Source organism: Lotus japonicus, chromosome 2 (assembly GCF_012489685.1).
Source record: "Lotus japonicus ecotype B-129 chromosome 2, LjGifu_v1.2".
NCBI classification, from domain to species: Eukaryota; Viridiplantae; Streptophyta; class Magnoliopsida; order Fabales; family Fabaceae; genus Lotus; species Lotus japonicus.
Window position 1 is genome coordinate 18,760,764 of NC_080042.1, and position 72,089 is coordinate 18,832,852.

Here is a 72,089-nt window from a genome sequence, read left to right on the forward strand (position 1 = left end):
CATGAACATGAAAACAATGACACAAATAATAGATATAAGGAATCACCAATAAAGCAAACGATAAACACATATTATGGAAAAAAAAAAGGATGTGATAGTAACACTAATCAGGATTGTAAAAGATAAATCATAAAGTATGACATCATTTTGTGTTTATACCAAGTCATCCAAGTTTGAGTCAATATTGCAAGGTACCTACAAAATTTATGAAATATATCGGAATTTTTTTTTGGTTTGTTTGCTTTGTCCTGTTTTCTTTCCGGCACTTTCTAGGTTTTCCTATCTTTCTGTCTTTGGGTTTCTTCTGTTTGATTTTTGTCTGGCTCGATCTTTGGGTGTACTTTCGTGATTTTTCCGCCGGTGTTGGTTGGTTTGTATTTCCTGCTTAAGAGTTTGCTCTCAAGCCTTTTGATATTATATATATATATATATATATATATATATATTATATATATATATTTATCTTTCAAAAAAAAAGTTTGACTTTTTTATTAGTAGTTTGTCAACACTACTTTAGTTGCATATAATAATAAAATGTGTAAGAAATATATATTGATTCTTCTACTTGAAATTTGTCTTCTAAAGGAGAAGAGCCGAAATATATAGGGAGTTTATGATCTTTTATAGTATATCAAGTAACAATTTTGTGTCTAAGGGTGACGACTGTCCTATTACCACAACGTGATTCCACCCTTAGTACATTCATTAAAAAATTATTCTTTTTTTGAAAATGGAAGAAATAGCACATGATTCTTTTTCAAAAAATTCAACGTGTCAATACATTAGATAACAACTGTGATTCTGTTACATATTTAATTTAAAAAAAAAGTGATTATTAAACAATAGATGAAATAGAAGAGTATGAAATGCTAAGGAAAGTGGACAAAAAAGAATCACCAATAAAGTAGATGATAAATACATATTGATCATGGAAAAAAAAAAGAACGTGATAGTAGCATAAATCTGAATTGTGAAAGATAAATCATAAAGTATGACCTCATTTTTTTTTATTTCAAGTCATCCATGTTTGAGCTAATATTGCAGGGTGCCTACAAAATTTAAGATATATATCAGACTTTGTACATACTTGTTTTAATCAATAAAGAATTATTTCATTGTAAGGGAAAATAGAACGAACCTTAAATCGACAATAATATTTTTGCATCAGATGTTCATCAACTTATAAGATGTCATAGACATCATGTTAACAATGAAATAAAGTTAGGTCACTTAGAAGTCGGTTTGTATTAAAAAAACTATTAAGATAAAAAATTAAACAAACCACTCATATGTTCTCAAAAACTTCTTGGTAGACAACATTGCGCTTGGAGTTTGAAACTACCCCTTGTTTATCCCCTAGTGTTTTTTACCCGTGCGTTGCACGGAAAATTGATTGTTGGAGTTGACATTAATAAAAAATATAACAAAATGTGATGAGTATAGAGAAATACGTGTGGTATAGAGTAAATTATATAAGTTGTTTGTATGAGAGCTGTGATAGTAGAGAAAGAATGACGTAGATTCTCTCCCATCGTTGGATTAAATAGAGAATAAGAGAGGGAATTAGTTTGGCATGAATCGACATTTAAATAAAAATAAAAATATCAAAATATGAAAACAATGATAGGCTTAATAAATTAATAAGATTACTCCCTCCCAATAACCAAAAAAATTAATAAGATTACAATTGGAAAGCTAAAAAAATTGATCAAACTTTGTTCTATGTCTACTCAAAATGAGAAGATTGAAAAAATACATTGGACCCACAAAATCTGCCCCTTTTATCTCTCATCCCTTGCCAATCAAACACACTAACTCTTATCTCTCTCTCCTCTATTTCTCTCTTCTCTTTCACTACCATATCAAACAAAGCATTAGAGAACCTAGTTGAATAGTTTAGCAAGGCTATAACAAAATGGCATAGGAGTTCTTGGAAAATAATTTTAAAATTTCTTTAAATTATTTTTCAAATCTTATCCAATATAGCTTTTGTTTGAAAGTAACATATCCACTTCATTAGCATTCTTTGTGTGCAATCACCCTCCTCTCTCTCTCTCTGTCTCTCTATTCTCCTGCCTACAACTCATTTCCTTCTTGTAGCTTCTCATACCTTATTTCAAGTAGTGCCTTGATTTCTTTAAGGCATTTGATTCAAATTAGCCTAATTGAACCAACCAAAACACATAAAGAATAAAATTAAAAACAGACACATAAGTAGCTTCAAACCAATACATTAATCTTATGAATCAAATGCTAGACATAAAGAACTTTTAACTAAAAGGATTCATTCTCCTACCTCAGAAATTAAAAGCATTAAGCCACATGCTTTTCCTTCCCAAACTCTATCTCGAGCCTTTAATGTACTTCAACAATTCTTTTCGAATTTTTTTTTGAAATCTCCTGCATTCTTCATTCCTTAGCATAGTCTGAGAAAACAAATCATAATATGTCTTCGATCAAGAAAATCATTTCAACCTACAATATTATATCAAGAAACTGATTTTGGAGCAACACGCGTAGGTAGATTGGCGGAACCATCACCTATAACCCGAGTCAAAATAAGATTAGACATAAACAAAACTATGCAAAGAAGGAATTTGAAGAGGAAAAGGGAGAATGCTCACCACTTTTTCCGGCCAGCTCTCCAATTGAGTCATGGAACGTGACAAAGAGGGGAGTCGAAGCCATCATTATAAATTTAGTAAGGAGTAGTAGTAAATCTTCTTTCAAAATATAATTTATTTAAATCTTAGATAATTAGGGAAAATCTTTTAAAATTCAGGTTTCAAGATAAAATAGCACAACATAAGAGAGGCTATCTAAAAAATTGACAATAAAAACAAAACAAAATCTTTAAAAAATATTTAATAAAAATTCGGATTTTTTTTAGAGTATTAATTAATTTAAGATAAAAATAAACAACCTAAATCCTAATTGATTTATACTCTAAAAATAACTCTAAAATAGAATAAAATATTTCCTGTAGAATCACATACAAAGGAGAATCATAAAACATAAAAAACAAATCAAAATATTGCAAAATTCCATATAGAATATAAAATGGACTCACCATCCATGGCTTCGAAAGAATCTCTTTTGGTCGAATATCTATAAAAAAAAACCTGAAGAAAAGAATTTGAAATTAGCATGGCAAGTGATGAACGAAATTGACCTTGAAGTCAAACATGAGTGAATGAAAGTTAAAGGTAAAGTAAAATAAAATTGAAAAAAACCATAACATATTATGCAAGCAAAGGAAGAAAATAATTTGAAACCTCCATCTGCAACCTTCCCAATCAGTCCAAGGCAGCAAATCGGAGGGATGCGATTGCAAGTCGATGGCAAAGTGGTTCCGTTGAGAGATGAGACGATTTTGTGGGGGTGGTTCCGTTCAATGGAGAGATGAGATGAAAATTGCATGGAGGAGATGAATTCCATGGAGGAGATAGTGGAGGTAGGCAGTGTTTTAAGAGAGTTTTTGCTGATGGGATGTATTATTGATTTAAATCACTTATCACAGATTTTATATTAAGATAAAATCATGAAATAAACAACATAAATCCTAATCAAATCTAAAATTAAAAAATGTACCAAATAAATATAGATAAAAACTATCAAAATCTAGCAAATCACAATAAAAACACATAAAATCAGGAATTAATTAAAAATCCGAAAATTCAATAAAAATACCATAAAAAAATAAATAATAATATAAATTAAGATAAAATACAGAAATAAACAACATAAATCCTAATCAAATCTAAAATTAAAAAATGTACTAAATAAAAATAGATAAAAACTATCAAAATCTAGCAAATCACAATAAAAACTCATAAAATCCGGAATTAATTAAAAATCCTAAAATTCAATAAAATACCATAAAAATTAAGTAATACTCTAAAAATAAATCAAAAATAAATTAAGATAAAATCAAGAAATAAAAAACCTAAATCCTAATCAAATCTAAAATTTAAAAATGTATTTTTTTATTAAGGAGAAATAAGGTAAGTAAAAATCAGGGCACATGTGGCAAGTGGGTCCAAGGAGAAAGAGCTTACATGTAAAATATTAGGTGAGAATTAATCTGGGAGCGACACGTCACTAACTTGGCATGTGAGTGCGACACGTCATGCTAGAAGTTGTTCTTTTCTAATATATATAAAATTTAAAAATGTTCTAAATAAATATAGATAAAAACTATCAAAATCTAGCAAATCACAATAAAAACTCATAAAATCCGAAATTAATTAAAAATCCGAAAATTCAATAAAAATACCATAAAAAATAATTGATACTGTAAAAATAAATAATAATATAAATTAAGATAAAATACAAAAATAAAAAACATAAAACCTAATCAAATCTAAAATTTAAAAATGTACTAAATAAAAATAGATAAAAACTATCAAAATCTAGCAAATCACAATAAAAATTCATAAAATCCGGAATTAATTAAAAATCCGAAAATTCAATAAAATACCATAAAAATTAAGTAATACTCTAAAAATAAATCAAAAATAAATTAAGATAAAATCAAGAAATAAAAAACCTAAATCCTAATCAAATCTAAAATTTAAAAATGTATTTTTTTATTATGGAGAAATAAGGTAAGTAAAAATCAGGGCACATGTGGCAAGTAGGGCCAAGGAGAAAGAGCTTACATGTAAAATATTATGTGAGAATTAATCTGGGAGCGACACGTCACTAACTTGGCCTGTGAAAGCGACACGTCATGCTAGAAGTTGTTCTTTTCTAATTAATATATATATATATATATATATATATATATATATATATATATATATATATATATATACCATCACAAAAGAAACAAGCATGGCATGACCAACTCATCATAGTCATGTCAGGGGTCAAAGTTAACTTTTTTTTATATAAGCAAGGTCAAATTTTTTTTTTTGAGAAGCAACTGAATATTTATATAGATAATGAAGAATAAAAGTCATGAGAACAATCCTCTCATGTGGACAAAAAGTCTCAAACTGCTAGAAAGATGTGGTAAAAGAACGGCCAAGGAGAAAGCCTCATCAAAACCTCTCCAAGGGAAAACCCAAAGGGAAAAAACCCAAGGAGAGGAAAAAGAGTACTTTAACCAAGGCAACCAACCACAAACCAGAAAACGCAAGCAGTAGTATAGAGATAACTTTGTAAAATAAAATACAAGAACCCACAAACTAATACAGCAGACTAGAAAAGTAAGGAAGAGCTAATAGATAATAAAAGCAAATTCCTCTCTGGTTCATCACTACTCTTGCCTTGAAGAAGATAAGCCAGCATGAATACTGGAAGACTTGAAATAATAAAGGTCCCTTGAAATATCAGCCCCTCGCTTAGCCAATTTATCAGCTTCGCCATTTGCTTCTCTAAAAATGTGTTTCACCGATAAACAATTTACCTCCGCAGCCCACAAGTCAATCTGGTTAAGCTTGTTCAGCAATTTCCATGGTCTGTTACTTCGATTATTGACCCAACCGACAGCTAGAGAAGAGTCACTTTCAGTTGTTAAATTCCTCAATTGCCGACTAACACAGAGCAAAAGTGCCTCAAAGATTGCCCAGACCTTTGCTTCAAAAGCAAAGCCTTCCCCAACATGTTTAGAGAAAAACCCCAAAATCTCATTATCGCTATTTCGAAAAATGCCACCGATACCACATCTTCCCGGTGAACCTCTGGCAGCACCATCAACATTAATTTTGATTAAACCCGCCTCAGGAAGAGTCCAGCTCGCATGTCTTGCGATAGGCGCCTTGGGCACAAATCTAATTAGCTCGAAGTTCCTGGCCAATTGATCAATACTAAACGCATTTTGGAGGAGCAGATCGTGAGTCCACCATCCAATTCGTGAAAGGTGAAGATCCCACACTTCAGTACAGTTGAATAACTTCTGATTAAAGCACACATTATTCCTTTCAATCCAAATTGACCATGATAGAGCATATGGTATTAGACTCCAAAGCAACTTATCAGAATGTTTGGGCAAATGGTCCCATTCAGAAATAAGTCCCTCTAAGGACGAGGGAACAGCCCAATAAAAGCCTTCGCGATTTACAATCGAGCACCACAGATGCCAAGTATACTTACAGTGTAGAAATAGGTGAGAGCAAGTTTCTGTAGTGGTCGAGCATAGAGGGCAGGAAGAAGAGTCAGCTAGCTCGATACCTCTAGAAATTAAATTGGCTCTAGTTGCAATTTTATTCTTCTGTGCCTGCCAGAAAAAGAGCGCAACTTTGGGAGGAATGAGTTTTGCTACATTTTTAGGAACTTGCCAAGTGCGGTTGGTGAAGGTTTGATCTTCAGCCCAACTGCAAAGTTCCTTAACCGAGAAGAAGCCCGATTGATTGAGACACCAGATCAGATAATCACCCCCCAAAGAAGCTGGAATAATGGAGTTGATTGAGGCCAGAAGCTGAGAATGAAGTTCCTCCTCCCATGTAAAAAACGTTCTGCGAAAAACTAAAGACCAATTCCATGACCCTCTAGAGAAAGAGCTCACATCTGCAATTCTGGCATCTTTGTTTGCACTCAAAGCATACAACCTAGGTAAGACATTACAGAGAGCAGAGTCAGCAACCCACGGATCCTTCCAGAACTTAGTTCTCTTGCCATCTCCCACTACAACCAAAAGATTTTCCTTGAAACCGGCAGAAATCAAATCATCGTTTATTAGCACTCTCCAAATATCCCGAATAACAATGGACCCAACTGAAGTGTTTGATAATTCCAAGTGCCAAAGCAATGACAAAGGATCTAGGGAATATCTTTCAACCACACAGGTCCTCCAGAAGCTACTTGTTTCTCTACCGAAACGCCAAGCCCACTTCAATAATAATCCCCAATTTCTCCATTCAATGAATCCAAGACCGAGGCCTCCAGCTTTTTTATTTAGACAGATATGGTCCCATCCAATCCAGTATATCTTCCTCCTCCCAATATCATGGCCCCAAATGAAAGCACGAAATATCTTCTCGACTTCCTCTATCACTCTCTTTGGGGCTTTAAAGACAGCCATAAGGAAAAGAGGAATGGAGCAAAGGACAGATTTAGTTATCACCAATCTTCCACTTAGTGAAATGAATTTGGAGTTATACGACCTGGACTTACCTCTTAACTTATCTATCATGGGTCTCCAAAAAGAAATCCTCCTGGGATTGCCCCCGAGAGGAGCTCCAAGGTACTCGACCGGTAAAGAACCAATAGACCAACCAAACAGGTTTGCAAGTCTCCCCACTTCATCTGATTGAACATTACAGCCTATCAGTACAGATTTTTGGTAATTAACCTTCAAGCCTGAAGCATATAAGAATGTGATCAAGATGTTGCAAAGGGTCTCCAATTGCAGTTCGCTATTTTCACAAAATATCAAGGTGTCGTCTGCAAAAAATAAATGATTGATAATCAAGTTATTGCTGAATTTAACTCCACAGTAATTTGCCTCGCTCAGGAATTGATTCAATAAACATGAGAGACCATTCAGACATAGATTGAATAACAAAGGGGATAATGGATCCCCCTTGCGTAACCCATTTTCTATAGCAAAGAATTCAGTGGGAGATCCATTTACTAGTATTGCCAAAGTAGCAGTAGAGATACATGACTTCATCCAAGTTATCCATTTGTTCCCGAAGTTCATTTCATGAAGCATGTTAATCAAAAAGTCCCAATCAACTTGGTCGTATGCCTTTGCCATATCAACTTTGAGCATCAAACCCCCCTCTCTTCTTTTTGACAAAAAATCAGCAACTTCGTTTGCTAAAAGAATGCAATCTGCTATCTGTCGACCTTTAGTGAATGCAAACTGATTATTTGTCAATAGTTTGGGCATTACTTTTTGTAACCTTGTTGCAAGAACTTTAGCAATAAGTTTGTACGAGCTTCCAATAAGGCTTATTGGTCTAAACTGGAGCAAAGATGAAGCATTTTCCTTCTTTGGAATTAAGGTTATAAAGGCAGCGTTCATGCCTCTCGAAACTTTGCCAGAACTGTGAAAGTTTTCAAACATCTTACAAACATCTCCTCTCACCAAGCTCCAGAACTCCTGAAAAAATTTCAGATTAAACCCGTCGGGCCCCGGGGCTTTATTGCCATCAAGAGATTTAATCACACCCCATATCTCTTCTTCAGAGAACTCTTGCTCTATTTCAGCTTGTTCCAATCTGGACAGTTTTTGAAAGTTATGGCATGACAAGGCTGGCAGCACCTTCTTTTTGCTAGTGAAGAAGGTCTTGAAGTGTTGAAAAATCGCTTGCTTAATTTCTGCTGCCTCCTCTAACTCAGAGCCATTCACGATAAGTTTATTAATATTTTGCTTGGCCATTCTGACTTTGAATTGTCTATGAAAATAAGCTGAATTTCTGTCTCCTTCCTTAGCCCATCTTGATCTTGACTTTTGCCTCCATCTTGATTCCTCATATCTGTAAGCTGTCCATAAATCATCTAGAACTCACAGCCTTTTAGCCCTTAAAGCATTAGACGCACCATCCCTCAAAATCTGATCCATAACTGATTGGAGATCAGTTTCCAGTGAAGAGATTCTATCTGACATAGCATTTGGTCTACTCCCCTTCCATCGCTTAATCTCCTTTTTCAACTCTTTTAACTTGTCAAGTAAGGAAGCCCCTGACCATCCCGCCACCAATGGAGAGTTCCACCAAGCATTCACCAGATATTTGAAATCCTCCTCCAACATCCAGTTGTTATAAAATCTGAAGGGCTTTGGACCGAAATCGACAGCCCCCATGGACAGAGAAATGGCTCTATGATCTGAGAGACCCCACTCCTCAACCGATTGATGAACTCCGTCAATCTCTCTTAATATCTCTTCGCTAATCAGCCACCGATCCAGTCGGCTCCATAAACCTCCATGACGGGTGCTAAACCACGTGAATTCTGCGTTTGCTAAGGGAAGATCAATCAAGTTCAAACCAGAGACTAAATCAGAAAGGCCCGGATCAATAACATCAATACCACCTTTTCGTTCCCCAGGATTAAGGGTCCCATTGAAATCGCCACCTAGAAAGCATCCAAGACCTAGGTTACTCACCGCCGCTGCTAGCTTTGGATAAGTAGCAATCCTTTGATTCTCAACATTTGGACTGTATACATTGCCAATTAACACAGGAGCAGACAGGAAAGGTACTTTTGCTACCAATAGAATAAAGCTCTGATCCTTAATAACATCATCCACGGATATGATACCTGAATCCCAACAAGAGATCAATCCCCCTGCTGATCCTGATGCGTGAACCTCTGCGAAATTGAGGTTGATGGATTTAGCAAACAATTCTCCCACTCGATCTTTGTTTTCCCCCAGTTTTGTCTCCTGGAGTAAGATTAATTCTAATTTCACCTTTTTCAAGACTTCCTTCACTTCTCTTCTTTTCTCAGCATTTCCTAACCCTCGCACGTTCCAAGAGCACCATCTTCTTGAACGACCCATCAATTAAGCTGATTGTTTTGGAAATCCTCCTCTAGCTCCTCCGCCAGACCCTTTATTGCATCCTCGTCAGAACCAAGAAAAGACAGCCCCACTGATTTTCCAAGAGCCCAAGCTTTGGTTGCCCGGGTGAAATAAACACCAGGACCACTCCCTGTTACTGAAGCTTGAAGAACTACAAAGCTTGGATCAACACCGCCCGAACCTTCAGAGATTTCACGTAAGACAGAAGGACTCACCTCAGACTTGAGTTTTCTACCCCTTTTCTTCTTCTCCTTGCCTGGTCTCGCACAATCAAGTTCTAAACACTCGAGTGATTTTATCTTTGTGGACCTGCTCACGCCCTGTTTAGCCCTTTTCAATACTTCCTCATCCTCTAGAGCTAAAGCAACAGGATTGGACGATATTGGTCTTGGGGAGTCAGAAGAAAGAAATTCTTTGTTAACTCTATCGAAAGGAGAAGTATTTACCTCTGGGATATCATCAATTACCTCCAAAACGACATTGCTTGTCCTGTTTTTTGGGCCTGATTGTAAAACTTGGATTGGGTTTATAAGGCAAGCCCACCTCATAGAGAGGGACAATAGGAAAACTGCACCCAAACAGGAATAAGTTGAACAACTCATTTGGAATAACAATTTTGAAAAATTTGTGGTATGGGTATTCACTCCACCTATTTAATGTGCTCAAAAAAGGGTGATCCTTTGCATTCTCCAATGACCAATTTAAATTCCTGGACCAATCATAATTCACCATTTCAAAACTATTTTCAGCCGTCATGCCCCGATCAATACAAGTCTCGTCAAAAGCAGTGTGTAAACGCGAAACGTCACTGTCGGTGGTAGCATTCCCGATGACGTCAGGTTCGCCGTGATTATTCGCCGGAGAAGAGACAGGTATATCTATCCCCGCCCTGCAAACCGGTTTTGGCGACGCAATTCCGGCGTCTGATGATAAATCAATCTCGCTTGCCCAGCCGTCCTCATCCCTGGATCCCTCAAGGCCTTCATCATAAATATAGTCCACCTCCACGAGTACATTACAAACCATGGATTCATAAGTAATGGGGATGATCTGGTTCTCCAAAATCGGGTCAGAAGCTGCAATCAGGACCCTTGCAACGTCATATCTCAGCCCTTGTGTTGTATTGTCATCAAAACAAACGACTGATCCCTGGCTAGCTACTACCTTCGTCATAAACTCTATAGACCAGAGACCAATTGGAATTTTCCACAATTTTAGCCAAATCAGGACCTCTTTAGGCCTCTGGGTCCTCACCGCCGGGGACAGAGATAGGAAGCAACTGTCCCTGTTAACGTCCAGATTTTCCAGGAGATTTTGTCGTTCAACCATGGAGGCACATTCAAGGACCTTTTCTTTTGCACCAAAGGCCAAAACTTGGATATGTGGAAATCCTTTCTCTGTTAACAAAAACTGCACATCTTTGCAGCAAAGTACCTCCCGCGTTTCCGCTATCACGAGTCTGGAAAGTTTCTTATTCATCTGCACCCATTCCTGTTTCATCTCTGGCAGCTCCATCGGTGTCTCAACAACCTTTTGTTTTTCTCTCCAGACTTGTCGTATCATCTTCTTGCCTTTTTCCTTCTGAGTACGAACATCGTCTTGACTCTTCTTTATCCTCCACTCTTTCTTTAATGGTCGTTTGGTATATGTATCACTGTGAAAGCTCTGTGGGAACCAGTTGAGCTTGTTATCGATGAACCTAGCCGGATTTACAGACAGAAAGAAGTTATTGATCTACTTTCCGTGGAGATTCTTCATGGCTTCCAAGCCATCTTTTCCTCTGCTCGAATAGCACAAATCCAAACTTGACTCTTCGTTTTCTTTTCATCTTTCGCGGAACAAAAGTGCTGATTATTCTACCATATTTCTCAAAAATCTTCCTCAACTGTTTATGGCAGATTCTTTCTTCCAATCCATCCACGAAGAGCTTAATCCCTTCATGCTTGAAGCCGTTACCATTGCTATAACTTTTTTGAGTAGGAAAAACCCTAGCAGAGCCAGTGGGGTTCATGCTTCAAAGTTATGTAACATAATATATGTATAATCGTCCAAAGTCAGAGATTTCATAGAGTCACAAAACTTAAAAAGAGAAACTAAGATAGTCATAATAGAGATCTAACAAAACTACTCTCACGCTATTTTTTTGCACTATCCTTTCCATCTCCTCTAGTAGAACTAGGTTCCCCTCAACAGTGATGGGCGCCCTTAACGGACATGAGGACTCACCTCTAATGAATCGAGCCATCTACAAAGTTATATCAACACAACAACATATAGAATGTTACATATCATTTCATTCATTCAAACACATCCACATATAACGAAACAACATAATTAATCCACAATCATTCTTAGAAGTACATAATCTTACAGGTTCCATATCGAGGTTTTCCTTACTTTTGCATAAAATCTTGCACATACAACATCTAAATTTCAAAAGTTCAATTAATAATGAATTCATTGCTCATCATAACACAATTAATTTAATTAATTTCCTAGCCAGTTTAATTAACTATTCCTTACATTAAAAGCTTAATTTTAACTTTACCAACATCATCAACATCTCAAAATTCATTTTATACTTCGATGACAATTCTTTCCAAAAGAATAATTGGCTAATTACCAACCAAGGTTCCTTGGTGAATAACATTAAACCAAGGGTTTTTCGTTCAACACTTAACCATAATCACGACTTTGAGGTTTTTTCTTCTTCAAACTCGAAGATTTTTGTTTAGTTACAGCCACAACATCATTTAGAGACTAGAAATTAAGACTTCAAAGGTGAATTTTACTCTCTCTCTCTCTCTTCACGAAAATACCATGGCCGAGGAAGGTGAAGCTTTCTTAATGAGAGATTTTACTTACTCCATTAATACTTAAAAATCCTTGGTGATGTGACCAGGTCCTTGCTATATATTAATATCTTTGTGTTTATTTCTAATATTCAATGAGCTTCTCTTCCAAATGGTGATGTGAGCTAGAGTCAGTCTCAGATGGTGCAATGGTCTCCCTCTCTATCAGATTGTGTTATTCTAGACATGGATGGTAGTGTTTTGGGTAACCTGAGTAGAGGAAGTTTTGGTGGTTGTTTGCAGAATGCGGTCGTTGCTTGATTGGGAGGTTTCTTTGGTTTTCGATCGATGACCAAGATATTCTTCACCTTGATCTCCTTGATATTTTTTCTAGCTTGACTAGAGCCTAAGAGCTAAGTTTGCGTGTAGAGTTCCAAATGGACTCTAAGATATCTTTCTCTTTGGTGAAGCGTGTTCCTTCTCATCGCCATTGTTATGCTTCGTTTATCAAGGATATTGTTGATATCTTGGAGAGGCCTTGGAGGGTGTTGTTGAATCACATTGCGAGAGAAGGAAATTCCTATGCTGATTTTCATGCCAAGCATGATTATCGCCAAAAATATCCTTTTGTTACTTTTTGACTCCCCCGGAAGGATTGGGCATCTAATTGCTTGTGGATTTCATATGAACCTCAATTTTTAGGCATTAATTTGGGGGGTAACCCGTTTATTTTTTGTTTGTTGTTTTTACTTTCTTTTCCTCTTGTACCAAAAATGTGGTTCAAGCTTCGTATCCTTGTTTCTATGAATAAAAATAACGCTCTGGTCAACCTCCACATAAACCCTACATTCAACGCACTTAGAGATGTATCGTATGAGAAATGTGTTCTTTTATGAGAACATTAGAATGAATCATATAAACTATATATATGAATACATATGAAGTTGAGAAACATCTTCTTCAACATGGGTACTATAACCAAGTAAACAAAATGATGGCAAATACTTAGTCCCAACAGCAAAAATCTCCCAAGAACCGTACCCCACACGCAGGCAAAATGACAAACCAAAATCTCTAACGCCTACATCACGATCCCCATTTGAAAAACAAAGACTCGACCCAGCCGAGAAAACCAAAGGACCAAACAACAACAAAAAAACCCAACAAGTACCACAGAGCTGAGACCTGAAACCTAAAGAAAGCATAAATAATAAAAATTAGACAACATAAGAAATTGGATGAGATAATAACAACTAGTAGCAAGAAACTTCAACACAGCCACCAGACCACCTCCGGAGTAGTGTCATTTAAGGACAAAACATTGACGACAAAAGGAAACCGTAGCTTCAACTCCCTTGACTTAACCTACATAGTAGAGAAGATGGCCAATCCGAACTCCACTCCACGATACACCACCTTCGCGTCCTGCAATAGAAACTGAAAATCCATATCCATACAGAGTTGGACAAACTGAGGAGACCTGCCCACAACAACCACCGCAGTCACCCTTAATCCACATGCTCTATCGCCGTGAAGACACACCTACCCACCATTGTCAAAAACTTGAAACCCTGCAGAAACAACAAACCCCAAAACCATCAAACCCAAGAGATGAAGCAATCCACAATACTCATGAAGCAGATGCAAGTAGTGACATTTAAAGGAGACAGGAGAAACCCTTAGCAGCTTATATGAAGGGGAGGACCAATAGATCCACCGGCTAAGGACGGTCGCATTTACCGGATTGGAAGCTGGATGACCAGAATGGGAAGCCTTGAACCGCGGATGTGAAGGACGTCGGATCTCAGAACAAGTCGAAGGAAAAGGAGAAGAAGGGAGCTAACGAAAAGGAAGGATCAGAGAGGGGTTGTCATAGAGATAAGAGAAGTCAGAGGGCTTTTGTAGAGAGAAGATTTGAAAAGTAATATAGATTTGTTGAATGTCATATTTAGATCATTTAGCATGACAATCAAAATTATACTGACTATCTAAATATTAAAAAATAAGAGTTCTTATTTTAATAAATTGTAAGATAAGGAATAAAAATTCGAATATTAAATAAATTAGAATGAAGAAAATAATATGCACCATAAGAGAAAAAAAAATATAAGATAATGATTTAGTTTTAAAAATGGATAAATAATCTAAATTGAGTTAAAAATAAAAATCATAATAATTTGTTAAATTATTCAATTAAAAAAATTGATATTAAATGATATTATAAAAAATTATAGGAATAAAATTTGAATCTATATTAAAAATAGTAATTTGATTTGCACAAAAACATTAATATATTTTTTTGGTGAATGAGAAATTTAAACGAAAACGACAAAGCTAAAGCTTTCCTAGACAACAAGGGAACAACAGAGTCCAAGGGTGAATCAAGGCTAGTGAAATTCACGTTGAGCATTAACTCCTAATTTAGCAAGGAAATCTGCAGGACCACTGGCTTCACTAGGAATATGATGAAAGCAAACTTCCTAGTTGCGCGAAAGAAGGAGATGAATATCTATAAGAAAACATGCACTTGCATGAAACTGGAACTTCTCATGACAAAGCATATCCATGATATCCAAACAATCAGACTTGCAGTACGCCTTCATAATGTCACTCTGCTAGAGCAACAATAAACCCATCTTCATAGCCTACAGTTCTCTGCTAACAAAGGATCCCTTCCTTGCATACCTGCATAAAAGCAAACCTGCAAGGCACCATGAAAATCACGTATAACCCACCCATTCCCATACGGTTCGGAGAGAGGTTACACGCACTATCAATTGTGAGTTAGACAAAGCTCTCCGGAGGATGCTTTCAACAGACTCCTTCTAGCTCACATGATTATATTTTACTCGAAGCACCTAATGTTGACCCTGGAGGGGGTGGAAATGGTTATTAAAAACCTCTTTCTATTTTGAGATTTTGTTCTTTAATAAAGATACAAATACAATACAACTTATCTTGTACCATATGGCATATGTGGAATAAGGCGTAAGCAAAGGAGGTTATAGGCGTGCATCTATTTTTGATGATGTTGATCTAACATTTGGTTCTTAGCTTGACATATTTCGTACCACGTTTATGGTATGCTACATGTGAATGACATTTATTTCATGCGATATTATCCTCATGGTCGGTTGATAGCATCTTCTATAGGCCAATAGATGTTGGCGGTTGGTTTACGTGTAATTCGATTAATCATCCTTCATTAAGTTTTAACATTTCTTTCATTTACATTTAGGATTTAGGTTTATGTTGGCTAAAAAAATGGGATATACTTAACGCCAATTCATTTAACATGAGTTATTTTTCAATGTTAACTATTATGGTCAATTTTGTGGTTTATTTCACTCTAGGTCGGACTGCAAAGGTAGCTAAAAATACAACTGTGAAGCTTTTCCAAAATGATCAATGTAGCTATGATTGAGGTCATCCATCCTTCACGGCATCAGTACCACTTTTTTGTTCGTTTACCAACGGTTTAACTGTAGTCATAGTCATGCAAATTGTTCCCCCAAAGTTATAGGATACACTAACAATTACGTATGTCAACGTTACCTATTCTTTGCAATAGATTTGCATAGTACTCTAGGGCTAAGAATGACAACTGCTACCTATATTTGAGAATTCCTTGGGGACAACCCTATTTGGAACCCTGACTTCGGGAATTTTTTCCTTGTAGGGATGGGGATGAGAATGAAAGTCTCCCAAATATATTTTTTGGGAAAAACAACACTTCCTTTATTTTCAAAAGTAAACCTCTTTTTCGAAATTGTACATGGATTAGACTTTTACATAATTACATTACATAACCTTCACAAGATTAACATGAGACAATTTACTTTTACTAAGAAAAAAAAGATAAATCTCTTCTTTCCCCAATAGAATCTTGTAACCAAATTATAGTCTACCATATTGAAAATATCCATTTTGTAATTACAGTTCTCGCACAGGACAGATGTCGAACGCGATGCTATGACAACCGGTTCGAAAACTGACTAATTGTAACAACATAAACTTTAAAAAACAGAAGTAAACAGGACACAGTAATTGTTAGCCCAGTTCAATGAAAAACTTTCACATACGTCTGGAGGGTTTTCACCCAAAGAAATGAAATTCACTATCTCAAGATTCAGGAAATACAAACACTCATGAACACCACAATTCATAGTTCACTTCCTAATCTACCCAGTGTATTTCTACTTAGTATCCTAACCTAAGTATGAGAGTCCCTTTCACTTTCCCTCAATCACTGCCACAATGATTGGTAACAAACAATCAACAATCAGAGTTTGAAGAATCAAAGAACACAGAACACAACTTTGCTTTAGAGAAACAGGGAGCAAAGTTTGTTCACAAGAAACAAGGACAAATAACAATGAACAATCCTAAAACACTTGATCTCTCTCTATTAGCTTCGGTGATCTTCAAGCTTTAGGTCTTCATCCTTTTTTATATACTTCAGCAGCAGCAGCAAAGGCACTAGGGTTTGTTGGGTTGAAGTAACAGATTGCAACAACAAAACAAATCAAAACTGAATCTCCAAGATATTGTTTTGTTTTTCAAAAGTAAAGATAGAAACAAATCTTTTAACAAAGATTGTTTCAACAAATAACAACCCACAAATAAAACCCTTCTGGAACAGCTACTTGATCCTCAAGTAACTATAAAAACATATCTTCATAAAATCTTCAAGGGCCCACATCACGTTCCAAGCAAAGGACTGATGTCCTAGCTTCACGAAATCAGATGTCAAGGCATCTGCTTCGACATCAGGTTGTTTTTGACAAAATGCAGACAACAATGTAACAACAATCTCCCCCTTTGTCAAATTTTGTCTAAAACAACTTGAGAATCAGAGAGGGTAAAAATAGAGAATCAATTCTCCCCCTTAAGCATAGCTCCCCTCAAATGATGCATCCATACCAACAACTAGCATAGTTTGAACATAGAACATAGCAGCTAAACACACTAACTATCCAACAAATACAAACCAGTAAACCATGAGCAACTTGAACATAACACAGTAGCAGCTTGGAGTACTACACAACCAGTTACTTGCTTTGTCTTGAAAGTGTCTTCAAATTATTACAGACCAAAGCTACAAAATAGAAAAGCTACCAAGTAGAAAACATAGTCTTCACAGTAACAGAAACAACCAAACTACTCCCCCTTTTTAACACAAATTTGGCAAAGGTGCTTCAAGAAAGTACACTTTGTGCACAGAACAGTACACAGAACAGATGGTCATAGAGTTATTGCAGACCAACTTCAACAAGAAAGTCCATGATCTCCTTGCACTCCTGAGCTTCTTGACTACACTCTCTCTCACAAGCAATCTTTCCCTGACAAACACATTTCCACTTCTGAACATTTGCTTCAGGATGGAATAACACATTGTCTATAGGAGTAGGGGAAACATTCACATGAACTCTCTTGTCACTTACCTTTTTCCTAGCATAAGGCATAATGTCCTTCACATCTGGTTCAACATTCGTCTTTGAATCACTAACATGAACTTTCTTCCATTTCAGAGATCTTGTCTTGGTACACAGACTTTCCTTCTTTCCTTCCTTCTTATCCAATACAACAGAAACATCCTTGTTGGTCCTGAGAAAATGCCTAGGAGCCTTCACAATATATTTCTTCTCCTTCTCTTCAAGCCCTCTTGGTTTCCACTCTTTCCTTGCTGGAGCTACTTGTGGATTAGTCCTTGGTTGATCATGAGAATGAGGATATCCATATAGCTTGTAACAGTAGGGCCTTATATGACCAAGTTTGCCACAGTGATGACATCTCCAAGTAGATTTCTTGGATTTTCTGAACTGAGGGTACACATGTCGTACAGAATGATGCAACATTGGGTCTGGCATTGGTTGTTTAGTTTGCTTTTCAGATGAAGCAGACTTATTTGCATTCTTGTAGCTGAAGCCTATCCCTTCCATATCTCCAACTGTTTTCCCAACTTCCAGAATCTCCTCTAACACATTGGTACTATTATTCATCATACGAATAGACTTTGTCATACCTTCAAGTTTTGAGTTCAAAAGAGTAACTTCCTCTTGTAAGCTACCATTGATGATTAGAAGTTGCTTCTTTTCCGCAAGTAGATTATTGACGTTCTTTACTTCTTCTTGCAAACTAGCATTAGTGCTCTGAAGCTTCTCATTCTCCTCACGCAATTTGCTGATGATCTTTACTTCTTCTTGCAAGATGGAGTTATTACTCTGAAGTTGCTTCTTCTCAGCAACCAAATCCTTGACTTCTTTTCTCATTTTCTCACCATACGTACATGATTCCTCCCACTTAGCCAGTAACAATTTGTAGGTTTCAACTAGTTCTTCCTCATCACCATCACTTGAGTCAGCATCAGAATAGCACTTCCCAATGAGAGCCTTTACATGAATAGCCTTGGTTGTATCATTCTCATGTTTGCCTTTGAGTTGAAATTCAGTATTCTTCACATTGTTCGACACATTGTCCAGGACATTTGTATTTGACGTTCTGCCCAAACTCTTCAACGCTTTGTTAAGTAATGATATAGCTTCTGCAATACTTGCATCAGTATCCTTCTCCCTCTGATCTTCATCTTCTTCAGTGTTGGACACAAAAGTTATACTCTTCGCCTTCTTCTCAGATCTACCATTAAGAGACATCTCAAAGGTTTGCAAGGAACCAATGAGTTCATCAACCTTGATGTTACTGATGTCTTGAGCTTCTTCAATGGCAGTTACCTTCATATCAAACCTCTTGGGGAGAGACCTGAGAATCTTTCTTGCTAACTTTTCTTCAGACATGGGTTCCCCTATGGCAAAAGAAGAGTTGGCTAGATCCCTTATACGCATGTGAAACTCATATATGGATTCATCCTCATTCATCTTCATAGTTTCAAACTGAGTTGTGAGAAGCTGAAGCTTTGACATACGAACTCTTGATGTTCCTTCATGGACAGTCTTGAGAATCTCCCATGCTTCTTTAGCCACAGTACATGTGTTGATTAACCTGAACATATTTTTGTCAACTCCATTAAAAATAGCATTCAAGGCTTTGGAGTTTCCAAGAGCTTCGTCATCTTCTTTCTTTGTCCACTTTTCTTCAGGCTTCAATTCAGTTGTGGATGCTATCACAGGATGTTTCCACCCCTTGACTATTGCCTTCCATGTTATACTGTCCATAGATTTGAGAAACACCATCATTCGAGCCTTCCAGTAGTCATAATTGGTACCATCCAAAATTGGTGGCATATAGATTGATCTTCTTCCGTCCATAATGTTGTCCTTGAGAACAGAAAATATTCCCTGGAGCTCACCCAACATAATAGGGTGCCTGCTCTGATACCAATTGTAATTACGGTTCTCGCACAGGACAGATGTCGAACGCGATGCTAGGACAACCGGTTCGACAACTGACTAACAGTAACACCATAAACTTTAAAAAACAGAAGTAAACAGGACACAGTAATTGTTAACCCAGTTCAGTGAAAAACTTTCACCTATGTCTGGAGGGTTTTCACCCAAAGAAAGGCAATCCACTATCTCAAGATTCAGGAATTACAGACACTCATGAACACCACAGTTCATAGTTCACTTCCTAATCTACCCAGTGTATTTCTACTTAGTATCCTAACCTAATTATGAGAGCCCCTCTCACTTTCCCTCAATCACTGCCACAATGATTGGTAACAAACAATCAACAATCAGAGTTTGAAGAATCAAAGAACACAGAACACAACTTGCTTTATAGAATCAGGGAGCAAAGTTTGTTCACAAGAAACAAGGACAAAGAACAATGAACAACCCTAAAACACTTGATCTCTCTCTATTAGCTTCGGTGATCTTCAAGCTTTAGGTATACATCCCTTTTTATATACTTCAGCAGCAGTAGCAAAGGCACTAGGGTTTGCTTGGGTTGAAGTAATAGATTGCAACAACAAAACAAATCAAAACTGAATCTCCAAGATATTGTTTTTTTTTTTTCAAAAGTAAAGATAGAAACAAATCTTTTAACAAAGATTGTTTCAACAAATAACAACCCACAAATAAAACCCTTCTGGAACAGCTACTTGATCCTCAAGTAACTATAAAAACATATCTTCATAAAATCTTCAAGGGCCCACATCACGTTCCAAGCAAATGACTGATGTCCTAGCTTCACGAAATCAGATGTCAAGGCATCTGCTTAGACATCAGGTTGTTTTTGACAAAATGCAGACAACAATGTAACAACACATTTATTCTGCACGACACTAATTAAGGTTTCCATTTTAGTCCACTTCTACTTCTGATGCAGTTCAACCATTATACACCAAGGTCCACATACTTAATTATGACATGATAGCATAAATATATACATAAAAGTTCTTACTACACAGGAATGAAATTTTTTATAACTTATTTGATGTCATATTATTAATAAGTATTAGAATGATTTCAGAATTGAAGGATGGAACGAACGAAAGAAAGAATGATTTTAGAGCTGTGTTGTGATATCCCATGGCAATGAAGAGAGGCATGTTGGTTTAAATGAAAATACAATAATATATTTAATAAAATATTAAATAGATGATAAATAAATATAAAATTATAATAGGCCCTAAACATAGCTCATTATAAAAGGCAAAAAAACTAATTTTAATAAAACTTTGTCGTAGGGATGGGGGATGAGGACGGGGATGTGAAGAGAGAAAGAACTCCCACCCGTTGCCATCCTTATCTATGACAAGACTTTGAGAAGTTGTTTTCAATTGTATAGAATAGACAATAATTATCATGGAATCCTAAAATTAATTTGACAAGTTATGAGATTTCTTGACGCTAAAAATGAAGTGTGAAAAATGGCGGTTTGAATGTGGCATTTAGATATAACCGCCAGTATTTTGTGTAAGAGATTAGTTCTTCAACCTTCATAATGTATATGAAAGATACGTTGGTATCAACTGCCACTACTCATATTCAAGTATGCTCAACCCTTTTTAATTGCATGCATCCTCAAATTTTTCAACGCTCCCAATTGTCAAGATGTGCGGTCCACTTTTACTCTTCCCCAAAGACTCAAATTATCTCTATTTTTTATTTTTGAATTAGAGTTTTTGTTTCTCCCTTGCTTCCTCGTTGTTGATTACAAGTGTCGATGAACTTCTCTCCCCCATGAGATTATCATGTATGATGTATGATTTACATCTTCCATTCTTCTCACTTATTTGAGAATATTGAGTTACATGGTTGTCTATGGTATTTGAAACATCATTATTCTCATTTCGTGGGAGAATATTCACTTGTCTAAGTACCTTTGTTGTCTGTTCATTTTGATTTCAAGATAGTCCCCTTTTCTTTATTTTCTTTCTTTATTGTTAGTCGATTTTTCCTCTTTTCAATAAAGTACACTTTAAATTTATCCTAAAGGTATGTCATGAACTGACATCTTAGCTGTGAGTAACAGCTGTGGGGACAATAAGCGACAATGGAAAAAAAAACAGATCCCAAAGTCTTAAGAATCAAGAGGGCTTGAAGAAGATGTTCATAGAACAAGTGAACAAACATGATTTATTTTTCATTTGTTTATTTTAGATTTAATTATTGTTTTGCCTCTCATTCACAAATATTTTTCTGTTTTCGTAATTATAATTTAAAAGAAACAAGTAGTTAATAACGCAATCTCAGTGAGACGATACTTTTAGGAGTAAAATACACTCACCCCCCTCAAGATTTGTGAGAATAACACTAAGCTCCATTCTTATCCAAAATATGCACTCCACCCCAATAATAATCTCACAATTACACTTAACTCAATTCTTCTCTAAATTCTACACTCCACCCCACCCCCTTTAACACCATCCAAAAGATGCTAACGGAATATTCTTTTAACTCAAAATTAATTAATTTAAATATAAATACATTACATTATCTTCTAACTAAATAATAAATATACTTTTTTAAATAAAAAAAGTAGCACGAGATAATCATTGCTCATTCAAGTAAACAAATCCTTGTTATTTGGAGGGCATCACAAATGATTTACAATAAAGCATGTTCTGGCCTTCTTGGTGTAATTCCAAATTCATAGAACTAGAACATTTCTTAAACGAGAACAACTTCTGTTTTACTTCTTCCAGATCTGAGTTACGTAGCTTCCAGCTAAGTTTGAAATCATCCTCTTCAAGGCAACAACATTTTCCATATCAAATTTAGCAAAACTTAACTCAATGTCAGAACCATCAAAACTCAAAAACTTTACCACTAAGTTTACTAAAAAAATTTGTCAATAAGATTACTAAACTTTCAAAATATAATTGTGTTATGACGATATGTGATTACCTTAGTTATTAGGTTGTATGAGCACTTGAGCACATGACATTTTAAGTTCTAAAATATAAGTTGTTTAAGGTTATACACAGGTATTAAGAACTCATCATTTGATAAATATTTTGACTGAAATGCTCCATATTTAAATTTGAGTTATATTAGAGAGAGAAATATTTTGACCATAATAAACATCAAGTTTAATTATTATTTTTTATTTGGAGGTATTTAAAATATTTTATAAATATTTAGAATATTTAAAAAATTATAGTACAATTATTATTTGGTTAGAGGATAATGTAATTTATTTATCATTTATATTTTAATTAATTAATTTGAGTTAAAGGAATATTCTGTTAGCATCTTTTGGATGGTGTTAAAGGGGTGGGGTTGAGTGAAGATTTCAGAGAAGAATTGAGCTAAGTGTAATTATGAGATTATTATTGGGGTGAAGTGTATATTTTGGATAAGAATGGAGTTAAGTGTTATTCTCACAAACCTTGAGGGGGGTGAGTGTATTTTACTCTACTTTTATTATTGCGATAGAAATGTGCACTTGTGGAATATCAACACATAAGTTTGTTTGATTCTCAACTTCAAACTTAAAGGGTTGCATATCTTCCCACTTGGTCAGACTATGGGACATGCTCTCCTATTAAGGTGATCACAGTCCAGCCCAGACTTATATGTGCTCAAAAGACTCATTAAGGGATGCGTACTCTCTTACATGTTAGTAACTGCTATGTAAACCACAACAACTATAAAGAAGAAACAGATCTTCAAGAAACAAGAATCATAGAATGAATATTCGTAGTGAAATGGAAATAGATAGTACATAAGGAGGATGTGAGTGTCGCCTAACATGCGTATAAAAAGAAATTGACAACACTATAAAACAAAGAAAATTACAGATCATGCTACAATAGAAAAGTCCTAATTGGCAGAATAAAATGAGCTAAAAAAAATGATAAGAATGTTCATTTGTTAACTGTACTGGGCCATAATAATAATGTTTAAGGTTTCTTTCCCGCACTAACTTATTAGTATCAGTTGTAACCTTTGCTTCTTTCAATTATTTAATTACACCTTATGTTGCATCTATTTGAGTAACATAATTCAAACTTTGTGTGAATAAATTTTCACTAACATAAATGAAAGAGATACTACCTACAAATAATAATGTTAGAGAGTTCATGATAACTTTTTTAACAGCATTAACATTTCCAAGAGTTGTAGCTGTCATTAAAATTTACAGTTCTTTTACCAATAAAGACATACTACCTAGAATGAAAGTGCATTTTCATTTTTTCAACTAGTATATCCAAACACACTAAAAGGGTAGATGAATGACATATCTAATTAGAAATACCAATTAAATTCATTAAATATCATTGACATTTAGCTAAGTATATTTACATGGATGTAACCAAATCAACAACTCTATGCAGATCATTCTCATGGTGATAACATAAAATATTTAAGAAGATACTCAATACAACATCTTATATAACAAAATAACATGTTTTTTACACATAAACCGTCTCAAGAACACAAGATTTGAGTTTCCAACATATTCCTTTAAACTACTTAGATATTCATTCAAATTAAGTCAAGTCATATTTATAATGCTTACACCCAACTCCTTCTATCTACACTTATATGAATGGAGTTTAAGCAACAGGTGAGATCCCTGAATTCTCGCGATCTTTGTTGGGACAATCAAATCCTTCTACTCTAACCACCGCTGGTTTAGGTCCAAGACTCACCCTAACACATCCTCTATTGACGGATGCCGAAGATGGAGATGATAAACCTGTTGGTGATAAAATTGCTGATATAGGGGTGTTTTTCTCATCTCCAAATCGAGCATCCCGGACAATGGGATTAGCAGTCCGGATCGGAGGAGACCCACAAAAATATGGAGGAGATAAGGCTACTTGATTAGCAAACTCTTCCGCATGAAGCTCCTGTTAAAATCAAGATATCAATCAATAAATCTAAGTAAGAAGCCATAGAACATCCATTGATAAAAAATCTCAATATATGTCATTTACCATACACATTACTCAATAATACCCCAAAAATATATGCAAAAACAACATTTATAATAAATCAAAATAATTCTACACAATCAAATACATGCAACATATTTACAAAATTCATACATGGGTCATTTTATTTTTTATGAAAATGAAACTCAAGACAAAATAAATGGTGGCAGTTTCAGACAGTTTAGACAATAATAAAAATGATGAAATCAAACATATCAAATGTTCTTGGGTTTCACTCATAATATAGCATGCAAGACATTTAAAAATTCCATACATGAGCTATGCTATTCCTACGGGAAAAAAAACGCACGACAGCATAAATGGCGGTGGCTTCAGACAATTTAGATAATAATAAAAATGATGAAATCACGTATATCAAATGTTATTGTCACTTTCATATATAGCATGCAACATATTTAAAAAATTCATATATGACGTATGCTATTTCTTAGGAAAACGAAAGGCGCGAAAATATACATGGCGGTTGTTTCAAATCATTTAGACAATAATAAAAATGATGAAAGCACACATATCAAATGTTATTGTATTCCATTTCCATAATATAACACACAACATATTTAAAAAAATCATACGTTAGATAAGTTATTTCTTATGAAAATGAAAAGCACGACAGTATAAATGGCGGTTGTTTTAGATGGTTTGAAAATAATAAAAATGATGAAATTGCATGTATGAAATGTTCTTGCATTTCGCATACGTAATATACAATGTTTCCTTCATACATTACTAGCATACAAAGATTATCCTAACCGACATCTATTTATCCTCCTAGGTTCAAATATAAACTAGATAATTTGTAAAATAACTTACCTTATTTAACATAATTTGTAATAGCTCTGCCTTAGCTTTTGAATCAGAAGACTCGCCTTGTTGACTGTGAAAAAAATTGAAACACAGAACATGTCAGAACCTCAATGGCTTCAAAAACAAATTTAAGTGATCAAAACTTTAAGGTAAAGGAATTAAGTATAAAAATTACCTGAAATGCATCTTGAAGTTCCTCATAGGCATGTTAGATAAAGCCTCAACTCGGCGTGACTTAGGGAAAACGTTAGGCTCTTTCTGATTAGCAAGGTTAATAGAGGCTATCATCTCTTCACAGGCTTCCAAGGCGTTCCGCTGAAGACTATAATCGTTCATCTTCAAATTCAGCTTAATTCAACAGAAGAACGCCTAAACAGCAAAATACAACAAAATTATATTGATGATGGCATATGCAGAAAAATTTCACCCACACACACATGATGATATATTTCTATAAATTTTAACCCATGTCACCAATCTCCTAAAAGCTCCATCAAGCCTTAAGATCCACGCACACAGGAAAATAATAACAACAATAATTAACTTCATCAAGAAACTACATAACACATTTCATTCTTTCCCAACTTTCCAAAATCTAAAGATAAGGTTATGAAAATTTTCAAAAATCCCTAACAGATCTGAGCTCAAACCTTGAAACATCCTCAAATTGTTTTCAAGGTCATGAAAACCCTTGATGAAACAATCTTTGATTCAATTCAATACCCAAATAACCAATTTTTCCATTTCAAAAACATAAAACCACACTCAAAACAAAAGAAAAAGGGGTCTTAGATAGATCTGCTACCACTGCCCAAAATAAATTTAAAGAAAATGAATATTTTGTAAGGTAAAATAGATTAGCAAAGTAGACAGTTAAAATTCGACCACGTCTGTTTTAGGAAAAATGTTATGTTTGCAGTTCGAAATTCTGAAAAAAAAACAACGATATCAAAACATGAAAGTTAGGTCAGATCTGACCCCAAGAACGTCGAAAACACAAGGATGTGGGGTAGATAAATAGATAGATAAAGATACAGATAGATAGATAGATAGATAGATAGAGAGAGAGAGGGAGAGAGAGAGAGAGAGAGAGAGAGAGAGAGAAAGAGAGAAAGAGAGAGAAACCTTGACGAAATGGAATCCTCTGAGAGAAGAATTGAAAGTAGTTGGCTGCTACTACAAAGAAGGGGAGGAAGATAACTCTTATAGCTGAAGTGACTTCATATTGCACATGACGAAATGTTGTGTTGGGAAAATAAAGCGCCACACGACATCGTTTATATCCACCCGTGATTTTCTCACATGTTTTCTCCTAATTGTGCATTGCTTATTGAACTTGCCATAATCTCTTCTAGAATGATTTTATAGAAAAGAACCAATGTTTATTAGGAGCATAAAAATTTACTTTAATTATCTTGTCAACATATATAATTTTTAACTTTTAATATAGTAATAGAATTTGTGTAAAAAATTAAGTTATATACACAGGGAAAATATCAATTTAAATGATTTGAATTGATTTGCAACATAAGAAAATATATGAATTGATTAATCATTAATTAATTAATTTACATATGTAGATGGACCAAATATGGTTTTGTGTTTAATATTTGAATCTCGATCAATCTCTACCCCTTTTAAAATATAGGCATTTTTGCATTATTTTTATTATTATTTAATTCTAGGTAAGTTTTCATTTTATATCCAATTCTTTCAAATTTCTTTTTCCTCAAATTTTATCTAAAACTTTGCCTTCATAATTTTTTTGTAGAAATTTGATTATTGTTGTTCAATTTATATTTTTTTTAGTTAAATGAACAAAACCCTAACACGTAGGAAATTAAGAGAGGACAATACTAAACAAAATAATTAATACTATTAAGAATCTCCCGTGAAAAGGGTTCATAGGTTGCCAAAGCTTGTATGGACCAACTAAAATAGTAGTACAGTACATGGTGCACCACCAGGTAAAACTTAAAAAATTAAAAATTACGTAACCTCCAATTTTCTAAAATATTATTTTCTTCAATCTCAACCCTTATTCCCATTTGATCTCTCTCTCTCTCTCTCTCCTAGTTTCTGGTCGTCGAAGCGGAGTTTTCGCCATGGCCACCCCTCAAAAAACCTGGCAAAAGGATTTTGCGTACAACAAGATCGTTTAATTAAGGGTTCTTCTAATTCACATGCAACTTTAAAATGGGGAAAAGGGAAAAAGAAGACACAAGAACGACCATCTGAAAAGCCGTTAAATCGCCATGGCCACTCTCCCCTAGGTGGGGATATGAAAAACAACAAAGGTTTCAAGCTTATTTGGAAAAAGTATCTAAAAAACAATGGTAGCATGCTTCCAAATATGCTTATTCATGGGGTTAAGGTTGTTCTGCACTAGATCACAAACCTAATTTTCACTTCACTGTTGGAAATTTCGTCTTTGTCGTTCCTTTCTCTCTGCTGCCTTCATCGTCCCCGTTTGTGTTATGACTTTATTATCTAGCGTGTTTTTCAAGTTAGTTCTAGTTTTCAGTGAGTCTCTAATACCTTTGTTTTGTTTCATGCTTCCCATTTCTACAAAATCGCATGCATAAAAAAGAACTTTGACATTGTTAGCCTAAAAATCGTGCTAAGGTGTTTGGCCTCAACAACGAATAACATTTCAAATCTTCAATCATGAGAAGGTGTTTTTAGATCTACAATCAGGCGCACACGAGAAAGCCCTTTGTGGTGGAAGACGTAGCACTTCGGGGTGGAATCAGAGGTTTGCAACCCCATCCTAGATGAGGAGGTAGAGGGAGTTGTAGAGGAACTCGCTACGGAGATCCGGGGGGAGATCGAAAAGGAAGACATAGGGTCTCCATGGTGCATTAAAATTTCTCCTTTTCTATTTCCTGCATTCATGGTGGGGGATTTCGAAGCTTCTTTTATGAGGAAGAGGGAAGTGTGTAGGGGAGCACTAGTGATGGTGCGACGGGCATGTAGTTTCCCAATGGCAACCATGCATTTTTCCAGTGACAACTCACCTTCGAAGGTCATGATATTGTGGAAGTGTACAGAGTTATTATTGTCTATATATTTTTATTTTATCCTTTATATTGATAATTAATATTTATTATTAATATTAAATCTGAACCATTTAAAATATTTTATCATTATATCAAAGGTCATCTCCCAAATTTAAATTTATTGGTCCATGAATTGCATACTAGAGACCATGGTGGACAAGGTTCACATTAGCCACCGTCTTATTAGTGAGAATTTGGTTCATCATTTTTCTCGTAGATAAGCTTTCATTCTTATTTTATTTCCTCTTAACTTTCCTAAATTTCGTTTTATAACTTACTTCGCTATAAGTGGAATGCCCTAAATATAGAGACTCGTACATATCCATACAATTGAGTCCTTAAGTTTTCAAAATAGTGTAAAGTGCTTCAAATCATTTCTATTTTACTTAAACCTAATATAAAAAGTCGAGGAAAAACCTCTGAAATATTTCAATAGTTGCATATAGGTCTATATACATAAAAGGCAGGATGTCCATGACGTAGACGTGTAGATAAGCCGAATTCTCATTGAATTTATTGTTCCATTCGAGGGCAGTCGCACAGATTTGGCGGATTACCCGTGAAGAATCCGCCAGTATGAAAAGTTCTTAATGTTAATTGAGTACTTGGTTCTCCAATAGATTGGTCAGCTAGAATTCCTACAATTTCTCCCAATGACTAGGACTCCATGAATAGGACTTCGCTTGTAACATAATCGCCTTAAAAAATAGCACAAAAAGTGAAATGAATATTCAAATAATTGGTTTATATAGATTGTTAGCAATTGAGTCCAAACATCAAATAACATGTCTATAAATGGGTAAAATATTACTCCATATGTTCCTCATTTTAAGACTTAATACAAAAAATTGCGCTTATTAAGGAAGCAATAAATGTGTCTAATTAGTTTTTAAAAAATGCATACATTCTTTCATATTTACCCTTTGTCATTTTCTCTTACTAGTAATCATTGCATTAATTGTAGGTGGTAATTAAAATTTTGAAATGTAAACACACAATTAAAGTATAGGGGTATATATGGAAGAGTACAATATTTTTTGCTTGATTATTGTAAAATGTCTTATATTTAGGAACATGAAAAATATAAAATTAAGTCTTATAATTAGGAACGGGGGAGTATTTCCATTTATTCATTAAAACATGCAAATTCTTGGAATCCATAATGGATTTTTCCTGTTGTAATAGAGGGGGAAATTCGAAAAAGAGGGGAGAAGGAAAAAATTGAAATAAAAATACAGTTTTTTTTAGGAATTGTCAAAATCACCAATGTGAGAAATGTTACCCAAGCCTAATGGATTAATTATATTTAAGATTAGTGAATTTAGAATTTTATAAAATGATATTCAATTAAGCGAGTTTGATTTTAGTCTCTCTAAGGAAAAATTACGTTTAATGACAGTAAAAAACCGCTAGTAATTGTAAAAATGACTACCACTAAACGTAATTTTTCATCAGAGGTACTAAAAATGAACTCGCTTACAAACTCAGAGATTAATTTAACCATTAACCTATTTAATTATTATCTATAAATAATCAAATTGGTGCATTGACTTGAGTAAAAAATTTCACATATTCTTCCATATACCACCTTCATTTAATATTATATATCTCACATACCACCTTCATCTAATTTTTACCTATTACAATTCTTCTTAATCACTTAACCAATAACCATCATTCTCTTTCTTTAATATAACTTAACTTTAAGTAGGGGTATTTTAGTCAAATTTAAAATCAATTAATGAATTTTTAAACTGTGTGTTGCCTTAAACAGTAACCATTTTAGAATAGAATAGAGGGGTAAAGAGTAATAATTAATCTCAGGATCTAATATTACGGAACTAGTTCTAATTTTTTTTTTGGTCAAATGGAACTAGTTCTAATTCCTCATAGGGTTAATTGAATATCATACAACTCAATGGGCTTACTTTCAGGTTAATTTACCACGAAAATAAGGTAAGCATTTAAGGGGGATACATTGCACCCGTTCGAAAGAAAATAAATGAAACAAATACAAGCTTTTTTTTCGGGGTAAAAAACAGATGCTTTAAATATGATGACGAATCATCAATTAAGACAATTAAGACCCACTATAGTTATATTCTCTCTCAAGTATTGTGGATAAGGTTGAAAACACAGCACAAATAACCCGGGTCTAGGCAAGTCCATGAGATATTTCAACATCGAATGAAATTCAAATATGAATTTTTTTTTTGAAATACAAATATGAATATTTAGAAGCGAAGAACTTGCATCAGTATCTCAATTCAAACATGAAATCAAAGATTTCCTTGTTTCCATTAGGAAAGATAAAAATTAAGACTAAAAGAATCGAACGTTCGAGTATTATAAAATTTATTAAAAAAGAAGAGAAGGAAGGACATATAAAGTAGATATATTGGCAAAATCTTGGGGTTAGAGTTTGAGGGAAATGATATTGATGCTATTCGGGGTTTGGAAAAGGTGTATAAGGATCATTTCGAGACTTGATTTTTCATTTGTTTCTCTCGGGCTTTGTTTTTGCTTTTGTTTCGAGTTGGGATTTTTTCGGCTTAGAGGAGTTTCTTTTGTTCGTCGGGTGCCTCTTCTTATTGGGGTCTCTCGCGCCCCCAATGGGCCTAATCCTTTATTTTTTAAAAACAAAAAATATATGGATTTTACAATAATCCAACAAAAAGTATTGTACTTTTTCATACATACCCCTTACATTAATTGTGTTTTTAATTTCAAAATTTTAATTACCACCTACCATTAATTACTACTCATCCAACTATTTATGGATATCCAACTATTTATGGATTTTGGTATATCGATGGTGAGTGAATCCATTTATTGGTGGAAATCAATAGGTATAATGAATTATAATGGATGAAATGACAAATGGTAAATATGGAAGAATGTATGCATTTTTTAAAACTAATACACTAATTGGACACATTTAGTGTTTTTTTAATAAGCAGAATTTTTTGTATTATGTCCTATAAAAAGGACGAAAAGAGTACAATATTAGTGAAAGAAAATCAAGTAATAGAGGGAAACATTTTTCACTATAAGAATAGGTATTTGATGAATTGAACAATTATGAATTGAACAGTGATTAGTCGAGTAAAAGTCCAATTAAATTAGTAATTATGAAGACTCTTCTAATGGATTATTAGAATTATATCTTAGTAGCTTTTATTGTTTTGATGACAAATTTGTTGTGGTATCAAGTGTGAGTAAGTCTCACATTGAAAGATAAAAATAACTTTAAGCGGTTTGTGAGTGAGATGACTCATACACCTAATGCCTTAAGGTTTTTAGTAAAAGATATAATGTCAAACTCATTTCAAACTCAAACTAATTTACTAACAACTAACATTTTCCCATAAAAAAACATTTGAAACCATATACAAATGTATTATTTTAAAATTAAAATAAAACCCTTTGATAGACTGCAACCATTGTCAAGCAGAAAGTTAGGTTTCATGACGGCCGAGGACCAAGAAAACTAATATATTATGGGCATGTTTGATAATTGTTTCCAAAACAGTTTTCAGAAAACTTGTTTGGTAAGACCTGTTTTCAAAAATAGTTTTTGAAAACAGTTCTCATTTTCAGTTTTTAAAACTAAAAAACCAAATCAGGTAAAAGATGTTTTCAGTTTCAGTTTTTAGTTTTCAGATATCAGTTTTCTAAATATTCGAAAACATGTCATTCGAACTGTTTTCTTTTTCTGAAAACTGTTTTTAAGAATTGTTTCTGAAAACTATTTTAAAAACTGAAAACTAAAACTGCTATCAAACAGGCTCTATGTCATCAAATATTCGTTAATTGGTGGGTACATCACAATTGAAATGACAGTCAACTCCAGAGTCAAATGGATTCGCATGATTCATCATGTATAAAATTCATCATGTATAAGATCAGGACTAATAGCTAAAACTAAATCAAAGATATAAGGAAAATACTAAACATCACATGGATTAGAAAACAGTGGAACTCGAGAGATCCACCACTAAAGCTCTTTTAGAACTCATCACACTAATCTAGAGGCCCCTCTAAACAGAAGAACCATTGTCAACCTGCTTCTTGTCAAAGACCAGTAATTGGGGTGTGAAAAAACCTGCCAGAATTCATAGGGTGAAAAAACAAGAAAACAAACCAAAGAGGGTTGATTTTTATCATGAAATAAGAACAGCACTGTAAAATGTAATAACCACAAGCATGATCTCATAGGGTGAAAAAACAAGAAAACAAACCAAAGAGGGTTGATTTTTATCATGAAATAAGAACAGCACTGTAAAAAGTAATAACCACAAACATGATCCTTAGAGAATGGCTACTTACCTAGCTAGCAGGGTGTCAATGGTTGTGTTTGTGTGGGGCATAGTTCGAACTTTAAAGCACGCAAGTTAAGGGAGAAGGAATAACAGTAACCGATTGAAAATCCAAACAGCACCTTTCATAGAATTTGGGTTAGGCCTAACTTTAATTAAAAAACTAGCTAAGAGTTGAGGATTGTCCTCCCATTTATAAGGACTTATTAGGCCATATCTCTAGTTAATGTGAGACTTTTCAACAACCATAAACATGTGGAGTGGTTTTGGTTTACAGTTATGTCAAGACTCGAGAGAAGTGGATGTTGTACATGGCTCCTATAGCATATAGGGTGATTTTACGGACATAAAAGAGACTCTTTGATATCAATATACCATATTAAATTTTAAGGTTGTGATAGATGCGTACCCTAATTTTTTTTCCTAGTTTTCCCACAGATAAATAATGTTCAACATTTTCTTCTGCTACCAATATACTCTATGCACCCATACAAGCTCAAAAAGGATAAACCACAACTTTGTAAAATTTCCATTAACTGAATATTGTAAACATAGCAAGCTACTACCACCATACAGCTGCTACATACAATCTGCTAACTAACTAACTGCCTCTTAAGGGCCTGATCTAATAAAACCAAGTGCACATGAGTACATTCATGTTCTCTAATAGTAATACTCTCCCCATAAGCTTACTGTGAACGTCACCCACATTGAGCTTGGACCTGTGTTCCATAAACTGAGGGTAAGACAAAGGCTTCATCAAGCTCCATATATTTTGTCCAAAGAGTGCTGAATTGGGTTGTGAGCCAAAAAAACAACACTCAAATTATCACAAAACATAGAACGGGTAGCAGTAGCTATATTTAATTCAGAAAGTAAAGACTGAAGCCAAAGAATGTCAGCAGTCGCCTGGGCTAAACTCCAAAAATCTGCTTCACAAATATTGCGAGCAACAACTGTCTGTTTGCGTGACCACCATGAAACCCCTATCATGTAGATCTGTGGCCCAATCAGCATCACAAAATCCAGTCAAGGAGAGAGTAGGAGAAGCAGCAGGTTTCAGAAACAAACCAAAGTGTTGTGTGCCTTGGAGATAGCGTAAAATATGGTTTACTGCATTCCAGTAATATACAGCAAGGCACCCACTGTGGATCTATAGAGCAGGACCCTCAAAAGGTGAACCACTCAACTTTGACAACTTGGAACCACTGATCATAGGTGAAGAAATAGGCTTACAACCCTCCATGTGAACTTTGCACAACAGATCACAAATGTATTTTCTTTGAGTGAGCAACAAAGACCTATTCTCAAGATGTTTCACCCTCAATGCCAAGAAAATAATCAAGCTTCCCCATGTCCTTGAGTAGTTGAGTGCAAATGCAGTTTTAAGCTGGGCAAAAATCTACTGAACCTGAGAAGCGGAGGATCCAGTGATTATAATGTCCTCCACATACACCGAAGCATACATAGTTACTAAACCAGAAGCAAAGACGAATAAGGAATGAACACACTTGCTTGAGACAAAGCCAAAACTGAAAAGGGTAGACAGAAGGCGCTCATACCACGCCCGTAGGGCCTGCTTGATGCGAAAGACTGCTTTGTGAAGACTGTAACAAACCAGCATAGTATTATCAGTTTCAAACTCTGGGGGTTGTGTCATATATACTTCCTCATCAAGAATGCCATTGAGAAAAGCATTTATTGATATCCAACTGCTGAATGCATATTAGTATAGTATACTTTAAGAATGCGCCACCTGTGACTACAAGCAAGGGTGAGAATCACACGGATGGTTACTGGCTTAACCACAGGTGAAAATGTTTCATTGTAGTCACAACTGAATTTCTAATGAACCCCTTTGGCCACGAGACGAGCGAACATTATCAGGAGAAGAAATAGGATGAGTATTTAAGGGTATGGGTGAAGAAATACCACCAGGAGAAGAAACGTGTGGTTGAGAATCATGAGAGACATTATCAGTTGGCAATAAAGGCACAGGAGATGGAAGAGAAGGAGACACATGAGGTGAAGAATGAATAGGAAGAGAACAAGTGTTATAAGGAACCTGTGGGGTAGCCAAAGAAGGAACAAGGGGTATAGTGGCAGAAACAGCACCAGGAAGAAAAGTAGAAGAGCAGGAGGTGAAAAGAGTGGGATAGGGAAAACAAGTCTCATTGAAGGTAACATCCTTGAATATAACAATTTTCCCTTATGGGTTAAGCACTTGTATCCCTTATGCATGGTTGAGTAACCTAGAAAGATGCACTCTTGGGACCTAAACTCAAGTTTGTGTTTATTAAAAGGCCTAAGGAAGGGATAACAGGAACAGCCAAAAACATGAAGTGAAAGATAATCAGGAGAGGCATTAAACAACTTAACATAGGGAACAGAAAAACCAAGAGATGCTGGTAGGTAACCACCTATTTATGAGGTACACATGTTAAAAAGGCCTGATCCCAGAATTGTATGGAAGGGGTGCGTGAGAAATAACTAAGGGAAAGGAAGAGTCAAAAGAAGAGTTAAACCAAGTTGAACCATGAGAAGTAATAGGTGAACCTTGCCCATTGCCAACAGACACTTGTTCTGGACCTTCAAAAGTCTGAGAATGCTGAATATTCTGTCCACTAGGAGTAACATGATGAGTGGCCCCTGAATCAGGAGTACCAATTACCACTAGTGCTGGGAGCACCACTGGTGAACATAAGCTGAGACGCTGAAGCTACAGAGGATGATGACCGGGAAGGAGAAGATAGGGCAAGAGAAGGAAAACTGTGATTCGAAACCACGAGGGGAAAAAGCAGCATGCTGACTTGAATAGGGAACTGATGAGTAAGAAGCATGCTGTGGTGGATAAGGAGATGGTTGATAATGCTGAGGAAAACCAAGATTGAACATAACTCCAGCTTGTCCAGGACTGCATCTGAGGAGAATAAGCCTGATTAAACCTGTGATAGCAGACAGCGGCTGAATGTCGAGGTTTTAAACAGACTTGACACTGAACAAAGCTTCTTCCTCCACATCCTTGGCCTCCACGTCCACAACAACAGCCACCACGAACTTCATGAGACTCAAACTGTGAGTCAGAATACGGAGAAAACTAAGGAGCTGAGTATGGCGAAGGAGAAGGTGTAGATCCAGTTGTGGAGTTGACTTGACTAGGAAAGAAATTCTGAGACCAGAATCAGTAGCAGTAACATTCACAATGAAATCTGCTACTACACTTTTCTTAGCCTTTTCAGAGCTTCTTGAGCAAGCAAGAGAGCTACGATTTCATCAATAGAAAAGGACTGAAACCTGTTATTCACTGAAAAAAGATTAACAAGTGACTCGAAATCACTCGGCAATCCTTCAAGCATAGCATCAACATGTTCCTTGTACGATACTGGATCTCTAATAGTGCTAAGGGAATCTGTAATAGATTTGATCTGTTGGAGCTAATCTGCAACAGATCTGTTCATCAGTGTGCTATTACGATGCTCAGTTCACAATTTCCGAGCCTTTGCTTCAGTCCTAGGAAAAAAAACTCTGATGAAGACGATCCCAAAGTTGATGAGAATGTTTGCATCCAATCAGCCTAACAAGAACAGCGCTAGATAAGTGGATTGAAGCCGCGACAGAAGATGCGCATCTTGGTCCCACACAAGCTACACAGGTGAAGGAGTTCCGGAATCGGAATCCGCAGCAGTAATATACAGTATTTCGGAGGAATCACATGATTCTCAAGAAAACCTCGCAATCGGTGTGAGATGTGATAACTGGATCAACCTGTTGTTTCCAGAGAAGAAATTCTTCGCGCGAGCTTCTCCACAATCGCATCTGATAAGGTGACAAAGGGAGAAGATGAAACTTTATCGAGAGGTGTCACACGAACTGGTGAATGCGGTGTCACAGGAGCTGGCGAATGCGGTGGCATGCGATTGGTGTGAACCTCTTGACGCGATGGACTTTGATGGCCGTAAGCCATACTTTCCAATGTTCAGGCACTAGATACCAAGTTAGAATTCTAGATCTAACAAAGAGAGAGAGAAGATGAACAGAAATGTTCGTATTGTGAATTTTCCATTAACTGAATATTGTGATGAAGGTTCACAGCATAAGAAGCCCTTGGTTACTAAGTTCTATGTTAGGAGGAATAAGAAGAGTAAGACTTAGAAGGCTATTTCTAAGTCATAAGTAGAATAAGAGAAATGAACTATGTTAGTCACTTCTAAATACAAGCTGTTGACAGTTGTAATTGCTGATGTCATGTTATTCTGTTATAGTTAGTTCTATGATTTGTCTAAATAGGGAACTGCTCATTCTGTTAGGGCAGTTATTGACTGGGTAGTTGTTTGGGAGATTCTGGATCTCGAATTCCAATGGTTAGGGTTCTTGTTAGTGTTTCTTGATTCTTCTGTGTAATTCCTGAGAATTCAACCTCAGTTCTTGAGGATTGAGTCTCTGTTTTCTTCAATAAACCAGTAGCATTCCTGTGAGTTCATCAATTGGTATCAGAGCACCGATCTAGGTGCTGTGCTATCAACATATGGTTGCTAGCATAATGGAATCTCGTGTAGATGCATTGGAGAGGATTCTGGAATCGATGAATCGTGATAGGGAAGAAGACCGAAGAAATCGCGAAGAAGAGAGAAGGATTCGTGATGAAGATCGCAAGGAGCGCGCGATTGAGAGGGAAAGAGTCGAAGCTCGATTTCGCACTCTTGAGAAGATTGTGGAGAACATGGTTTCGAAACCAGAGGGAATCAATGGAGGCGAAAGCCACAGTGAAGAAATTCCGCAGAAAACAGGGGAAGAAAAGACGGTGAATGGAGATGACACCAGTGGAGAGAATGATGTGAACGGGGGAGAAATTAGGGTTCCTCGCACTGAACCCACTCATACTGAACGTTGGAGGAAGCTTGACATCCCTATTTTTCAAGGGGATGAGGATGCATACAGTTGGATACAGAAGCTTGAGAGGTATTTCAAACTCAAGGGAGCAACTGAAGAGGAAAAGATACAAGCTATCATGGTTGCCTTGGATGGAAAGGCTTTAAGCTGGTATCAATGGTGGGAAACTTGCAACACTGCCACCACTTGGGACAAATTTAAGGAGGCATTGTTAGCCAGGTTCCAAATAGCTACAGCTTCAAGTCCATTTGCTGCTCTCTTGGCTCTTAAACAGGATGGAACTGTAGAAGAATTTGTGGAACAGTTTGAGAGGTTTGCTGGGATGCTCAGGGGGGTTGATGAAGAACACTACATGGATATTTTCATCAATGGATTGAAGGAGGAGGTGTCTGCAGAGATCAAGCTTTATGAACCAGGAACACTGGCTAAGATGGTTAAAAAAGCTTTGATGGTGGAGCAGAAAAATCTGGCAGTGAGCAAGGCTGGAACTACATCTCAGAGCAGGTATAACAATGCTTACAAACCCTCTTATAAGCCAAATTCTTTTCAGAAGTCTGTAACTGTTGAAACTGGAATTAAGAATGGAGGGGGAAATACTACACAGAGTGTGCAGTCCTCTAGTGGTAGTGTGATGGATAGATCTGTTAGTAGAACAAGTAGAGGAGGAACTTTTAAGAGACTTTCAGGTGATGAGATGAAAGAAACACTGAGGAAAGGAGAATGTTTTAGGTGTGAGGAGAAATTTGGGCCCAATCATATAAGCAAGAACAAGCAATTTAGGGTTATGTTGATGGCTGAAGATGATGGGGAGGAGGATATAGAAACCCTAAGTGAGACACAAGAGGAGATTGAGGAAGCAATTGAACTCAAGCAACTTTCCTTATACAGCATCCAAGGAATTTCTACAAGGAAGTCCCTCAAAGTGTGGGGAATTCTGAATGGTACAACTATTGTGGTCCTAATAGATTGTGGGGCAACTCACAATTTTATCTCTAAAGCAATGGCCAAACAATTGGGGTTGGTGATTACTGAAACCTCTACCTCTACTGTGGAAGTAGGTGATGGGCACAAGGTGCAGGGGAGTGGAGTGTGCAGGAAGGTTAGTGTGTTGATACCGGGCATAGAAGTGGTGCAAGATTTTTACCTCTTTGAGCTGAGGGGAGTGGATGTGGTTTTGGGATTAGAATGGCTCGCTGGATTGGGTGATATTAAGGCAAACTTTGAGAAATTGACTTTGAAATTCAAGGTTGGAGGCCAGAAGGTGTTGTTGAAGGGAGAACCAGAATTATTGAAGAGAGGAGTCTCAATTAATTCTGCAATTAAATCACTTCAGCAAGGGGAAGGATATGTGTTGCACTGTCAGATGTTAGAACAAGAACTGGCAACCAAGGAGGAGACACCAGCAGAGTTGCAATCAGTATTGAATCAATTTCCAGTTTTGTTTGAATCACCTACTGTTTTGCCACCTAGGAGGAGACATGACCATGCCATCCATTTACAAGAAGGAGCATCAATTCCTAACATCAGGTCGTACAGATATCCCCACTATCAGAAAAATGAAATAGAGAAATTAGTTACTGAAATGCTCGATGCAGGGATTATTAGACCAAGTATTAGTCCCTATTCAAGCCCTGTGATCTTAGTAAGGAAGAAGGATGGGAGCTGGAGGTTTTGTGTTGATTATAGAGCACTAAACAAGGTTACAATACCTAATAAGTTTCCTATTCCAGTGATTGATGAACTACTGGATGAGATAGGACCAGCTCGAGTTTTCTCAAAGATAGACCTCAAGTTGAGTTACCATCAAATTATGATGAAGGAAGAAGACATTGAAAAAACTGCCTTTAGAACTCATGAGGGTCACTATGAGTTTATTGTGATGCCCTTTGGCCTTACAAATGCTCCATCCACCTTTCAATCATTGATGAATGAGGTTCTCAAACCAGTTTTAAGAAAATGTGCATTGGTGTTTTTTGATGATATTGATGCAGCGGAAGTCGTACTAGGATTGCAAGCGCAAATCCTAAAAGAAAAGGTTTCTGGAATCCACCAGAAAGTAAGGGTTAGCAAGCACTGAACCCTAAAAAGATAACTCTGGAATCCACTAGTAAAGAGAGAAAAATCTCAAATTTGATTATCAATAATAAACTGAATAGGCTATTGCCTTACACGTGCTTAAATAGAGAAATAGGAAAACCCTAATGAAACTAAAAATAATGAAAATCCTAACTAAAAGATCCTAAACTCAATTAGAAAGTAATTAAAAATAACAAATCCTAACAAATTGATCCTAAACTTAATTAAAAACAGAATAGATTCGGAATGATCCTAAATATATTTAAAAATACTAAAAATAATAAATTCATAATTAATTTGCTCCTGCATCAGGCTCTTCTTCTTGTGAAGAACTCGACCCCGAGTTCTAACGTAACAAAAAAAAAACAAAGGAGGCCTCTGTTCGGAACTCATGAACGACATTAAGAATGCCAGGGTCAAATACCCAAATTTGTGTAGAACTATCTGATGTCCGCATGAATGCGTCACAACCAAGTGCCTCTGATGTCTTTACATTCTCCTCTTCTTCCAAAGAACTTGACCACAAGTTCTCTTCTAAATAAAAGGCTTCAATATGCAAACCAACCAAACGAACAACACCACTACTACAACTTCGAACTATTTTTTCATCATCTCCTTCAACAAATATCTCATGAGCACCATCACTATCTTTAAGCAATTCTAACCTCTCCAGTTTCTCCAAAATAACATTGGGGGCTTTTGAATTATAGGGGATAATGCTTTGTACTCTTGTAGGAAGCGGAGTTGAAGATTTGAATGTAAGAAACTCTGAGGACTTCATGTGGCCAAAGTTTTCATCTTTTGTAACGTCTACTTCCCTTGGTTTCTGCGCAGATGGTACCAAATCATCCACCAACATTTTTGCCTCATCTTCCATGTCAACAATAGAGGATGGCGCAAATGAAATTTGAGAATCTGATTCTGAAGAAGTTGCGTACATAGGTCTTGCAGATGGACATGAATTTGAAATAGGTTTTGGTAGGGGTTGTGGCAAGGAAATTGGATTTGCAGTCGGTGATATGTTGGGGTAAGGATTGATAAGGTTGGATGTAGCAGGTTGGGGGTGTGGAGTTTCGGTGGTTTTAGAGGTTGGGTACTGAACTTGGTAATAAGGATGAGATACGGATGGTGAATGCAAAGATTGGGAAGGTAAAGATATAGCGGAACGATTGTTGTTGTTGTCGCGCGGAAACCTATGTGGTTTCCCTCTCCTGTCTCGTCGCCGGTTACCGTTGTTGGTATTGTTGATCTGCGCCGTTAAAGCCGCCGTGAACGTCGCCATATGTTGTATCATTTGTTGTGTCATATGTTGCGTAATAGCAGTTAGGGCCGCGGTAAGAGCCGCGGTAACATCCTTTAGGTCTGCTTTGGTCATTGGTTGATCTTCCATGGTTGATCAAGCAAAGAAAAGAGACAGGAGAAAGCCTGCTCTGATACCACTTGATGCAGCGGAAGTCGTACTAGGATTGCAAGCGCAAATCCTAAAAGAAAAGGTTTCTGGAATCCACCAGAAAGTAAGGGTTAGCAAGCACTGAACCCTAAAAAGATAACTCTGGAATCCACCAGTAAAGAGAGAAAAATCTCAAATTTGATTATCAATAATAAACTGAATAGGCTATTGCCTTACACGTGCTTAAATAGAGAAATAGGAAAACCCTAATGAAACTAAAAATAATGAAAATCCTAACTAAAAGATCCTAAACTCAATTAGAAAGTAATTAAAAATAACAAATCCTAACAAATTGATCCTAAACTTAATTAAAAACAGAATAGATTCGGAATGATCCTAAATATATTTAAAAATACTAAAAATAATAAATTCATAATTAATTTGCTCCTGCATCAGATATCCTCATCTATAGTTTAACTATGGAGGAACATACCTATCATCTTACTCAAGTACTGCAATTGATGGAGCAGCAGGAATTGAAGATTAATGGGAAGAAGAGTGTATTTGGGAAGCACCAAATTGAATATTTGGGACATGTGTTGTCGGCTGGAACAGTAGCAGCAGATCCTAAGAAGCTAGAAGCCATGTGGTTATGGCCAATTCCAAGAAATTTGAAGAGCTTGAGGGGGTTCCTAGATTTAACTGGATATTATAGGAGATTTGTGAAAGATTATGGCAAGATTGCCAGGCCTCTAACCCAGTTGCTGAAAAAGGATAGCTTTGTGTGGGGGCCAGAACCACAGCAGGCTTTTGAAGCACTGAAACAAGCACTGACAGAATTACCAACCTTGGCAGTTCCTGACTTCACCAAGGTCTTTATCTTGGAAACTGATGTTTCAGGTACTGGTTTGGGGGCAGTGTTGTCTCAAGAAGGGAGACCCTTGGCTTATTGGAGTGCTACCTTGTCGGATAGAAGCCAGAACAAGTCAGTTTATGAAAGGGAACTGATGGCTGTTGTCAGAGCAGTTCAGAGGTGGAGACATTACCTCATGGGCAGGCATTTTGTTATTAGAACAGATCAGAAGAGCTTGAAGTTTTTGACTGAACAAAGGGTGTTAGGGGAAGAACAGTTTAAGTGGATCTCTAAACTATCGGGGTTTGATTTTGAGATCCAATATAAACCAGGGAAAGACAATTCAGCGACTGATGCTATGTCTAGAAGGAGTTCCTATTGTGCCCTATCAGTACTCAAAGTAGATGAGGTGGAAGAGTGGCAAAATGAGCTCTTCCAGGATGACAAACTCAAGGCTATTTTTCAGGATTTGATTGTGAATCCAGATTCACACCAGGGCTATTCCTTGCAGGACCACAAGTTGTTCTACAAAGGCAAATTGGTGCTACCTAGACAATCTTCTAAGATCCCTATTCTTTGCAAGGAGTTTCATTCTTCTTTAGCTGGGGGTCACTCAGGGTTTTTCAGGACCTATAGAAGGCTGGCAGCTCTGGTTTATTGGGAAGGAATGAAGGGAGACATCAAAGAGTATGTAGCTACTTGTGATGTGTGCCAGCAAAACAAGTTTGATAACTTGTCTCCAGCTGGTTTGCTTCAACCCTTGCCTATTCCCACTCAAGTCTGGACAGATGTGTCTATGGACTTTATAGGTGGCTTGCCTAAGTCTAAAGGCAAGGATACTATTCTAGTTGTGGTGGATAGGTTGACCAAATATGCCCACTTTATCCCTCTTAAACATCCTTATACAGCCCCTGAGGTAGCAGCTGTTTTCTTACAGGAAATTGTGCGGTTGCATGGGTTTCCTTCCACTATAGTCTCTGATAGAGACTCTTTATTTCTTAGTAATTTCTGGAAGGAATTGTTCAGGGCTTCTGGAACCAGTTTGAAGTATAGTTCAGCTTACCATCCTCAAACTGATGGCCAAACAGAAGTGGTTAATAGATGTCTTGAGGTTTATTTGAGGTGCTTGACTGGAACCAGACCTAGGCAATGGGTTAATTGTTTGGCTTGGGCTGAGTTTTGGTTTAATAGTAACTACAACAGGTCTACCAAGATGTCCCCTTTCCAAGCTTTATATGGCAGGGAGCCTCCTCCTCTGTTACAGGGCACTACTATTCCCTCAAGGCTGCAAGCAGTAAAAGAGTTGCAACAAAGCAGGGATAAATTGTTGGTTGATCTTCGGGCTAATCTCTTGAAGTCCCAGGACATGATGAGAAAGTATGCTAATCAAAGTAGAAGGCAGGTGGATTATCAAGTGGGGGATCTAGTCTATCTCAAGATCCACCCTTATAGAAGGAGATCCCTCGCTCATAAATTGAATGAGAAATTGAGTCCTAGGTTTTATGGCCCTTTTCCAGTAGCAGCTAAAGTAGGGGCAGTGGCGTATCAATTGGAATTACCTGCTTCTAGTAAGATTCACCCAGTTTTCCATGTTTCTCTTCTCAAGAAAGCTGTGGGCACTGGTTTCCAGGGAGCTTGCAGTGGAGCCTCAAGAGGTGTTAGATGTCAGGGAGCTCACTCCAGGGCAGATTGAGGTCCTTGTTCAGTGGAAGTCCTTGCCAGATTGTGAGAATAGTTGGGAATCAGCTCAGAGGCTACATGAAGCTTTTCCATCTTATCCCCTTGAGGACAAGGTGGCTCTTTTAGGGGGGGGGGGGGGGGTATTGATGAAGGTTCACAGCATAAGAAGCCCTTGGTTACTAAGTTCTATGTTAGGAGGAATAAGAAGAGTAAGACTTAGAAGGCTATTTCTAAGTCATAAGTAGAATAAGAGAAATGAACTATGTTAGTCACTTCTAAATACAAGCTGTTGACAGTTGTAATTGCTGATGTCATGTTATTCTGTTATAGTTAGTTCTATGATTTGTATAAATAGGGAACTGCTCATTCTGTTAGGGCAGTTATTGACTAGGTAGTTGTTTGGGAGATTCTGGATCTCGAATTCCAGTGGTTAGGGTTCTTGTTAGTGTTTCTTGATTCTTCTGTGTAATTCCTGAGAATTCAACCTCAGTTCTTGAGGATTGAGTCTCTGTTTTCTTCAATAAACCAGTAGCATTTCTGTGAGTTCATCATATTGTAAACTAAGCTCTCTTTATATAGAGCTGATAACTAACTGCCTCTTAAGGGCCTGATCTAATACAATCGAGTGCACATGAGTACTATCTACTCATGTTATCTTTTAATACAGTCAAATAAATTGGATACCAACACTGAAAAATACCATAATATCTAACATGAGCTAAACTGTTTAATTATTCGACGCTTAAGTGTTCTACTATAGATTAGGTTAATAAATTTTTATTAGGGGAAAAAGGTATTTTCTGATACAGTTTCGAATAGAAAATTTAGGATAAAATAGGCGTCCTCCAAAGGTGTAAAAAGAGGTAAAAAAATCGATAAATTGATCATTAGAAATGAACATGTAGTAAACAGATTGCAAGAATAAAACCAGACTGAGAAGAATGAATCGATAAATTGATCATTAGAAATGAACATGTAGTAAACAGATTGCAAGAATAAAACCAGACTGAGAAGAATGAATACCTCATAGTTCAATATCCGGAACTCCCACTAAGAATGAGTTTGGATCATCTGATCCGAGAAGTCCAGTATACTCTGATCCTCTCACATGAACGCTAAAGCAAGCTACACAAAGAACAAATATTATTAGGATTTAGTGCAAAAATTATACAATAGAGGGGAGAAAAAAGCGGATAGCGTCGCGGGCAAATAGTGGAAACTGCATAGCGGTTAAAATAAGTAAAAATTAATAGAAAAAACAGCTTGTCACAAGCTGTTTGTGCCAATATAAAACAGCTTCACAAGCTGTTTGTGTCAACTACATAAAAATAAAAACAAAACAAACGACAAAAGGCATAAAACAATATAATGTTAACTCAAAACTGTCAAAATTAAACCCAAAAGACAAAATCTAATCATCATCCTCATTATCAGGGGTGATGCATATCCTTCAACTTCTTCTCCACTAGTTGCAATCTCCGTAGCCCCTTCATCCAAAGCACGCTATTCATCACTATCACCACGATTGTCAAGAAGATCAAGGCGGTACCCTTTGATATGCTTTGTTGTTCTTCTGCTTCTTATCCTTCAAATATCCCCATAATTCATCTCGGACCTCTTTTGGATACTAAAGACAAGGTGCAACATTCCCTTTCTTCCCCATCAAGTGCTCCGTCATTCTTGTAATTACACCCTTTGTGACTTTAGCACAGAAATTGCAAACACAGAGACTGGTATCGTTCTCTTCAAATGGACGACAATATTTCCATCCAGGATCAGCCCTTGAAAGTGAAACAACAGGGGTTGAATTTGAAGCTTGTTCAGCCATGGTGTAAGAAGTTTCAAATGAGAACAAAACAAGTTAAGAGAAAGAAAGAAGAGAAACAGAAGGATGAAAAACTGAATAGAGAAAATATAAAACAGAAACAGAAAGAGGACATTCACAGTGGAAGCAGAAAAACAGAACAGAGCATGATGGGAGAAGAACAAAAAGGAAGAAGAAATATTAGAAACAAAAAGGGACAAAAAAAATAGTGTATGTGGTGAAGGCTAAAAAAACAAAAGATCATGTGAAGGAAGAACAAATTTTAGAAACAAAGATTCACATTCACAGTGGAAGATGAAAAACAGAATAGAGCATGATGGGAGAAGAGAAAAAAAAAAAGGATTACAAAACAAAGATTATAAAAAACGAAAGGAAAACAGCGTGTTAAAAAAAAAAGAACAGTCTGAAAATGTGAAGAAAGAAGGAAGAAAAAAAAAAAGGAAAGTAAAAAGTGTGTGAAAAAAATAAGTCTAAAAACAGCAAACAGAAGACCATGATATTCCACAATCAGGACCATAATACAATTGAGGAGCATAATGTGTCTTGAAAAACCTAAGAACCTTTAGTTTTTAATGTTTTAGTGGAACTTCGAGTATAATTTAAGGTGTTCAGGTCAAAAGAAAAGGGTTTCAAACCAGAAAAGCCTTTGTCGCTGTGTTGTAGATTCTCGTGGTGCCTCCTTTCTCTTCCATCGTGGCAACCCATTGCTCTCCAATGTCTCTTCGGCCACAACATGGAGTTTTTCAGCGAGCACCAAGGGTATTCCAGCGAACTCACTGTTTGGCCTTTGACTATTCTTTCAATTCTCCGTTATTTGTTGCTGGTAATCTACTCTGTTATCCCTCTTCTTTTTTGACTTTACATCATCTCTGTTGTTCACTTACCCATGTGTACAGGTCCTTTCTATTACTATCTCTTTGTTTGTTTGGTTTTTTTATTATCTCAAAATTCATCTTTTTCTTTTTTGGTGTTCAGACTCTAATTTTCTGTCACTTGCTCCGTTTAGAGCTTCTGAATTTACAACTTTATTTCCTTGACTTTTGTTGTTATGAACTTACATGTTTATCTTAAGACCTATGATTTTTAAATATTAAGTAAGAATATGTCTCAAAATTTTAGCAATATTTTTTAATCTTTTAGCATTTATTTTTGTATTGTGTAAACAACTTGACCTATATCTAAAATTTTAGTATAGCGGTCTGCGGTCATTTCTCTATGCACCCTTCGCTATAGCATTTTTTGTCAGCAGCTACATGCCGCTATTTGGGATTGATAACTCTGAATAACGGTTATTAGAATTGGTTCAAAACGTTGAAAGAAAACCGTGTTTATTGACAAGAAATCTCTGCTACACCTACACCTCAGGTTAGGTATATAATAGACCTGGCTTTCTTCCGCTCTAATTCCTTACCAAACCAAAGAAAGCTCTATGGGATCTTCTTAGTCTATCATCTCTCACTCTCTAACCAACTCCTTTAATGACTAACGACTCCGACTAACGACTCTCACTAACTAAGGGATGTTACCTAACATCAACAGTCTAGATAGAAATATTAGTCTTGCAAACAAAATTTTGAGAGTCAATACATTACCATTCTCTATTTTCATGACACTTTGGAGCATTACATCCATCTTTGTTTTCATATCAGAACTATCATCCATATGTGGCACTACAAGTGTAAGCTCCCTGTATATATCACGTACAAATCTGCATATCTTCTCAGCAAATTGAATTTCACCATCAGAAATCCGACCAATTGCCAAGCGCATCAGCTCTCCGGTCAAATCTGCAAGCTGTAAAAGAATATTGAGCACCTTTTCAAGGAAGGGGGAGAAAAGGCAGAATTAAGTTGCATGATTGCTTCATCTTCATATAAAGATACTAAAACGTAATTAGGGGTAAATAGGATTGCAGAGAACATTACAACAAATGAAGAACTTAAGAATCTATTGAATTGAGTCTTATTTAATTGATTGTTATCTACTATCAACAACATAACTAAAATGCTGAAAAAGGTAACTAAAAAAAAAAGAAAAAAATCCACCCCTAATAGATAGTCCAGGATGTTTATCTGCAGAGGCTGAAGGGAAGAATCACTAAGTGGTAACAATGTGTTATTTATCTCATCAAGCTTCAAAAGAGTTCCACTTGTACAGAAACTGCAGAATGTAGCTGCTTCGACATACTCCTGTATCTGCAAACACCCAAGACAAGTATCAGAGAAAAGTATTTGATATCAAACAAAGTGCTAACAGAAGGTATACCCCAGGTGAGTATGCTCGTCTTAGCTTCCAAAAATCTGTTCCCTGTAATTCTCGGACTAGTCGTGATATGTGCTGATCTCTCACAGCTGCTAAATCCTTTTCTGCTTTCTCAAGCACCTCCAATTTATTGTATTTACTCATCCTTGTTAAAAAATTAGAATATGGTAAAGCCAGTAAGCCCAGGATGATCAAGATCACATGTAACAATAAATCATTTACACATCAGGAGTAGAATTTGGACCCATTTCTTTTTATTTTACCATTGTTTACAAAAAAAGTATCAATTTAGATAGGAAGCTCTTCTTACTCATTCTCCTCTCAAATTTTTAACGGAGAGGGGGAAGGATGAAGTATAAATTTTGAAAGTGAGCGTAAAGCAATTAAGATTCGCTTACCATAATAGAAAATTAACACATCACAGTACATACGTTTCAAGATATAAACTAAGTTGATTCAGATGACTAATTAAAGTACAGATAAATTTGGAAGGAGAAACTAATCCAAGCAAAAATCATTTTACAAACAGAGAGAGACGGGAGCGGAAATGCGCTAGGTTACCTGTGCACTTGAAATATGACCTTTTTGCTATTCATTGTTACATCACGACTCGCTTTGACCACTCTTTCTCGTTTCTCATTCTACAAAATTGAAGGTTAAAAAGTCTCAACATACAACTAATATCATGAACTAGTATGCAACCACCATATTGTAAGCTTACTCATCACTTAAAAAATTCAAATATTGTAAACTATGTTTCTACATATTACAAAACACAACTCTTAAAAGGGGAAGAATGCAATGCACTCCAAATTAGGAACTGAAACTAACATTGATTCATAGCTTGAAAAAAAAAAGATTAACCCTTAACCTAATTTCTCATTGATTTTGACAATTAACTACCTCGCAATGAAATTTCAGAAAAGAAGAAAACATTACAAGGTCGTTGAGATATTGAGCATATTTGGCGAAAGAGTCTCTCATTGCGGCGGACTCAGTGGTAGTGGTAGTGGCAGTGGCCATGGTTCTTGCCCTTTTTGGTGAGCTCTGAACGTCGGTCCCTGAAACTCGCGAAAACACAGAATTAATAAACAAAAAATAATTGAAAACATGAACATCAGAGGGAGAAAGAGAAAGAGACTTTGGAAGAGGCGTTGAGGTTTTGATGCTGCCATGAATAGAGAAACTCTGTGAATGTGAAGTGATGATGGGAACGAATGCAACATCTGTCTGTGGAGTTCCCCAACGGACACCTAATCGCTGCACATCAATCAAGTTTATTTATTATTTCAAAAAACAAAAATTGTAAATAAATAAATATAAATATATCAGTTTTTGTTAGGCTGTAGGGGTCTTCCTCTTCTTTCTGCTTTCATTTTCTGTTTTACTAGTGTCTTTTACCGGGGAATATGTCTATTGTATTTAATACATCAATCAATCCCTTGATTATAATAATTTATTAAACAACAGATGAAATAGAAGAGTCAGAAATGCTAAGCATAATGAACATAAATACTTCTCTTATAAGGCTGATTGAGATCAACAGGAGCTCGTTTCACATTATCGTATTTTGCTTGATTTCTTTTTCGTTGCATTATGGGTTGGAGTACCCTTTGTACTCCCTTTTAATACATCTTTGGCTTATCAAAAAAAAAATTTCTTCGTGAATATGAAGACAATAGCACAAATCATAGATATAAGAAATTACTAACATATTAATCTTAAAAAAAATTGAATGTGATAGTAGCACAAATCAGGATTGTGAAAGATAAATCATAAAGTATGACATTATTGTGTTTATTCCAAGTCATCCAAGTTTGAGTCAATATTACATGGAACACCTACTGAAGTTTTAAAGGTAAGTTCCATTGATAGAAAAATAGAAGTTAGAGTACTCTTTGCATATTTTTTATTATGTTTATTTGCAACTCTTAAAACTTAAAAGTAATGAAAGAATCAAAGAATAGAGATTGAGGTGGTCCTTCTCATGAATTAGTAAATGGTTGGCTAACTTGACCAAGTTTAATCAGTTCCAGAATCTGGGTGCTTTTAAATTGCTTCTTGATCTTGCTTATACTAATTATGAACTGACAACACTATTGATAGAAAAGTATTGTCAAACCTATCATTAACATCTGTATTTACATGTTGACGCTGAAAGCAACTTCCATCAACTCCATATATGATAGAAATTTTTTATTTTTATGTCTGCATAATATATATAATCAGTAGCTAATTTTACAGAAAAATGTGGAAAACGTTGCTTTCCAGCAGCCACCTTGGACCAACGCAAAATGCAATTGAAGCAAAACTCATCTGCAATATTAGGAATGAAAGCATAACAACATCAGTAACATTATTCAATCAGCTCTAATTGTTTCAGAAATTTCAACTAATGAACCCAATAAATCTTCTTTTGATATATAAATTCTTTCCAACCAAAAGTAACCCGAACAATCAAAAAATTAATGGAATCAATTTCAATTGCTTCGAATTCGACTAAGCCAGTGCTGGAATCAATTTCCATTACCAAAGAAAAGAAATAAAAAATTGAGAAAGGGAAAAACATTTTGGGACCCAGGGGATATGATTATATACACATCATAAAGTTTGATAATTATAGATAGAATATAATAATAAGCAAGTATGAGCAAATGTTTTACCTTGTTAAAAACTGGGAACTCGGTTTTGAAGTGAGTTCAAACAAACTCTTATATCTGTTCATTATCTCCCGGTTCCTGTGCCCGAAACTGATTACATGAGAATGCTAGAATTTCAAGACCTGAATAAAGAAGACCAAATTTTTTAGATAGACAAAGAGACCCTACAGTTTGTGAGTTGTTTGAACCTTGAAAAACATGAGAAGCTTATTGCTATGTGGTATATATAGCCAAAATCTCGAATCAATCCATAATTAATAATGGTCTTTTACTAAGGATGTCAAAACTCAAACAAATGTTAAAAATTAGTAGCAAACATTGTGTCTTATTAGTGATATAAGGTTGTTGGTGCACGCAACCTATAAGGTTTAACTTCTCAGATCTCACTACATGGTCATATCTTTGGAACCAACACAAAACTTGCAAATACAATATCATATCCAGAGTTAAATTCAAATGTAAGAACAACCATACATTAGCTCACCTATTTCATTTTCTTCTTTATTTTCTCATGTTGGTTGTTTGTCCTCTGTTGACCCGAGGATATAAGGGTATTTTTGTGGGTCTTTTATTTTATTTTTAATTTATTTTCTGAGTTTTAATTAGTTTTTATGATATTTTTAAGTAATTTTCGGATTTTTAATTATTTTAGGATTTTAGGAGTTTTTATTTTGATTTGTTAGATTTTAGTAGTTTTTATCTTATCATTAATTAGTACTTTTTAAATGATAGATTTAGTTAGGATTTAGGTTTTTTATTTTGAATTATTATCTTTTTAGTATTTTATTTTGATTTATGTTTTTATTTTTATTTTATTTTATTTAGGATTTTCGGAATAAAAAGAAGAGAGAAAAGCAGTAAAAGGGAGCTGAAACTGGTGCTGATGGTTCACAGGAGCTGCCATGTACCCGCAGGAGATCAACGGCTGCTGTTTTGTTCTCTGACATGCAGCATGATCTGGAAAGAGGTCCACCATAAGACCATGCACCCGCGAAGCGCTGGATTACTCACTTTGAAGCTTGGACCAATTGAAAAGCGACACGTGGCGTTAGATAGGTTTTGTTTTGTCTTTTGCGGGGCCATCACGTGGAAAAGAAAAGAAACAGAAGGCAAAGTAGGCGGTGGCAGTTTAAAGGAATACGGAAAAACTTAATATATATATTTTGGTAGAAGTATTATTTGGGAGGCTTTTGGTGATTGGAATTTAGCACAAACTTCTTAGGGTTTTGAGAGCTTTTGCTAGGTTCTTCTTGGAGATTTTAGGTGCTATTTTCTTTCTCTTTAATTCTTGATTATGGCCATGCTTGGCTAAACCTCTTTTAGTATTTGGGTGTTGAACCTTTTTAGGATTATGTTTTGATTCGAATCTTTGCTTCATATGAATTTTATTTATTAATCTACGTAGTTGTTTCAATTTATCTTGATTATACTTGAATGCATGCGAGTAATTTACTAATTCCTATGAGAACGGAAGTTGATTAGGAATTAGAGAAATAAGGAAACAATTAGATTAGGCGTTCCCTACTGCTTGATTCAAGAGTAGAACCTAATTGCGTTGGTTAGTTTAAATAGAACTTAATCTTCAATTCCCTGGTCTAGGTGCTCGTAAAACAGACTTAGTAATTGAATTGAAAGTCTAGGGCGTGTGAGTTATCAACATCTTAGAACATAGGCTAAATCGCTGTAGAGGAGTTTATTAAATTCATATGAACATTGTTAGAATAAAGGCATAAGCCGAATAGGTGAAACAGGACCCAAGTACTATCTTTCTCATCTGATTTCATAAACTATTTGATTTTCGCTTTTACTTTTTATTAGTGATTGTTACAATCTTTAAAATCCTTAAAATTGGTTTTTATTTTCATAATCTAAATACTAGAAGTTAATATAATTAGTATTGAATCACAATCCTCGAGGGATCGATAATTTATTACTACGGGCAACTTTGTACACTTGCAAAGGAGCTATCATCCTCTGTAGTAGCAGAAGCTTAATTCACTTCCTGTTCACTTTTTAGTTGCACCTTCTCATAATATTTCTCCTGGTAAGTCAAGTAGTAAAGTAATGAGGATTAGAAAAGGGAAAAGTTTCAAAAATTAATACTCCGAGTGCCGAGATAACTCTACTTCTTCAATATATATAATGACTTTAAGCATAAGTCAGATTCAATTTAGGGTGTTGAGACTACCTCGAGGGAAGCCCTCTAGAGGTGCATGTGAGCAGAGCTTGGATTCAATATCTTGGGATAATGCAGAAGCAAGAATGCATACCAACGATAGCAGCAGTTTGAACATAAAAATTTGTAAAGAGTGAGCATGTGTATTTTTCAATTAATACTCTCCCTCCCATTGTCTGTGACCCGAGTGCCGAAATCTACAATAACACATCTAACAGGATCAAAAATAACGCTAGAATGAACTGAGCTACTTGAAAGAAGGATGGAAGCTTCTACATGAAAGTAGACTTAACATACATGAAAACTCTTATATCCCCTGCTGTTGCGCATGAGCAAAGTTCTTCATTTTTATCCTGATTAATACAAAAGAAAGTTAGCATCAGATTAACAAAACAAAGGAATACATGAAGCCAATGCAAGATTGAGTGAAGTTTTGGAATTGAATTCAGTTAAAAAATAATCTTGCTAGTGGTATATCATAAAATAGAAACCACATAAAACGCTCAATATCCAATGCATTGAAATCAGAATAAACAGATAAAGAGAGCTATCATATCTAATTAAAACTATAACTCAGTAACTTGATTGATCCATAACAATATAGCCACATCCCATAGTAACAAAACAGTGATGAGAAAACACTCTTGAGTTCGTACTCTTGGAGATGAACATGACTGGTATAATAATCTGGTTAATAGTAAGAAGGAAAAAACTCTAAATCTAAGCTAATCAGAATTAAAAAACACAGTGGAGCAGCACTTCCACGAAAAAACTCATCTTTTGTAACATTGTTTCCCAACAAAACAAAGCTGAAACTAATATACATCAAACCTTATAGGTAGTAATCTATAAGAGATGGATTGAAGGAACTTCTACTAAAAAAAACCACCAGGGCAAGGAACAATGCAATGAAGAAATGAAAATGGAAAATAAGATTAAAAATTGAAAGAAAACCAAAATGCAAAAATTGAAATACCTATAAGAAATCGTTCAATCCATTTATAGGAAATCAGTCTAGAGTTTAGCTATAGTAGCAGCATCTTTTGTCTCACCATTATCCAAACACTTCAAGTAAGCACGTAGGCTCAAACCTATAAGTTCAGCCCAAAGTCATGGTTGAGAAGAAAAAAACAATTTACCTGCTCATATTTTACTTTCAACGAGCGAATCGATGCCAAATACTCAAATCTCACCAGCTGATCCCAGAAAGAATCAACTACATATTTCAGCAATAATTTCAGAAAACACAAAAAGCAAAAATCAATGTTTACGTGCAATTTCAGAAAACACTCAAGTAGGTACCTTTCAAATATACTCAAAAAGTTTGAAGCAATGTTAAAGCAGTTCCTCTCATTTTTGCTTGGTGATTTGCATGTTCAAGCAATGTTATCGTGCACCTGGGGTAACGGCAGAGGTTTAGGGGAGTGCGGTGGCGCCGTGGTGGTCGACGGTGGACATGGTGAGTCGACAGAGGAGGCTGAGAAAGGGTCTTTTATGGTATGAGAGATAGGCAGGGTTATAAGAGGTTTTTGCTAATGTGATGTATTATTGATTTAAATCACTTATCAGATTTAATTTTTGTTTAAAATCGCTAGTTTTTTAAGGATACTTGAGGGTTAAAATAAAATAATATTTAAAATATTTACCTATTGAATATCTTTTTGTTTTTTCCTTGACGTGAATCTCTTATAAATGGAGCATGATCACGTTGGATTTTATTTATTTTAATATATCTAAAATTTAAAAAGTTACTAAATAAATATAGATAAAAACTATCAAAATCTAGCAAATTACAATAAAAACTCATAAAATCATGAATTAATTAAAAATCCGAAAATTCAATAAAAATACCATAAAAATTAATTAATACTCTAAAAATAAATCAAATATAAATTAAGATAAAATCAAGAAATAAACAACCTAAATCCTAATCAAATCTAAAATTTAAAAATATTTTTTTATGAGAATTAACCAGAGAATGACACGTGGAATTTTTTTTATGAGAATTAACGTGAGAATGACACGTCACTAAATCAGCCTGATGGGGAGTTCTTCTTTTCTAATATATATTGATTTCTTTGTTGTTGAGCATAAAAAATGTAGTTATGCTAATGTGGTATGCCGTATTAAGTAGGGAATAAGAATTGTTACCCCTCATACAATTGTTACCCCTTCATTTTTTTAAAATCCCAAAATTGTCCCCCATGTTTTAACACCCCCTTTTTCTCCCTTTCTCGAGCCGTCACGTTCTCTGCAATGCATCACGTTCCTCATCACTTTCTCCCGAGCATTACGGCTCGGGACTGAAAGTTATTTCCCGAGCTTTAGGGCTTGGGACCAGAAGTTGTTTCCTTACGTTTTCCTTACCGAGGTCTAAGGCTCGGGAATTGTTCCAATTTCTTCAAGGAAGGTTTCCGAGGTTTGCCAACCTCGGGAACACATTTTTCACATTCGAACTTGACAAACCTCGGGAAATCCACGTTTATAAATTACCGAGGCATAGCCCTCGGAAGGATTCCGGGAATTAGACCCTCGGGATATTGCCGAGGTACCAAAGCTCGGGAAATTCATCAGGAAAATTGTAATATATCCCGAGACTTAAAGCTACGAAATTAATTGCTCTCCTTCCCGGACAGTTAAATACAGTGGCGGAACCAGGATTTTTGTAGAGCTTGGGCACAGTTAAACCTAAGCCGAACTGCCCACAATTGACGTCTGACCTAGGATTTTTAAATTGCGGTCGCGGTTGCAGGCATTGTGGTGTTACAACTATTGCGACGTGAATAACCTGTTGCAATATAAATATGTCTCATTCTCAATTAAACACTCAAGCCCCAAAATAACAACGAAAATTTGTTGTTGTCTCTCCAAATAACAATGACAATCCGTTTGATAAAAGCAAACCCAACCTGGTAAGTCCTCAAGTGCTTCCATTTCCTAACAATTTTCTCCCCAAACCAACCTGAAAGCTCCTGAACCACCTTACCCACAAGCTCATCATCGGAAACACTCTCAAACAACCAGATCAGCGACACCCAGACTAGAGCCTTACGGTGTGGGCATGTGGGCTGTGGCGGTGTGGGCGTGCCGCAGGGAGAGGAGAAAGGAGGTGAGTGAGAAAGTGAGAGAGGAGAGAGATGGGCCACATTTTTTTGTTTTTGGTTGAGGGATGTACCAGGCTTAACAAAAAAAAAAGAATGTCTTGTGTTTTTTGCCCAGCTTAACTAAAAAAAAACCTCTTTTTTCCTATGCGGCCCAAGTAAAAATATTTTTTTTTGCCACGGAGCCTGGGCAAGAGCCCAGGCAAGCCGGGCGCTAAATCTGCCCATGGTTAAATAGAAACAGAGGTAGTAACTCGCAAGCCGCTGAAGTTGATGAAAAGAAAATGGAGTGGGAGATGACAACAAGTTTATAAGAAGTGCATCTACAGAGATTTCTAATGCAATTTTTGTACCAAGTTGGTAGAAATGCATTTCCAAAGGCACTAGAGAACAACTTTTCTACTTATGCCAAATGTGAAAGATGAAAAAAGACGCAGAAAGTGAGAACATGGAGAGAAATCAATGTGATCATCGAACTTGTAGAGCTTTCTGAATCTTTCAGTTTAACATATTTGTAGCAACAAAGAAAATGAAAAGATTGAGTGATACATAAAACATGAGAGTCAATGCTGAATAAAAACATATAGAACTTTACCATAGCTTAATGTTCGATAGAATTGCTCTAATTAGAAGGAAAAAAAACTACGTTGTAGTAAGTATATAAATGCATTTGTCACATTAGCTTATTTGATCGTCCGTTCATAAATGGGGAGAAAAACTTTTTTTAACCATAAGTTAGAGAAATAATTTGTTTTCAGTTTCAGTGAAAAACTTGTTGAGGCGATGAGTTAATGACCAAACAAAGAGTCGTTTCTGCTTACCAAAACAAAGAAAGACAATTGAGTTTGACTGCATTTCCACCACTTTAGGCTAGAAGGTTGAAATTCAAACATAAAAAGATCAACAAGTACTTCCACCATATCGTCAACCTTTAACACTTGAGACTTTCAAAAATACAGCAAAATGAGAATTGTCTCCCATGGAAAGTTCTCTCTCTAGCTAGGGTGTAATTTAATATTGATAAACCTTAAAAGATTGAATCATGTTTAGCAAAGGCATTGAAATTAAAACATACACTTCAAATGATTATAGAAAATCTTGCAGGTTCCCAATGAGCTGCTCGACACTCATTCTTCGCGAAGATCTTATCATGTGCCCATTTGATGCACGAGTGTGAATTAGTCTATCTCGAATATATCTGAATGAAGGAACATTAATTGCATGGATACTCTATGGTGATATAATGGATCTTCATAAAAATTGAAAATAGCCTCTGCAGCATTATCCCTCAGTTCCTCGTTCCCCTGATGAAGCAAGACCGTACCATGAGAATTGGAATTGCTCCTGCCTTAGCAAGGGCCAATCTATCAGCTCCATCATAGCTTAGCTCAGCAAATACCCTAGAAACAGTCTCCATTACCTTCTCAGTTCCACTCCTTAAAAGCACAACAAGGACTGGGATTGCGCCCGAATCCCGGATCACAGATGATGAGATTCGGCCACCGGATAGATCCCACATCACATTGGTCGCTGATACTTTTGATTCATGATCACCTTCTCTAAGAATTCTCACCAAGTGCCCAACAATTTCAACATCACTATGCTCTCTAATAGCCAATTCAGAAAGCACGTCCTCAGCTATCCCCTTACCATAAGGATCAGGTCCTTGAAGGAGCTCAACAAAAAGAAGGATAGCCCCAGCTTCAGTAAATGGTCTAGTGTTACCATTAACATGAGCAGATAACCTACGAATATATTTGGCAGCTATAAGCTTAGTTGTTTGATCTCCATCACGCAACAACTCCACAAGCAGTGGTACTGCTCCTAATTTAATAAGCTCATACTCAATCTCGCTTGGGTCTCCACCTAGAAATTCAATTGATTGACATGCTCTTTCCCTAGAGATCATGCTGCCTCTACCAGCAGCCTCCACAATAAGATGAAGAGCTCCTAATCTAATGAGTTCATTCCTGACATCCTTTTGCAATGCTAACATACTCAAAATCTCTAACAGATACAACCTAATATTATCATTCTTATTTGAATTCAACAAGTTCATGATGACTCGAAATCCGCCACCGAAAAAAAATGTTTTCCTACTTACATTACTGAAATTGACAAGAACCATGAACAATTTAATCAGAACTTCCCGCATCTTCCCCTTCGAATGAGCCAATAACCTTATCAAAGAATGTGTAACACCCTGTGTACCCATTGCAATTGTCAATGCAGCACCATCATCTTGGCAAGAAATGCACATCAAGCAGTAAGCAACAACCTCTTGAAGTGAAGGAGAAGGATCATTTGGTATACTTTGAGCAAGAATCTCATTGAGAATAGATATGGCACGAGATAATGCACGCTTAGGGTCATGCTCAAAGAAACGGGACAACTTGGCCATGACTTCCATTTTCAAAGGCTTGGTCCCTGAGGCCATAACATTCTAAAACTTCCTCAGTTCTTCTTCCCAACCCAAGTCCATGGTTTCACTTTCAACCTGTTCCATTCAACGTAATTTAATCAACGTAAATATTAAATTAAAAAAATATCATTATTCATAATATTCTAATTAAATAACAAAATAAAAATCACGTACTAGCCAAAAACAAATTATACATGGATTGATGCATAGAAAATACTACTACTACTAGCACTCTAAGAGTAAAAGAAAACCGAATTATAAAGCAAGAAAGATACAATCTAGGGATGAAGAACACAAAAGGGGAGTGAATCCCACATATGATACAATTTTTCATCATTGTCAGACCAGAAATGATAAAACAATGAAATAAATCAACATATCAAATTGAGAAAGAGGAGTTAGTGGTGGAAATAAAATTTTACAATGCACAAAGTTCATCTATATCTTTTGATCATTTATTTTACCTCTCCAACCAATTTCTTGCCATTCCAGGAGTGAAAACTAACATGTCACTATTCATGTTCAGTTTTCCAAAATATACAATTTCTCACTAATAATTCTTCCTACCAACTTCAATCCTTTCAAATATCTTTCCAACAAATATACACCATTAATAAATTAAGTAAAATAAAAAAAAATGACTATTATGTCAGGTCAAAGAAAATATTTTGGGGAAGGTAAATATTTCTTCAAATACTACTATTTAAAGAATGTTTTTCTCTTCGGACAATTGCCTCATTTTCATATAACCAAGGTCAAGCCCTGTGAGAGTGAAATGGTGAAGGAACAATGTCGCATCTTTTGAGACTAGATTTGATCGAGTAAGTGTGTGCGAATATAAGAAGAAAGGAGTAAAAGGGGTGTGTGTGTGGATGAGAGAGAGAGAGAGAGAGATAGAGAGAGACCAAACAAGATATTCATAAAGGGAAAAAAGTGTAAATTGAAAATGGTATAATAGTGGTAACCATAGTAGTCAAAATAAGGATTATGATCTTAATCGGGAAGAGGTGTAACAATTATAAATTGGATAAACATAGGATTATTCATAAGACTTAGAAATATTACTATAAACATAATATTTATAATATTTTGTGCTGATTTATAGCATTTTATAAATACGTGTTAATTTATAATATATTATAAGTTATATAGTCACATAATATTTATTATTTATCTAAAATGTAGGTTAAAATTGATCTCTACTGCTCTAAATTTAAACCTGTGCGCAACTTTTCTATTTCAGTTTTAAAACCCGATTATTGAGCTTAAGCCCAATATCTATGAAAACCCTAAGTCTGTTACCTACACTTTACGCCTGGCAGGGGAAAACTGTATAGCAGCATCCGCATCTCCTCCTCTTTTTTCCTTTCTGACCAAATATTCTATCTCATCTTTTTTTCCTCTCTCACTCTTCCGAAGATGGTGCCGCCTGTTGTAACAATGAGACAGTGGGTCTGCACCGTAAAGGACACATCAAGGAGGAGAGGATTTGGCCTCATTAAAATCATACACATGATCATTTTTTGGTACTTCACTTATGAAGTTTTCTCTCACAAAAGCGGATCTTCCTAAATCGCATACTTCAACAAAATCACGTTTTTACTGCGATTTTGGGAGTTAGGTTACAATTTAAATCCATTTTAGGTACAACGCGATTTAGGGGTGCGATTCTAGCATGGGTTGACGATGAATCACAAATTAAATCGCTATTTTGACTACCATGGTGGTAATGTAACATCACTACTATTCAACATGAGATATTTCTTCACGAAACACAAGAAAGTTGTTTAATAAATTATCGAGATTTCATATATAGTTATTGAACACTATATGCATTATTATAGATTGCGTACCTTTAGTAGATTGAAGATTCAAGTGTGTTCCTTTGTCCTTTGGAAGTTGGCGTGCTTTGATCACAAAATCAAAGAGGGGGAGTTGCAGAGTTAGTTGATGAGACTACAGAGAGGACTTAACCCAAATATATATAACTCTAGTCCATTTTCAACACGGGCCTATGGTTAAGGCCTAGACTATACCGCACACTAATCAATATTACAAATATTCAAGCCCAAATAAGTGGAACCCTTAAATCGTCAAGTCCTTATACATTTTATCTGGATTATGAATTATCCCTTTTTATTAAAACTAAAAACTATAATTGATTACGACCCACAAGAATTAATAAATAATTATAATATGTTAGCCGGGGAAAACTAATATTACATAAAATTAAAAATCAAAAAATTGAAATAAAAAGTTTGCGCGCATTCTGCAATATTTTTCCCACAAAACCTGTTAAATATAACAATTGGTAAATATAACAATCCGGTCCTCAATATCTGTCACTTTAAGGTTGTGGCGCATGAATTAGAAATATCATTTAGTGTTCTAATTTTATTAAAATTATTATATAACTTCCTAATATACCTCTTATCTCTCTTATTAATAATATCTTTTTAGTTCTCCTACCACCGATAAATTAAGGGTACAATTGGTAAAGCATAGTTAATGCTCTCTTAAAATTGTAAAAGTGACAGCTAAATAGGAACAATAAATGATCAAAATAGTGATAGTTTTTAAAACTAGGTTACGACAACAAGTTTTTAAATTTTTTCAATTTTTAAAAATAGAAAATAGTTTTTCAAAAACTATAACTAGTTTGACCCTAAAGCCTCACTTTTCTTATACTCTTTTCTCTTCTCTTGTGTCCCACGTAGATAAAACTCCATTTTTTTAGTTACTAACAAGAAACACCGGAAAGGTGACCGTTGTTCAGTTTACACCGGTTAATGGATGGCCATGAAATGTTGGAGAACAAAGAAGTATCTTGTAAGTCGCCTAAGTTGATGAAAAGAAAATGGAGCAGGAGATGATATCCAATGTTAAGAGGTGCGCTTCTACATAGATTTCTTTTTAGATTTTGATCTAAACAAGTTATTCATCCACGGTTATGAGCACCTTATAGGCTTATCTGAGATAATGCAATAATTGTACCAAGTGTGGTAGAAATGCACTTACAAAGACACCACAAAATAGCTTTCTAATTATGCCAAATATGAAAGCTGAAAAAATATGTAGAAAGTGAGAAAATAGAGAGAAATCAATGCGATCATTAAACTTAGTAAATGCATTTGTCACATTAGCTTATTTGATCGTCCATAAATGAGCAGCAAAACTTACTTAAACCGAAACTTCAAAAATATGATTTGTTTCAGTTTCAATTAATGATTTTAGTTGTTCCAAAAAAAATTAACGATTTTAGTAATAATAACAAGATGTCATTGTTTATTTATTTCCTAGTGGTAAACTTTGCAATAGAGATGATGAAAACAATGTCTAGTGAAAAGGAAAACATGAAAAAACTCCCAATACTTGATTCGGTTTTTTGTTTTTGTTTTTCTGCTAGCTTGTCTAGCAAATGTCTAGCAAATAAGTTATGAGTGGAAAGTTTTTAGAGTTATACTATATATATTACAAAATAAAGCAGTGAAATATGACTCGAATACTTTCCTCAACGAATAGCCTATTCAACCAATCAATTTTATTTGACCATAAATAACATTGAAGCATATTATATTAAAACTATAATTTAATGACCAATAAGAATGAGAGAATAGAGACAAATTTCGTCTCGTGCCATATATCATTTTCCTATGAAATATCCACTTAAGGAACACAAGAATTGGTAACATAGCAAGAGCAGATTTGATTGAGAAGGTTTTTTTTATACAAATACCTTCCACGGGGGAAAACTCTATTCAAATAAAAAACATCCACATTTTCTTTTCGAAAGTAGAATTGGATTGATAAAAGGTGAGGAAGAGACATGGAAGATACCTTCCTCAAAGGGATAAACAAGTCGCGACAACAAAGCGAAACCGCAAAGCCAGAAAAAGTCAAACCACCAAACAAGCCCAAGCCCAAGCCCAAAACCACAGAAGCCCACAAACATAGCCGCAAGAACAATAGAAACAAGCCCAGAAAACACCTAGCAACAGCTAAAGAAAGCAAGAAAAAAAACCCAACAAAAAGGTTAAAAACTCCCACTGCAAGAAGTTAAAGCCGCCTTCTGTCCGAGATTTGAGCCGCGATCTCACCGATAACAATGATATTTAGGCAGTCGAACGACAACCCAAGACGCTTCCCTATTCGTATAGCACCCCTAGGACCATTATCTCTTTCGCCGTTGACAGTCCTCGATCGAAGGCACGTCGAAGGATGACCTTCCTTTGCCACAACCTTCTTTGGCCTGCCTCTAGGTCTTTGGATTTTAAAAGCATATATGGGTGGAGAAGGTTGAGATATGAGGGTGGGCACAAGAGCTTCGCCATTCCCCACTGTCCCAAGACCAACACCCACACCACTTCTTCCATCCTCGTCTCTCCCTGGAGAAGCCAGAAACTGTGTTGAGGGAGGCTCTTCGGAGAAAACTTCAGAAGCTTTATCTATCTTTGGAAAAAGGACAGAAACATGCCACCTTTCCCCCAAACAAACACATGTGTGATGCTTCTGAACAGAGAAAAGAGGCCCCTAATATGGTGACACCCGATAGCTTCTCTGATGCCATCGACGAAGAGGGTAGCAACTTTGCATCTTGGTCCTACGTTTCTCTAAGATAAATCGTCCCTCTCTTCCCCTGTTTTCCATGATTCCGAGTCTGTTCCATCATCATCCAAGGCCAGAATTGGACTACCCCAGATCTCCTTCATCTCGTCTTCTTCCGCCTCATCGTCTCCCGCCGCTGCTCAGCCAACAACCCCTGATGATCCATGCCCAGCCGCCGCAGCATCTATTTGGGTCAAGGGAAATCTAACAGAACCAATATCGAGCCCCATTGTTCAGAATACCTTATCTTATTATTACTACAATCAGAACATCCACAATTTTATAAGGCAAATTCTCCTTACAAGAAATTACGAAGAATGATAATTAGTTGATTGTTTTTCGTTCACTTTAGTCTAGAAATTTGAAATAAAAACATCAAAATAATAAACAAGTACTTTCACAATTTTGGACACTTCATTTCAAAAATTGCACGTTCTTGTAATTATCCTAGGTAAAGTTTAAGTTAAATCACACATGGTTTTAGGTAGACTAATCATATTTAAGATAAGTGTGTTAGAATCTTCCTATTTTTTTATTAATTTATTAATAAATAATCTTATTTGTCCATTAGGGTGGAGTTAGGGTGGAGTCAAATAGCCCTTATGAGCCATTTAGACAACCCCTACTAAGGGCTGTAAGCAGAAAATTTCAAGGATCAATTAAATGAAATTAGAATACCAACACTTACTTGTTGAATGCATGATTTTGGGGAAGTGAATTGTCGTCCTTGTCTCCTTGATTCATAATACCTGCAACCTTGAGTGACTAGGGTTTTCTCTATATCCTACACTCCCTCTCATAACTCTCAGTGTAAATTCAGGTTCCCTCTGATACAATTGTCCTGCACGATGCTGAGACAAGAGGTTCGACAACTACTTAACAGTAAAACAAACTTAACAACAGAAACAATAACACACAGCAATTGTTAACCCAGTTCAGTGAAAACTTTCACCTACGTCTGGAGGGTTTGCACCCAAAGAAAGGAAATCCACTATCTCAAGATTCAGGAATTACAGACACTCATGAACACCTCAGTTCATAGTTCACTTCCTAATCTACCCAGTGTATTTCTACTTAGAATCTCAACCTAAGTATGAGAGCCCCTCTCACTTTCTCTCAATCACTGCCACAGTGATTGGTAAACACAATGAACAATCAGAGTTTGAATGTGATCAAACAACACAGAACCCTTCTTTGCTTTATAGAATCAGTGAGCAAAGAGGATTCACAAATAACAAAGAACGAAGCACAATAACAAATCCTAAAACACACGATCTCTCTCTATCAGCTTCGGTTTTTCTCACGTTTTAGGTCTTCATCCTTTTATGGCCTTCAGCAGCGGTAGCATGGGCTTTTTAAGTTAGCACGGGCTGAAGAAACAGATTCCAATAACAGCAATTTGAAAACGCAATCTTGATAGATTCGGTTTCTTATTGCACAAGTAATGATAGAAACCAATCTTTTAACAAAGATTGTTTCAACAAATAACAACCCAACAGCTAAAACCCTTCTGAACCCGTTACTTGCTCCTTAAGTAACTCAAAACATATCTTTAACAAATCTTCAACAAATCTTCAGAAGGCCCATAACAGAAACACAAGCTGAGGACTGATGTCCTAGCCTCACAAGATCAGATGCCACGGCATCTGCTTCGACAATCGGTTGTTTTGACAAAATGCATGGCAACATGTTCCAACAATCTCCCCCTTTGTCAAATTTTGTCTAAAACAACTCACAATCAGAGAGGTTAAGAACTAGAGAAATAACTCTCCCCCTTAGTCAGAGCTCCCTCTCAAACAAACGCATCTACACAACCAACTATCATACTTCAGAAGGCATAGTTGGAACAAAAACACTTTAGCATCATAAACACACAACCAGAGGTACAATCAACCTTAGCACATGATGTCTTCAAAATGAATTAGCTTGAACATCATCGTACCAGAAATACTACCATCAGAAGCTGGCAGCACATACCCAGAAGAACAACTAACAGAAATACTGCTCATCAGAAGCACCATCAGAAATACTGCTCATCAGAAGTAACATTTCAGAAAACAAACATAGCCATCGTCTTGAAACTTGTCTTCAGACCAGAGCTAACACTATCAGAACACACATAGCACAGTAGAAACAGAAGCAACTTCACCTAACTTCTGAGAACATAAACATCTGAACCAAAACAAACTTCTGATCTGCGAACATCTGAACAGAACCAACTTCTAAACCACTAACTTCTGAACATAAACAACTTCTGAAACACAAGCTTCTGAACATAAACAACTTCTGAAACATCAAAACAGCCGAAAACATCTGAAAATCTGAAACATCTGAAAACACTGTTCACACACTTATCCGAACATCTGAACATAGATCTTCACTTAAACACATACTACTGAAAACACATACTACTCCCCCTTTTTAGCACAAATTTGCAAAGGGTGCACGAATACATCAAAAACAAAACGAACTAGCCTTCAGAACTGAAGTCCTTTCCCGATCCTTCTGCACTTTCCTCTGCATACTCTTTAGATCCTTCCTCCTCTTCATTACTCACAGTCGGAGCAGCTGTAGCAGCAGCACTTTGCTCACCATCTTGACGTTCTTCTTCTTGAAGCTTGAGTAGCAACACATCAACTTTGAGCTTCCTGGCAGTGCTCACCCTGATTGTCTCCTGCAAAGCCTTGGAGACCGCTAGTAGTTCAGCAATGATGGCCTTTGTGCCAGATTCAGTCACAGGAGGAGCAGATGTTCTGCTAGTTGGTAAGGCAATGTCTAGAATATGTGGCTCCATAAACAAACGTTGATCCAAAGTGATGGGAACGCCACGAGACATAGCCACATCATCAGCCCTGAGAATCTGAGGATGTTGCTTCAGAATGATCTTAGTCAGAAGCGAAGGAAATGAAACAGGCAGCTTCACAGCACAAGTATCAGCATGCTTCAAAGTCTGTTCAAACACAAAAGTCCCAAAGTCAAAAGCAATAGACTTGCCAATCCTATAGATCAATTTGGCAAGCGTTGCAGAAACACCAGAAGTATGTTGAGTAGGAACCCAATTCACAGCACCAATCCGGTTAAGAATAGCATACTTCACACTCAGATTTCCAGTAGACAACAACTTCTTGCTGGGCCACTTCTTCACAAGACCGGCAGTAAGCTCCTTGGCAACATCATCCATGGACACTTCTGCATCAACAAATTCAATAACACTTCTTCCAAGTGCTTGATTGATCACAGCAGGTGAAAACAATACACATTCAGCTCGTACATAGACTTTTCTGAACTCCGCACTATCAGGTAGTCCCACATCAACAGAGAGATTCACCAAGAACTCTCTCACAAGCTTCTCATAGCACCTTCCAACATCCTGTATAGTCTTCATCAGGCCTGCTTTCTCAATAAGTGCAATAACATCTCTGCATTCAAAAACATCAGAACCAACATCCCTTTCCTTGGCCATTCTCCGTTTGCAAACAAACTTCCACTTCTGAACATTCTCTTCTAAGTGGAAAGACACTCTATCAATAGGAACAGCAGGAACATTCTGAGGAATACGCTTACCAGAGAACTTCTTGTTCTCAGAAGATCGAATGTCCTGGACACCGACTTCAACATCTGACTCAGAGTCTTCAACTTCAACTGGAATCTTCCTCTGCTTCTTCTCAGTGGGAGCCTTTGCTTCCTTTTGCTTTCCCTTACTCTTCACACTGGCCTGTCTGGATTTCTTTGATGGAGTAGGAGTGATTTCAGGAGAAGAAATCCTTCTTTTCTTCTTCATTCTCGCAGCAACACTATCAGCAAAAGTCTCAGTCAGAGGAACATCATCAGAAGCATCATCAGAGATGTTCTGAACAAAGGCTGGATCAGCATCCTTCGAAAAGGATGAAACAGAGATATTAGGCGTGGTAGCATCGCCTGAATTTTCATGAGAAGTGGAATCCTTTCCAGGAGTTTCTTGAGCAGAACGTTCCTTAGACCCAGTTGCCTCAACATCAGCCACAACATCAGGGGGCGATTTCACTGGAGAAACTTCATCATTGACTCCCTCTTCGTCAGGAACATCCTCAAGAATAGGAACATGTGGGGCTTTGTTGTTCTTGACCTGTGATTTGTAGACCTTACAAGTTGGGTTTCTTGATCGCATCTTCTTGGAGGCTTTCTTGGACACAAAAGACGGTTGAGAAGGATCACTCTTTAAACCCATACACTTGACTCCTTTAGCAGTTCTTTCAATCTTGGCCTTGACAGATTCCTTTTTCCCTGAACTTTGAGACATGTCGAATCGAGAGGAAATACAAACAAAGTACAGACTAATGAACACAAATTTCAGATGAATGATGATAAGCCTTGAAAAAGATAGATGCACAAGCGGTTGAGAGAACACAATTTGACCGTTGAAGGTAGTTATAGGATAAGTGAACCATGAAGTAACCTTCTCTCTGCTGATGTCACAACGGCAGTTAATGATGAACAAAAATAAACTAGCCGTTAACACACAAGGACACGCTAATTGCTATGCATCAAATAGGCAAATCCCTAGATTTCCTCTTAATTTTTCAAAAGTAAGTGCATCAAGGGGTTTTGTGAAAATATCAGCCAATTGCTTGTCAGTTGTAACATGCTCCAAGTTGACAATTTTATCCTCCACCAGATCTCTAATGAAATGATGTCTTATGTCAATATGCTTGGTCCTGCTATGCTGTATGGGATTCTTGGAAATATTGATTGCACTGAGATTGTCGCAGTACAATGTCATGACATCCTGTTCAACATCATACTCTTTCAACATTTGCTTCATCCACATGAGTTGAGTACAACTACTTCCGGCTGCAATATACTCTGCTTCAGCTGTAGACAATGAGACACAATTCTGCTTCTTGCTAAACCATGAGATCAGATTATTCCCTAGAAAGAAACATCCACCAGATGTGCTTTTTCTATCATCTGCACTACCTGCCCAATCTGCATCACAGAAACCAACTAAGGAAGAATTTGTATCATGAGTATAGAGAATAACATAGTCACTCGTCCCATTGATGTACTTGATAATTCTCTTGACTTGTAGCAGATGACTAGCCTTAGGAGCTGCTTGATATCTTGCACATACGCCAACTGCAAAGGTGATATCTGGTCTGCTAGCAGTAAGATACAATAAGCTTCCAATCATGCTTCTATAGAGACTTTGATCAACATCTTCCCCCTGTTCATCCTTGGAGAGTTTGATGTGTGTAGCAGCAGGAGTTCTCTTGTGACCAGCCTTTTCAAGCCCAAACTTCTTGACTAACCCTTTAGCATACTTGCTCTGTGATATGAACATATAATCCTCCATTTGTGTGACTTGTAGTCCTAGAAAATAATTCAATTCACCAACTAGGCTCATCTCAAATTCAGATTTCATTTGTCGGACGAAATGCTCCACCATTGAGTTCGACATTCCTCCAAAGACAATGTCATCCACATAAATCTGTGCTATCATGAGCTTACCCTTGTCATTCTTCACAAACAGAGTTTTATCAATTCCACCCTTGCTGTAACCATTGCTTACAAGAAATTCAGTTAACCTTTCATACCAAGCCCTAGGTGCTTGCTTCAGACCATACAAGGCCTTCCTCAACTTGTACACATGATCTGGATGATGCGGATCTGTAAATCCTTTAGGTTGTTCAACATAGACTTCTTCATTCAAATAGCCATTCAGAAAAGCACTCTTCACATCCATCTGATAAAGTCTGAACTTCAAGAGACAAGCAACACCTAACAAGAGTCTTATAGATTCCAGTCTAGCTACTGGAGCAAAGGTCTCATCAAAATCAACTCCTTCTATCTGAGTATATCCTTGAGCAACAAGCCTTGCTTTATTCCTTGTGACTGTTCCAGTTTCATCTGATTTGTTCTTGAAGATCCACTTAGTGCCAATGATGTTTACTTCTTCAGGTCTAGGCACTAACTCCCACACTTCATTTCTCCTGAACTGCTCTAGCTCTTCTTGCATAGCATTTATCCAGTATTCATCAGTGAGAGCTTCATTAATATTCTTGGGTTCTATCTTGGAGATGAAACAACTGTGAGCAATTATACTTCTGGATCTGGTAGTCACCCCTTCTTGAAGATTACCAATAATGTTTTCTTGAGGATGATTCTTCTGAACCCTGATTGATGGAGCTTTGTTTGATGTGATATCTTTGTCTTCTCTTTCATCAGCACTTGCTTCTGACTCATTGTCGAGGGCGATTGCTGGAGCATCGGCTGGAACATCAGCACCATCATCATCTTCATTCAGAACTGCTTCTTCCTTCTTGCTTGGTTCATCATCCACAGTCACATTCACAGATTCCATCATGGTCCTTGTGCGAGAGTTAAAAACTCTATAAGCTTTGCTGTTCATAGAATACCCCATGAAAATTCCTTCATCACTTCTAGGATCAAGCTTCCTCTTAGGATCACGATCTGCAAGAATATAACATTTACTTCCAAATATGTGAAAGTATTTTACAGACGGTTTTCTACCTTTCCATAGCTCATACTGTGTGGAGGATGTCCCTGCCCTGATGGTGACTCTATTATGTATGTAACAGGCAGTACTCATAGCTTCAGCCCAGAACTGGTGTGGAATCTTCTTAGCATGTAACATTACTCTAGCTGATTCCTGGAGAGTTCTATTCTTCCTTTCAACTATTCCATTCTGCTGTGGAGTGATGGGGGCAGAAAATTCATGGCTAATACCTTCTGTTCCACAGAACTCCAAGAATTTTGAATTTTCAAACTCCCTTCCATGATCACTTCTGATTCTCACAATCACACAGTCCTTCTCATTCTGAAGTCTCATACATAGATTCTTGAATATTTCAAAAGTCTCTGATTTTTCTCTCATAAATTCAACCCATGTATACCTTGAAAAGTCATCTACACAGACAAACACATACCTTTTTCCTCCCAAGCTTTCAACCTGCATGGGACCCATGAGATCCATGTGAAGCAATTCCAGAACCTTTGTCGTGGTTTGATGCTGGAGCATCTTGTGTGGCACCTTGGTTTGCTTACCAATCTGACATTCTCCACATAGCTTTCCTTTTCCTAAGGTCAAATTGGGCAATCCCCTTATTGCTTCATCTGCAAGAATCTTTTGCATGCTCCTGTAGTTGAGATGTCCTAGTCTTTGATGCCATACATTCACCTCATCTTCTTTAGTTAACAAACATCTGGAAACATGAGCTTTATCTTCTGATGTCCACATATAACAGTTGTCTTTTGATCTGACTCCTCTCATCACAACTCTCTCCTCATCAGTGGTCACAACACATTCTATCTTATTGAACTTCACATCATATCCTTGATCACACAGTTGACTTATGCTGATTAAGTTGGCTGTTAAACCATTTACAAGTAACACATTGTTCAAGTTGGGAGATTCTGTGCTAACGAGATTTCCTACTCCCTTGATCTTTCCTTTAGCGCCATCTCCAAAAGTAACATAGTTAGTGGAGTGACTTCTGATGTCTTGCAAGAAGCTCTTGTTTCCTGTCATGTGCTTTGAACAACCACTATCAAAATACCAATCTTCCTTTGATGATGCTCTGAAAGACGTGTAGGCTACCTGACATCTGACTTCACCCTTGGGCTTCCATTGCTTCCTCATTTGAACAGGCTTTTTATCGTGCATCTGAGGATAACCATATAACCTGTAACAGTAGGGCTTTATATGACCATTCTTACCACAGTAGTGACACCTCCAAGGTACAGTTTTATCAAGCTTAAGTCGGGGTTTCACATGCAAAGGTACATGTCGGGGCAATGAATCTGACAACTGATAATTTCTAGGCTTCTTGAATTCAGTTTGTTTTGCAGCAGACACAAATTTCTTTGAACCTTTCTGATTTTCTTTGTTTTCAGTTCTATAGTCAAAGCCAATTCCCTTCAAACTCCCTCCTTGCTTGCTAGTTTCCTTCAGAATTTCATCAAGCATATCAGAACCACTGTTCAACATTCTAACAGATTTGTGAGTAGCTTCAAGCTTTCTTGTCAGAGTTGCCACTTCCTCTTGAAGTCCTGCATTAATCAACACTAGATTAGCCTTTTCCATAACATCAGCATTATTAAACTTACTTTGCCATTCCTCCAGATCTTCCTTCAGCTTTGTGCTGAGTTCTTTCAGCCTTTCATTCTGAGAGACAAGTTGTTCTATCTCACTTTGCTTTTCTCTCACAAGTTTACATGCTTCTTACCACTTGATGTGTAGCAGCTTGTAAGTCTCAGCCAGTTCCTCATCTGTAATGTCCTCATCACTTGTATCAGACTCATAGACGGTTCCAGAGAAAGCATTGACTTTGTTTGCAGATATCTCCTCCTCATCTTCAGTGTCTTCATCTGACCAAGTTACCATCATACCTTTCTTCTGCTTCTTTAGATAAGTGGCGCATTCAGATCTGATGTGACCATATCCTTCACATTCATGACACTGCACTCCTTTATTCTGAGCAGATTTTTCTTCTTCTTTGGTCTTCCTCTGTGAATTAGAAAATTTGGGTTTGTTATCGAACTTCATGTCCTGGACATTAGGCCTGGTTCTTTTATCAATCTTTCTCAATGCTCTGTTGAATTTTCTTGCTAGCATGGCCAGAGCCTCAGACAGATTCTCACCCTCACAATCTTCATCATCACCTCCATCAGTGTTTGACACAAAAGCAATACTCTTATTCTTCTTCTCAGATTTTCCACTCAGTTTCAACTCAAATGTCTGCAAAGAGCCAATAAGTTCATCAACCTTCATGTTCTCAATGTCTTGAGCCTCCTCAATTGCAGTGACTTTCATAGCAAACTTCTGAGGAAGAGATCTCAAGATCTTCCTTACAAGCTTCTCATCTGACATAGGCTCTCCCAAAGCAAATGAAGCATTAGACAAGTCACGGACACGCATGTGAAATTCTGAAATAGTCTCTTCTTCAGTCATCATCAAATTTTCAAACTGAGTAGTAAGCATCTGAAGCCTTGACATCCTTACTCGAGTAGTTCCTTCATGTGCAGTTTTCAGAATTTCCCAAGCATCCTTTGCCACAGTACAAGTATTGATCAGCCTAAACATATTCTTGTCAACTCCATTAAAGATAGCATTTAGAGCCTTTGAATTTCCAAGAGCAGCTTCATCTTCAACACTGGTCCATTCTTCTTCAGGTTTTTCCACAACAGTAGTAGAGGTGCCTTCAACCTCAGCCTTAGTGGGGTGCTTCCAACCCTTGACAATAGCTTTCCAAGTCTTGTTGTCAATTGACTTGAGAAAGGCTGTCATGCGAACCTTCCAGTAGTCATAGTTAGTACCATCCAGAATGGGTGGCC

General features: G+C 36.4%; 5 protein-coding genes across 5 annotated transcripts; 1 reads left to right on the top strand and 4 right to left on the bottom strand.

Annotated features, from left to right (window-relative positions):
• Positions 1-8,458: 8,458 nt before the first annotated feature.
• LOC130736174 (uncharacterized) lies at positions 8,459-9,454 on the bottom strand. The gene has a single exon (XM_057588019.1). The coding sequence runs from the start codon at positions 9,452-9,454 to the stop codon at positions 8,459-8,461; it is 996 nt and encodes a 331-aa protein (XP_057444002.1).
• Positions 9,455-24,232: 14,778 nt separating this feature from the next.
• On the bottom strand, positions 24,233-25,774 carry LOC130735282 (uncharacterized). The gene is made up of 3 exons (XM_057587347.1): positions 25,614-25,774; positions 25,445-25,508; positions 24,233-24,529 (listed from the first exon to the last, which is right to left on the bottom strand). The coding sequence occupies exons 1-3, from the start codon at positions 25,772-25,774 to the stop codon at positions 24,233-24,235; spliced, it is 522 nt and encodes a 173-aa protein (XP_057443330.1).
• Positions 25,775-32,271: 6,497 nt separating this feature from the next.
• LOC130737726 (uncharacterized) lies at positions 32,272-49,092 on the bottom strand. Its single transcript, XM_057589558.1, has 8 exons — positions 48,934-49,092; positions 48,732-48,853; positions 48,354-48,433; positions 47,796-47,937; positions 47,576-47,725; positions 47,123-47,324; positions 44,729-44,830; positions 32,272-32,602 (listed from the first exon to the last, which is right to left on the bottom strand). Exons 1-7 carry the CDS (start codon positions 49,016-49,018, stop codon positions 44,730-44,732), a joined length of 882 nt encoding a protein of 293 aa, XP_057445541.1. The 5' UTR covers positions 49,019-49,092; the 3' UTR covers positions 32,272-32,602; position 44,729.
• On the top strand, positions 37,357-39,889 carry LOC130736175 (uncharacterized). Its single transcript, XM_057588021.1, has 2 exons — positions 37,357-39,705; positions 39,863-39,889. Exons 1-2 carry the CDS (start codon positions 37,357-37,359, stop codon positions 39,887-39,889), a joined length of 2,376 nt encoding a protein of 791 aa, XP_057444004.1.
• Positions 49,093-52,778: 3,686 nt separating the features above from the next.
• On the bottom strand, positions 52,779-58,139 carry LOC130736176 (uncharacterized). Its single transcript, XM_057588022.1, has 4 exons — positions 57,054-58,139; positions 53,768-53,824; positions 52,926-52,981; positions 52,779-52,839 (listed from the first exon to the last, which is right to left on the bottom strand). Exons 1-4 carry the CDS (start codon positions 58,137-58,139, stop codon positions 52,779-52,781), a joined length of 1,260 nt encoding a protein of 419 aa, XP_057444005.1.
• Between the last annotated feature and the right edge of the window lie 13,950 nt (positions 58,140-72,089).

Excerpts from the sequence above, each read along its gene's own strand:
- LOC130736176 (XM_057588022.1), bottom strand. The coding sequence starts at position 58,139 with ATGGAAGTCATGGCCAAGTTGTCCCGTTTCTTTGAGCATGACCCTAAG. Across the intron at positions 53,825-57,053 it reads GAGCAATTCCAATTCTCATG|CTGGTGAGATTTGAGTATTT; the intron begins GTACGGTCTTGC and ends TTCTGGGATCAG. Across the intron at positions 52,982-53,767 it reads TGAAAGTAAAATATGAGCAG|GATAAAAATGAAGAACTTTG; the intron begins GTAAATTGTTTT and ends TGTATTAATCAG.
- LOC130737726 (XM_057589558.1), bottom strand. The coding sequence starts at position 49,018 with ATGTTGCATTCGTTCCCATCATCACTTCACATTCACAGAGTTTCTCTA. Across the intron at positions 47,325-47,575 it reads TCCTGGACTATCTATTAGGG|CTTGCAGATTTGACCGGAGA; the intron begins GTGGATTTTTTT and ends ATTCTTTTACAG. Across the intron at positions 44,831-47,122 it reads TGTCATGAAAATAGAGAATG|CTTGCTTTAGCGTTCATGTG; the intron begins GTAATGTATTGA and ends TTCTTTGTGTAG.
- LOC130735282 (XM_057587347.1), bottom strand. The coding sequence starts at position 25,774 with ATGAACGATTATAGTCTTCAGCGGAACGCCTTGGAAGCCTGTGAAGAG. Across the intron at positions 25,509-25,613 it reads AACTTCAAGATGCATTTCAG|TCAACAAGGCGAGTCTTCTG; the intron begins GTAATTTTTATA and ends TTTTTTTCACAG. Across the intron at positions 24,530-25,444 it reads TACAAATTATGTTAAATAAG|GAGCTTCATGCGGAAGAGTT; the intron begins GTAAGTTATTTT and ends TGATTTTAACAG.
- LOC130736174 (XM_057588019.1), bottom strand. The coding sequence starts at position 9,454 with ATGGGTCGTTCAAGAAGATGGTGCTCTTGGAACGTGCGAGGGTTAGGA.
- LOC130736175 (XM_057588021.1), top strand. The coding sequence starts at position 37,357 with ATGGAATCTCGTGTAGATGCATTGGAGAGGATTCTGGAATCGATGAAT. Across the intron at positions 39,706-39,862 it reads ATATTGATGCAGCGGAAGTC|GCTATTGCCTTACACGTGCT; the intron begins GTACTAGGATTG and ends TAAACTGAATAG.